The 53241-nt window shown below is 36.4% G+C and overlaps 4 protein-coding genes and 1 pseudogene across 10 annotated transcripts; 4 read left to right on the forward strand and 1 right to left on the reverse strand.

Annotated features, from left to right (window-relative positions):
* Positions 1-749: 749 nt before the first annotated feature.
* LOC121237590 (glyoxylate/hydroxypyruvate reductase HPR3) lies at positions 750-4392 on the reverse strand. The gene is made up of 2 exons (XM_041134408.1): positions 3866-4392; positions 750-1501 (listed from the first exon to the last, which is right to left on the reverse strand). Exons 1-2 carry the CDS (start codon positions 4349-4351, stop codon positions 977-979), a joined length of 1011 nt encoding a protein of 336 aa, XP_040990342.1. The 5' UTR covers positions 4352-4392; the 3' UTR covers positions 750-976.
* Positions 4393-11092: 6700 nt separating this feature from the next.
* On the forward strand, positions 11093-17797 carry LOC121237578 (YTH domain-containing protein 1-like). 7 transcript variants are annotated; one of them, XM_041134389.1, is made up of 9 exons: positions 11093-11246; positions 13597-13697; positions 15274-15503; positions 15588-15839; positions 15954-16030; positions 16176-16557; positions 16825-16878; positions 17382-17443; positions 17519-17797. In XM_041134389.1, exons 2-9 carry the CDS (start codon positions 13607-13609, stop codon positions 17583-17585), a joined length of 1215 nt encoding a protein of 404 aa, XP_040990323.1. In that variant the 5' UTR covers positions 11093-11246; positions 13597-13606; the 3' UTR covers positions 17586-17797. The 7 variants fall into 7 exon arrangements, 4 of the variants coding, with proteins under 4 accessions (XP_040990323.1, XP_040990324.1, XP_040990325.1 ...); XR_005934942.1 differs by adding an exon at positions 11536-11676 and having other exon boundaries at positions 11099-11246; positions 16825-17443; XM_041134390.1 differs by having other exon boundaries at positions 11099-11246; positions 16825-16882.
* Positions 17798-26373: 8576 nt separating this feature from the next.
* Positions 26374-28183, forward strand: LOC121237565 (geraniol 8-hydroxylase-like). Its single transcript, XM_041134359.1, is given in 3 exon segments — positions 26374-27345; positions 27437-27500; positions 27503-28183. Coding segments are annotated over 3 exon segments (1494 nt in total). The 5' UTR covers positions 26374-26454; the 3' UTR covers positions 28042-28183.
* Positions 28184-29065: 882 nt separating this feature from the next.
* On the forward strand, positions 29066-31039 carry LOC121237562 (geraniol 8-hydroxylase-like). Its single transcript, XM_041134356.1, has 2 exons — positions 29066-30175; positions 30299-31039. The coding sequence occupies exons 1-2, from the start codon at positions 29282-29284 to the stop codon at positions 30902-30904; spliced, it is 1500 nt and encodes a 499-aa protein (XP_040990290.1). The 5' UTR covers positions 29066-29281; the 3' UTR covers positions 30905-31039.
* A 4999-nt stretch (positions 31040-36038) lies between these two features.
* On the forward strand, positions 36039-46228 carry LOC121237564 (annotated as a pseudogene).
* Positions 46229-53241: the final 7013 nt, after the last annotated feature.

The raw sequence follows: 53241 nt of genomic DNA on the forward strand, positions 1-53241 counted from the left end.
TCACTGAAGGACAGCTGGTCGAAGGAAGTCTCGCTGGAAAAAAGCAAATCATATTTGCAATTGACCAATGACGGGAATGATGAGGATACTGAGATTGGGGCATTTACCGACGACGACGACGGTCTTTCATCACAGTACATTACCTCTTCTGCTTTTGAGACTTGAAGATATTTGCCACAGCAAAGAGATCAAGTGTTCAATATCATTTCTTATCATTCTCACTGAATGCATATTAGAATTTTCCCCTTTTAAAAATCGGATGTGGTGTCAGCGACTCTCCACCGACTGTAAATAGTACTGTACGGAGAAGAATTGTTTTAAATAATAATGAGTTTTTTTGAGTTAAGATGAGATGAGATAATTTATAAAAAAAATATTTGTTTGAATAATGAGATAAAATAAGATGGTTTGAATTTTTTGAAATTTGATAAAAGGGTGAGACTCACTAATAATTAAAAATTATTTAATAATTATTAGATAATAGTTGTGAATATATTAATAAAAAGTAATATTTATTATTAATTAAAAAATTTATAAATGAAGACGGTACATTAGAAGATAGTGCACTTAGTTTTGAAAAGCAATAATTAATTATTATTAAAAAAATCTATAAATAAAGACCATATACTAGAAGACAGAAAGCAAGAATGGACAAAATCGAAAAGGGGAAAAAAAAGGACTGCGAGAATCACCGAAGAAGATAGTGACTTTACACTGTTCCTTTTACATTTTACTTTTATTTCAGTTATAATTTGAAAACTGTCAAATGGTTGTTGAAAACGTAGAGATGAAATAAAAACAAACTTGTTGCCGTTTGGATAGCCAGAACAAACAAGCCGTACAGCTCAGATGTGGCAATCAAACCGGACCACTTAAGGTTTTAAGAACAGATCAATGTTCAAAAAGTCATTGAAATTGACCTTCTTTTATTGTTGGGAGCCTTCCGTCAATCCATCCATCTGTGAATGCTGCTACTTCATTCATGCTGGACAGGCGAGAGCAAAGGTTTATTTGAAAAGAAAGCATTCAAGTTGGCTGTGATCACCTCGCGCACTGCTTCAAATGATTCTGGGGTCAGGACAGCACGATGTGGGGACAAGACCACATTATCCAGTGTAAATAGCTCTTTAGGAACATCAGGCTCTTTCTCAAACACATCAAGACCTGCACCACCAATCTCCCCTCGGGTCAAATATTGCACCAGTTCCTTCTCATCAATAACAGCCCCTCGTCCAACATTAATTATAACCCCTCCCTTTCCCAAAGCCGTCATAACATCTTTGTTGATTATATGGTGTGTTTCTTTTGTTAGTGCACAACAGACAACAATAACATCACTATTAACAGCGAGGTCACAGACATTGGCATAGTAAGTATAAGGTGCAGATGGCTTTTTGTTCCTTGAGTTGTAGGCGATCCTGCAGCCGAATGCCACTAGCCTTTTTGCAACTTCAGATCCGATACTTCCTAGCCCCACAATACCGACTCTTTTCCCACCTAACTGCAATCATAGCCAGTCAATATAACAAGTGACAATCAGATGATACGGATAGAAATGAACAGAAAATATCCCGTAATCTCCTAAATAATTCCTAAAAAGCAACAAAGGAAATATGTAGAAATAGAGCAACGGAACATACCATTAAGCACATTAAATTTTACACTGCTCTCTTTTCTTTTCTTTTGATAAGTAATAAAGAAGTTTTATTGGATCATGTGAATAGGTATAACCCAAGTAAACATGAAGTAGATAATAGAAAATACTTAAATACAAGCTTAGATCAAAATGCAGTTAGATAATATCAAAGAGAAAATTAGCAATTTAGCACATTGATACCCCTGAATCATCTATGGGGTATCTCTTTTCCAAATTCTAAAGTTTGGTTTGAATAAAATTTCACCTAAGAGCATTGCCATTGACTTCATCAAAATCATCTCCAAAATTTGATGAAAGGTACATGTTTTCCATAAGTCCAAAACCTCCCGAGCCATTACCCTACATTGGATTAGCCATTTGATTCATCAAAATAATAATATAATATTATTTTTTTAATAATAATATTTTTAATTTATTTTTTTCATATTTTGCAATTACACTAACCATATGTTAATCAATAATTTAATTTAATATTTTGTAATTACACTAACCATATTTTACAATTACACTAATAATAAGTTAATTGATAATTTTTAATTATTTTCAAGCTCATCCCCCAGTGAAGACTACAATCATGTAGTTAACAATTCTACTGTCAAACAATGTCTGCAAGTTACGAATTGCAGCTTCCTCTTCTTGAAAGCAACGCATCAAGATTTTAATGACCAAACAAAAAAGTCCGTAGCCCGGGAGTTGTTCTTCCTTATTTTGGAATAAAAAATTCCTTTGGCCTGTGAACAATATCCATTCAAATTTGAAAAATGAATTAGATTCATTGTAGCTCAAATGCAAACGCTTTCAACGATATATGCAAAATTTACATTTCGCTAGACTTTTGACGAAGCCAATATCAGTTCTCTTAGCTACCAGATGTTCCGCATTTTGCATCTCAAACTACCAAAACTGATACAGTGTACCTAAAACTAGGAACAGACAAATAGCACACTTCGTCTAAATTTGACGGCCAAAACAGCAAAAAATAGGCAACACGGCACAATCTTGATGGTCGGATCTTAATGGAGGCTGCTATTTGACAGTTGGCAATATTTGATGGGTGTAATATGTCAATATTTATAGTCTGCGTTGCAAAATATAAAACACCTGGTAATTTAGGGGCGAAAAGCGTATTTAACCCATAAAGTTTTGAGTTGCGGGTGCCACGCACCAAAAATTGATAGCTTCGAAGTTACATTGTAGAAGGTTTCTAATTTGGGGGATTTAAGTATAATCTTCTTTTATCCTAAGTTACACACGTAAGAACCACATACGGATGCTTTCAAGTTTCAATCCTTTTTTTTTTTTTTTTTTGAAATGATTCATTTTACATTCTGCATTATAATTCATTTTATAGTTGTAATATATCACTATTTAGCCAATTAATACCTAGATTTGTAGTCATTCAAAACACCGATCCTCCTACACTAAGCAATGCACAGTCACCCATTCAGTACTATATACCCTCCTGAAACGACCAAGATATAGACCTGTTTTGCCTCTTATCCTATCTGTTCCTAGGTTCAGCATGGTCTCAGCTCTAAGATGAGCCCATTTCCCCGATTACAACACTTTCTAGGTTAACGTTCAAAGTGGTAAACATCTTGGTCTTAGTGGTATGCTCGCTTCAAGTCTAAACTCTCTCGAGAAACTTCCCTTTGAATTACCCAAGGTGTACGAGAAACCCCTTGTCAAGTGCCTATGCACCCCGAAATTAGTCGGAACTTTGAGAAACCCGGTGTCAATGAAAAAGAAAACGACCAGATTTAGCAAATTTCCAGCAAGGAGTCATATTCGCTTGCGTTTATTGTCCAATCTTTCCCGTCAAACCATAATGTCAAAAACCATAAAGTACTGGGAAATTAAGGTCAAAACTCACTTTCTAGAATTAGGTACTTTTTCATTATTTCTTATCACGGTTGTAGATTCTACAAAATTTCCACCGAGGAGCAACGAACCACGTCTTAATCAACATCATAACAAGTTTACGTTTCCTATTTTTCCCATATTGAATTGACTCACAAATCATTCAACCTGATACAGGATATACATACGCAATCCTTTTTGACAAGTTGGAGAGCATCCTTAAATTTCTATTCTATCAATAAAACTCCTTCATGCTAAACTTGAAACTTTCATTTTTCGGTTTTTGGTTTTGTAGTCATCAATCCTAAGAGGGAAAAAAATAAACCTACACAGAATAAAGTTATATACCTTAAAGCCAAGCGGGTACTCTGGCTTTCGAGGCCACGACCCGGACCGAACAAACCGGTCAGCGGCCGAGATTCGACGAAATACATCAAGCAACAGTGCGACAGCGTAGTCTGCAACGTCCTCCGAGTAGGCGGAGCCGGCGTTTGTGACGGCGATGCCACGGCGGCGGCATTCAGTAAGGTTGATGTGATCGACGCCGGCGCTGGATCCCACCACGAGACTAAGGGAAGGAAGGAGATCGAGAAGGTCAGCGTTGACAGGGGTGGGGCCCACGGTGATGAGGGCGCGGATGGACGGGGCGTGGCGGGAGAGGAAGTCCTGAGGCGACTCATCGGTAGCGGAGGCGATTGGGTCGAGAAGGCGGAAGGTTGTCCGCATGTCGAACGGGAGAGCGAACCTGGGGAGGCGGTGTACCAGCACGAGAGGCCGGCGGTCTGCTTCTTCTTCGTTCCCACTTGGGATGTTGACGTTTTCATGAGCAGGCATTGTTACAGTACGACACAGTAAAGGTCAACAAAAACAGATCCCTCGTTCTTATACTTTTTACTTTTTAGAGCATTCACGTCATTTTCAATAAAATTTCCTACCTAGATTATATCATTCTTAAAATTTTAGAAAAAATCTAATTATAAATAATTTTACGCACTAATACGTATATTTATTTAATATAATTGATTAAAATATAAATTTTATTAAAAATAGTATTAATTTAAATTTAGAATATGAAAACAATAACATTAGTATGCAGATTGGTATACAAACTTGCTTATACATAACAAAATTCAAAATTTTATCTTAAATTTTACTAATTTTTCAAAAATCTTCTACATTTCATTTTATATACTTAGAGTTGTAAATGAACTAGTCTGTTCAATAGTCCGCTCGATACTTACTCGGTTAAACTCGAATCGAACTCGACTCGTGAGAAAAAAAGCTTGTTCGCGAAAACAGATAACCGCTCGAATTGTAAATAACACATACCCGACAAAACTCGACTCGGCTAATGCTCGTTAAAACTCGCTCGTTTATGCTCGAGTCGACTCGCTAGCTCGATTCGATTAAAACTCATTCATATATCGATAAATATATATATACATCTATGTATATATACATATACATATATATATGTATTAACTGATAATAAAAACATACCACTTTTATAATTAAATATATAATATGTAATCTAATTATTTATATCTATATAGTGAATATACTTCATAAGTATATTTTATAATTTGTATAATAATTAGTCCAAAAAATTTAATAATTTAATATACTAGTATGTGGAAACCATATATGAAATAGTTATATGCTATTATATTAAGTGTATATATTAATAATATATGTAGGCATATAATATATTATTATTTTTTATAAATATCAACTAGTTAGATATTAATTATTTATAAATTTTTTAAAATTTTATAATTCAATAGATGTTCTACTTGTTAGATGTATAAATTCAATATTATATTTTATATTTTTTTAATTTATTAATTATTAAATCCTATTTAAAAAATTAAAAAACAAACAATTCGAGCTCGATACCAATTGTAAATGACACATACCGACAAAATTAGACTCGGTTAAGGCTCGTTAAGGCCCGCTCGTTTATGCTCGAGTCGACTCGTTAGCTCGATTCGATTAAAACTCATTCATATATTGATAAATATATATATATATATACACTTTTGTATATATACAAATACATATATATATGTAGTAACTAATAATAAAAGCATACCACTTTTATAATTAAATATATAATATGTAATCTAATTACTTATATCTATATAGCAAATATACTTCATAAGTATATTTTATAATTTGTATAATAATTAGTCGAAAAAATTTAATAATTTCATATACTAGTATGTGGGAACTATATATGAAATAGATATATGCTATCATATTAAGTGTATGTATTAATAATATTATATGTAAACATATAATATATTATTATTTTGGATAAATATCAACTAGTTAGATATTAATTATATATAAATTTTTTAAAATTTTATAATTCAATAGATGTTCTACTTGTTAGTTGTATAAATTAAATATTAGATTTTATTTTTTTATTTTTTTAATTTATTAATTATTAAATCTTATTCAAAAAATTAAAAAATAAACAATTCGAGCTCGAGCTCGAGCTCGGCTCGACTCAAACTCGTTAGTGGTCATTAGTGGGACGAGCTCAAACTTGAACTCGAGTTGAAAATTTAGCTTATCGAGTAGAGCTCGAACAAAGAATAAAAAAAAAATCTCGAGCTCAAGTATTTTGAGTCGAGCTGAGCTCGGCAAGCCAAAGACCGGCTCGACTCGGCTCAATTACAGCCCTACATATATGTTTTATATTCTATTAAAATAATTTTTTTCTAATTTTTCTTTATTATTTTTTTTTCTCACTTCTATTTACAGTTTTAACTCACTCTTTTATCTTTTTTCGATGTGGAGCAAGATCAGTTTCTATGTAAATTTTTAACACGAAGTTAATTTTTTATCCCGGTACAAGAATAGTTTTGAAATTATTATAATTTTACAAATAATATATATTCACTTTTTTCCAACAGTATTTTATTTGTTGTAATGGATAAATAAAAAATAATGTTATCATTTTCCTGCCAGATCTAACAATGATTGAAATGATCTAAACTTTAGGCACACTTGAAGGAAACTAATAGATAAATATGTTTTTTTCATACGTTAAGAAAAATTACACACTTGATAAACTGCATATTCATTCTCAATAATTGAAATACAAAATTGAAAAGAGATCAAATACATCTATAATATTTTATCAATTCTACGTACAAGTACTACTATTGCCTATCCACACTAGCTTCAACACACAAATTTAATGTGCGAATAATAAAACTATATTATAATTACAATTATTGAAAATGCCCATACACCGAGTCCAAAAGTTTAGTACATGTCTCCACAAGATTACTCAAAATTTCTCAAAATAAATAACCAAGACATCGAAATCAGAATAACCAAACTGGTTTTCTCCAGTTTTCTCTTACGCCTCTCTAAATCAATTTCTAGTCAATGTCTATTGAGGCTTGTATTTTATGAAGTTTGAATTTTAATCAGTTAATTGTCTTTTGGCCATGTGCTATTATTTCTAAATCATACTACCAGAAAAACCAACAAGCTTGCCCAGTCTACACGATTGATAAGTATTGAAATCTGTAAGCATAACAGTACCACAACAATTCAGCAAATAAGACCACCAACAAATTTAAAATTACCTCGTAGTTTTGGTAACTGAAAAATCGACGCCCCTCATTATCCTATTTGTTGACATGCTTTAGTACCATAATAACATACTAGATATTCATTTTGACGATAGTTTGTTGAGTGTGAGATATTGCTAATGCTATTGTTTGATCCAAACATTAGGTAGTGTTGTCTTTCGTTTTGCTTCAAGTTTGTAAACAAATAGTGAGCATTTCCATACTCAACTTTCTCTTGTGAAGCCCCCAAATATATCCAAACCATTAACTCATACAAAGTGGCGTAGGAAAAAAATAGTAACATATAGGAAAAAGCAACATGCTCGAGTGGCTACAACAATCAATTACCTTTGTGATTGTTCGTTCGGGTTACCATGCCGTGAAGTATGTTACAAATTTTTCATATTCCCACTCAACTTTATTATCATCATGGAATGAAAACAAAGAGAATATAAAAAATGGTTAACAATGCAAATCAACATGGTAACATTATGGTTAACAATTTCTCCAATGCAAACCACACAAAATTCAAACTAACACACACAACAACATTATGCAAACCAACAGAGAATTCAAACCAACGCACACAATTTAACAATCTAAAAAATGATTAACAATGCAAACCAATAAGGTAACATTATGGTTAATAATTTAACAATGCAAACCAACAAAGCCAACACTGTTATATTATGGTTATCAATGCCAACCAACACAAAATTCATTAGTTATAGACTGTCAAACAGAATGAAATCAAAGATAAACTAAAAAATGGTTAAAAATGCAAACTAATACAAAATTCGAATGGCCAACAAGCAGTGTATGAGATTCAAAGGTACAAATAATTTTCTCAAACCAGAATAATGCAGTTGATGAAATTAGTCCAAACTAAACTTTATCGCCCCTCGAATGTCTGACATGAAGAAAAATTAAGATCCAAATTCAAATCCTAGAGTAGCTCACAATGTAGGGTTTTCGATTTTGAGTGTCCAAAGATCCAAATACATACATCCAATAAGTTGAAACTATGTAATGTCTTATATGAAAACCATGGTAGTTCAGAATTTGGGTGTGTTCGATTTGTGCGAGAGAAAATGATAGAGTTCAGACATGGATGAAACCGAAACAACAAGTGCATTTGTACAAGAGAGAAAGGCAAAGACTTACATGAAATCCGACCGATGAAGAGGGGCCTCCGAAGATGGTGGCAAATGGTGTGAGAGAGGGCCGATAAGAACGAGGGCAATCGAGACTTGAAAGAGATTTTCATGCAGGACCAACATCAGGAAAGTAACATATGGGTTGATTGGGGATGTATGTTGGTTTCCCAAATATGGAGAACCACTGCATCAACCCTAAATCAAATCCCTTATTTAGGGATCCAAAATCGATGAGATTTTTTAGATTTCCCTAAATTTGTTTCCCAAAATATAAAGATAAATGACATTTAGGAAAGCGGATGAGAATGATTTTACGTCTTTAATTTGAATAAGGAATTAATATTTGTTTTTAAATCTTCTCAATTAAAAAAAAAAAAAAACATGTTTTACAAAAGAGTAACGCTAGATGTAGTATTTTTTTTTTTAAGAGAAAACCTAGAAGTCGGTCTGGCTATTGTTACTCAATAAACAGCCCTCCAATAGCGGGCCTCCACGTTAGCCTTCTATTGTACATATTGTAGAGTTGCCTACACCTGATTTACTCATCACAGCCCAACCCTCCCATGCTCCATCACATGAGATCTCGACCCCACACTCATCCCCGATAGCAACTCGACCTCCCGAGCCAGGTGTAGGATGGAGCTCAACCCCTAGAGAAAATCTCACCGCAACTCGACGGATGGCAACTATGAGATCTCGACCCCTAATGGTGTAAATCAGTTTTGGGTAAATTAGTTTATGCCCATGACATCTCTCTCTTGTCCCTCATCACTTGGATTATGAAAACCATTTTTCTCAAGATCCCAAATGGTGTAAATCAACTGAACTCAAACTAATAAGAATGTGATTTTAGTTTGGTTGGGCATATCACAATCGCATCTCAATTTAATTATCTGGGTGGGTTGGGTGTTGTTAAGACTTGGGTCGATATTTTGGGTAAAAAAAGAAGAAGCCAAAAACATGAGAAACAGGCTAATGAATACGACTCGTTTCTTTGCCTTGCGTAGACGTTCCCCCTATCACTTTTGCTTTGTTCGCCATCGTCTCTTTTTATGACGTCGTTCACGGTGCTGTGAAGTGGGGAAGGAGTTTTGGTGAGGAAGGCATGGGTTCGATCTCTTTTGTTATGTGGGGAACATTGCTCTTTTCATTTGTGGGTTTTAATCATATGTGGGCTTGTGTATTGTGTGTTTTTCCAACTTTCTAATGTGTCTTTTGTGTTATTAGATGATTGTTTTTCTCTCATTACTAGTTGGATTGTTCCAAAGCGTTTCACTTTTTTTAAAGTAAGATCTGTCATTAAAAAATAATTTTTTAATGTAAATTTCATATTATTGATTTTTTTTCAAATTGAGTACACAAGACTTGCACACTCTAAAACTACAAATATCATTTCTCTTTAAAAAAAATAAAAATAAAAAATAAAAAATCTTAAACATATTTTAATAGATCACATCACTTAGAAATGATTTGAATATTATTTATACAATTTTAGGTACGTTAGTTTCACACATCCTTTCTAAAAAAAAAAAATAGATAAATCTTGAGATTCAGATAAAAAAATTAGTTTTCAATGGTGAGGTGACTCCTACTATGTTTTAAAATGAATAAGCAAGTTTGCACAACTTAAAACACTAACTAACATTACTTCTTTTATAGACTATAAACATATTTCAAACTGTTCAATTCAGTAGAACTCCAATTATTTTTCACAAAACTTTGAAAATATTCATCTAACGAACTTCTCAATAGTTTCAGAAAATCTCAAACAAATTTTCGATGCAAACACGAAATATAAATCCTTGGAATAGACTATTCAAGTAAACAGTTTCGAGTTCTTGGACTATGGCTCAAGATTGAAAAAAAGAAAAAAAAAACATGGTTTAAACTTTTTAGTTCTAGGTTTTGTTTGTTGGGAAATGATTTGGTCGTTAACTGTCCATTCAAAATTATAGCCATTTGTTAATCCAATATTATATGTGACATTTCACGTCTAAGCAATCGGGATATGACATCTCAAGACTTGAATAAATGTAAAATACACAAAAATATATAAAAAAAAAGTCCAAAAGATAAAAATTAAACGAAAAAATAATTTTTGAATTTAATAGCGATACTATGTATTCAACCATAAGAATGACATTGTACGACTTGTATTCAAATTTCCAATGCCTATACCTTCCTATGAGAATAATTGGACATGTCAACACGGGGGCTTTGAAGTAAGGCCGAAAGTCCACATGCAGGCTTCAACTTCTTGAGGCCTATATAAAATGGGCCAGATGTCCGGCCCAAATATTCTTTCACATTGAATTCGAACCTTCCTTCCACTCACGGTAACGTGAGTGGTAAGAAGGTTTCAAAAGTATTTTTAATTTTATGAAAAAATATTTATATTTATAATATATATATTTGAAAAAAATATATTTTTTAATAGTTAAAATTATTTATAATTTTATTTTAAGTAAACTATGTACATATTTAAATAAATAAAAATAGGTCTTTTATAAAAAAATTAATCATATTAAAAATAAATATTTTTTTATATCTTTTCACAGTAAATTTATTTTAAAAAAAATCTATACAAATTTGTTTATTTAGAATTTATACATATGATTACTCTTTTCTACTTATAGTTTAAGGCATCATCTTTAAAATAGAGGGGTTGTTGGATATAAAAAAATCTTTTAACTTATCTCATCTAATTATTATAATTTTTATAAATTTTTATATAAAATATAATAAATAATTCATATTTTTTAAATTTTAAAATAAAAATAATATTTTAAATCTCGGTCATAATATAGGGTGAGGTGGGTTCGTATATTTAAAATAATAATAATAATAAGAAGTTGGAGAGAGACAAAGAGGAAGAGAAAATAGTTAGGGCTTATCGGAAGTTGCAGGAACTTATCGTTCGCGAACGACTTTGCTTCTTCTCCTTTCTTTCACTCGCTCGCTCGATCTCTTTCTCTAAAGAGGGTACGCTTTTACTTCTCTTCCGAATCTTGGTTTCACTTTCAATCTTTTTTCCTTCGTTTTCTTGCTTGTATAACATTCTGTAACTTGTAGTATATGCTCACCTAATAAAAAAGTAATTTGTCCTATAAACTCTGTTTGGTTGAAGATAAAATTTTGGGAAAGAGGAAAAGATTAACTTACTTAAGCTTGATTTATTGTTAACTGTTATATGTGAGTTGATTGAGGCTGATTCAATGCAACTGCTTCTTTCAATTCTTGCGGCTTTTACAATATTGCCTTCCGTATATAGGAGACTAACGGAATGCAATGGATGAAACTTACTCGGAACTGGGGGGAGCTTAGTGAAGTGTGTTTTCGTAGTATTGGCTTGATGTTTATTAAGCAAGTCAAACTGCTCATGATTGACCAAAATCCTATATTTCGTGAGTTGGTGGGTCTGATCTTGTAGCGCTCTGGAAAATACTACTGGGAAAAGTTTCCCAGAAGGGTTCTTTTCAGGGCAAGTAGAGAGAAAATAGATAAAGAAAAATACTAAACTTTTACTCAGATTTTGCATAGTCTCAATGGCACATGACGGCGCCTTACATAGCAGGAACCCTACAGTGATAATAAGGCCATGGGCCGTAGCAGAACAAAATAACAACACAATCTTTGAAGTAGCCCAGTTGACAATAATTAACAAAAGAAAATAACTAGATGAAAATAAAATGACTCCTGCAGACTTGGCCCGGTTACAATCTCTTAAGCCCACACCGTTGGGCCCAGCCCACGTCCCCCATTCAAGCACTTCACTTTACTTCACTTCAGACGCACGCACACACGAACACTTCAGATTCACTTCAACACTTCAGTTCCCCAGTCACGCGAACCCTAGCCCCTTCGGTCTCTTCTTCCATGTTTCGCCCAGCCACCGCCGCTCGTTCCTCCTGGTCAACCCAACGTCGGCAGCTTGTTACAGATCTTCATAATATTATTGTATGAGATGTGTTTTATTTGAATTTTGATGTTCGGGGAAAGGAAGTGGTAATTGGTATAGTTGATTTCTTTGTTAGAGAGCATACGAACGAAAGGGCATATTGTAGTGATGTCGGATAATGTGTACTTTCTAAATATTTGAGCCCTTAGACACTTGCAGAGTCCCTCAAATCAATAAACGATAACACTTGATTATGAAAGTCAAGGGTTTAGTGAAAAATGGCCAGGCAGGGGGTTTCCGTTTCATGTTTTGCTACCAAAAAGCTACACCAACAAATCAGGTGTTTAACCATATTGTTGAGTTATTTCTTGGTTGCCATAAAATGTTCGCCTTTGTCACAGTAGAGGTGAAAGTCCTGGTAGTTGGTTCATAAGTTTATAGCATGCATTATATACTGTACTAGGAGTCGTGGTTCCTACTAGATTTGGAAGGTGAGTTGGCATTTCTTATGCCCTTTTTTCTTGGGCCTGACCTCCACCCATTCATCCGAGCCATCACCTTTAGAATCCTTGTCCGCTGGTTTTTAGCTTGATTTAAGCAGAGGACATTGGGCACTGGTGTGTCCAAATACTTTGCAAGTACATACTTGAGGCTTCCAGTCATTCTCGTTTATTCTTGTGAACTAGGGGTGGGCAGCAGGGCCCCAACCCGTTTGCCCTGCCCCCACATGGCATGGCGGGTAACCCTACCCTGCAGGGCAAGACACTGGCTGGGGCGTGGGGCGGTATGGCCCCAGCAGGGCCCCACCCAGTCCCTCGCCCCACACCCAATTTTTTTTTATATATAAATATTTATTATTCTTACTATATATAAATATATTAATATATATTAAGTAGAACTTTTACTTAATACTTTGTGTAAGTTATAGCGTAGTAGGGTGACCCTTTTATAGATTGCCTTGACAATACAAGTCTCATACTTAAACAATGTGAGACTCTTGTATTACACTACAACTTATACAAAATATGCACTAGCTAATTTAAAAACTACAGTTTTTTAAATTATAGTCATATTTACAAATTTAAATTTACAATTTGAGTCCAAAAATGTGTTTTTGATCACTTTTGGACCCAAAAATAATTTGTAGGCCTAGTGGACTGGAGTCCATTATTGAAGTGGGCGGGGGGCGGGGCGGATTGGGAGTCTGTCCCCGTCCCCGGGATGCGGGGGGGTGGGAAGGGGGCTACCCTGCACCGTTTGGTGCGGGTAGCACCCCTATTTCGAACTTATACCTATACTTGGTATTGCCTGTCTTTTTTTTTTTAGCTCAGTAGTTGTTCTTGGGCATTTAGCATAACTATTCTATAGATTTCTGATGCCTTATATTATTTTCATGCAATAATATTTCTATTTTCTTGTCATCTCCTACATTAGGTTGTTGGGGATGTCTTCTGATACTGCAAAAGAAAATGCATCTGTAGTCGATTCATCAGTGACTGAATGGAAACAAGATATGGGAAATTCGGATGACCCAGGTAATAATTGATGAAAGGTACTTATAAAAAAAAAAAGAAAAGATAATTGGTGCTAGTTACTCTATTTTCAACTAATTGTGTAAAACAAGTTTTGGTGCGTTGCATTGTAATTATGTATGTTATGTTTACTTAAATAGAGTCATTAGTATCTTACTCCAGTTTGCACGTCAATCTTTTGATAAATGTTAGATTTTCTGCCTCTTCATTGGGATTTAAAATCATTAGTTGATGAACAGTGGATGCTTGTCAATTAAACATCTTAATTGGGGAAATATCCTAAAATATTCAATCCAGCCATATAACTAATTGAAAAATTCTTCTTATCAGCCATATAATTGGGGAAATATTCTTCTTATTCAATCCAGCCTAATTATGTGGATTAATAAAGAGAGAATCTTCGGACAGGTCTGGTGTTGAACCTCAAATAACAACTTCCAATGAGGTGGTGCCACGTTGTCATCCCATTTGGCTAAGAATGGACCGCACATACACTGAATTGCAGGCTGCATACACAGAAACTCTCTCCCAAGACCATTGTCTTAAGACCCTCCCATCTCCAAGACTCTCTCTACCAAGACCTTCGAAGACCCACCCATTCTTCCATTGTTGTGACCCTCTCTCCCTACTGTTACCTTCTCTTTGGAGACCCATTCTTCCGTTGTCTTGACCATCGAAGCCCCTCGAAGCCGAATCTACAGCGGTCCAAACCCACAATAATTTACAATGAAAGCTCAAATTTGTAGCGTCCAAATCCACAATAAAAATCAAAGAGATTAAATTACAATCCCATTACATTGACAAACCCATTAGCCAAAAACACAATCACACAAAAGAATTGTGTTGCAAAGATTTCTAAATCATTGTCGATAACAACATTTGCAAGGAAACCAGATTTTCGGCATGGGATTCAAAATAGTAGTGCTATAAACCAAACACAACGTACAAAAATGTCAAGATCTTGAGATAAATGCCCATATCTCCTTTCGTCAAATGCTCGCAGATAAAACCAGAGACAACGTGCAAAATCTCCCAAACAAAACGCACATTTTTGTACGCCATTTTATACGTTGTGTCAAAAATGCCTCGAGACATTGCCTGTCTCCTTCTGTCAAATGCCCAGATCTTAATTTGCAAGGAAATGGGTAACAAGAAAACACATTTCTTTACATACACACATTTGCATTAGAAAGTCCATGAAAAATTTAACCATTTTATGTTTTTTTAGAGGCCGACAGGCTTGAGGAGAGAGAGAGAGAGCTTGAGGAGGGAGAGACAGAGTGAAGGAGGGGGGAGAGACAGAGCAGGTGGGGGTTGGGGGGGTGACGACGATAGGTGTGTCGAACAAAGTGAAGATCGGGTTGGGGGGAGGGGGGCATACATTGCATGCACCTCCAGTTTTCATTTTCCTAGAGTTTCTATGTGTCTTACTGTTATTAGTGGGTCTAACATGAAGTTTTACACCCATCCGGCTGGTAGCTTCACCCATTAATAAATTCTTCTTACTTATATATATAAAAAAAAAACTCATTGAAATCTGAATATTTGACGTAGGAATAATCTGAAATTTTCTTGTCAGAGAGCTTTAGTTACAAAGGTAATGAGGGCAGCTACCCATCAAGGGCGGAGAAAGCAGGGAACTCTTGTGATCTACTTGGGATTTCAACTACTAACAAAAAGGGTAGATTGTACAATACAAGATATTTCATCATTAAGAGTTTGAACCATCATAACATCCAACTCTCAATTGAGAAAGGAATTTGGGCTACTCAAGTCATGAATGAACCTATTCTTGAAGAAGCCTTCCATGTAAGATCCCTTCTAGTTTGCTTTCATGTACTGCTTTCTCATCTATTGATGCTTTATAGAGAGAAGCATATGGTTGTCTTGCAGAACTCTGGTAAAGTAATTCTTATATTTAGTGTAAACATGAGTGGCTTCTTCCAAGGGTACGCCCAAATGATGTCTTCTGCTGGTTGGAGGCGAGACAATGTTTGGAGTCAAGGAAATGGCAAAAGCAATCCCTGGGGGCGCAGCTTTAAGGTCAAGTGGCTGTGTTTAAATGACTTACCTTTTCAAAAGACTCTTCATCTCAAGAACCCATTGAATGACTACAAACCCGTCAAAATTAGCCGGGATTGCCAGGTGTCCTTTTATATCAAGTGCTTTTTTCTTTTCTTTTCTTTTGTTTTTTCTTGGGTGGGGGTGGAGGCTTTGAATCCAGTTTAAGAAAATGACTTTGAGTCATGTATTCTTCAGGAGTTATCTCCAGATATTGGAGAAGCTCTCTGTGAGCTTCTTGATGCGAAGAGTGATGTGGATGACTCGCTGAGTAGGTATGTCTCTTAAGAAGCTGAGTGGTGAACGTGCTTTTTATAAAAGAGCAATGCCTAAGTGTGCTTTTTTTTTTGTGGAGAAAAAAACTTTTGTCAAATTCCAAATTGATTACTTATTGGTTATTATTGCTTTATGCTGGAGCAGTCTTTACAGGAACGATCTTCCTTCGAAAAGGCTTTGTGTAGAGTCTCCATGTTCGTTAGGGGATGAAGACTATAATGTGCCTCAAATGCATATGTCATGGTCCAGAACACCCATCCTTTATCCTTCACTGCTGTATCCACATCAGGTTGAAGCAAATAGAATTCATTTAGCAAACCAGAGTTCTACAGGGGTTACTTTTTCTAAAAATTCACCTATGACTACTGGTGCATCAAAAGTTGAAAGGATGAAACGTTCCCACATTAATGGAGACTTTACCAATTTACGAGTGGAAATGGATATGTCTCCTCGTTTTGATAGTTGGGGTTTGTCAGCAGAAAGCCCGCATGCTAGTACTCTGACAGAGGATGATTTCCTTGAAATGGTATTAGTGTTCTAGCTTAGTTTCTCTGTTCTAATTGAGATCACTAATCTCTCTCTCTGCCTAATTTGATGTTGAATCCCAGTAAATTTTAGGTTTTGCATTCTTTATCAAATGCCTGCTTTGTGAATTATCCGCCAATGGAAGCCTTATCCTTGGTGTCTTTTTTTAGTTCGATTTACGTGGTTATTGAGAAAATTTCTCATGATGGCTTAGGATTGGAACTTTTTCGATTCCTGATAAACTGCATTTCGTGGTTTCTTATTGCAGTCTTATGAAGAATATCTGGAGCATACCAGAAGCAGCAAACAGTTATGCCTCCCTGTCAGTATGGTTATCTTACTACATTTCACAGATTTTTATCTCCTTTTATTTCTAATTAGATGCTCATATTATTATTTTAAGACTACTATATACCTTCCGTGTGGTGACATGTCTATTGAGCATGATTTATAATATGGACCTACGCACATTGTCTCTCATACCTTTTTTGGATAATTAAAGTGTCCTGTTCGTAACTTATGCGGTTCTGTTTTTATCATTCTAGAGAGTTATTATGGTTATTGTGGATAAATATCAGTGCAGTAGTGATTTATCCACCATCTGATTTTAAACCAAGAGGTATCTTGGGGCCTATCAGTTGGATGTTCCGAATCATGATGTGAGCGGAGCCTAAATAGCAGTCACCGGAGCTGTTCCAACCGGACATATCTCTTGACTCATTCTATTGTTCTGAAAATAATTAGAATCTAGTCAAGCGGGACAGGTGGGTGGACCATCCCGATGGTCAAACAATCCTAAACCGAGTCATTACTACTGTCTGACAGGTTGCTGGACCGTCTGGGAAAATGAAGGAGTCATCAAGAAGCAAAAAGCATGATGAAAATATGTAAGTCTATTTCTGAAAACCGGGGCTTCATTTTCTCAAATCACCATTTGTTTTACTTGGTGAAATGTTGTGCAGAAATTCAAGCTCTAAAGCTGACCAGTGTTGCTCACGTAAGAGGACTCATTGTTCATCTCAGAAATAATCGCTTCTTTGATGTAGGAAAGCTTCTTTCTCTCTCCGGAAGGTGTTGCTGTTTTCAGGAGTTTCGCCATTTCCTGCAAGGCAATGACCAGTGAAGTTATTTGTTCTTTCCCCAAATTGGGACTCGATATGTTGTTATGTTGTATAAAATCGTACTATAACATAAAATCTCGTAACGGGACTTACTGGGGGCTGGTTGCCAACTTGTACATATATTGATGCAACATTGGCTCTCTCTCTCTCTCTCTCTCTCTCTCTCTCTGTGGTGATACGTCTATAAATCAAGAGCTTTGGGGAATGAAAGCTATGGCATGATTGTACAATTTTAAGGATGGATCCAGAATTTTCAAGAGTTTGAAAGTAGGAGAAACGATGCTAAGAAAGTTTAAAAACAACAGTCTGTCTTGTATTCACCCCAAGTCTCTTTTGCAGCTGTGTTAGAATGAAAGACTTCAGAAACTGAAAATCCACCAGCAATTTTAAAATCAATTTATTGTGACGTATTGAGATTTTTTAGTAGAGAGAAGAATGAGAACAATAAAATAATCATACAAGATATAAGGATTTAACTCTCTCTCTTAAAAAGAAAAGAGAAGCTACAGGCCAGTCGGGTGCCTATCCTGTTTTTACACCCGCCAATGATGTGCTGCCACGTAGGAGGTGTAGGAGATTGTATTCTACACTTGCATGCATGATATAAAAAAAATAAAAAAATCACAACATCTTCCCCTCTTTCCATGGAAATGGTGCATCTCATACCTATCAAGTTTTAGAAGACCTGAAACCTGCAGATCTTTCAAACTTGTGCAGTGTATGAATCTCAAATCGTCAACCAAAGGGCAGCCAAGGATCATATTCCTGTTTGTCTGTTGATCAATGACTTGTCACATATAAAGTTTTTGCAGATGTGGAAGCTTTGTATAACGGCAAGATTTCAACTTACACCCATATAATAACCTTAATCCAGTGTCTTTGCAGCAAAAACAGATTGGGGCAAAGTGTAATGTATGTTTTTCTCGACGACAAAGTGGAGATCTAGCTCTTTCAGGTGGTTTTTGACTACCAAATTAATCCACTGGTCCATATGAAGGGCCAGTTCTAAATCATAAGAGGTAATACGTACGTAGAACCAATTTATGTATACTTAGTTTTTGCTAGAGGTGTCTCTTCAGAGAATTGTCAACGAAGTTCTCATTCCTCAAATCCAGATTTCCCTCTTCTTGAATCTTGGGCTAGTCAAATTTCAAAATGGAGAATGAAGTCCATAGCTCTCTCTACCTTTTGGACAACATACTGGTTCGAGCTGCATCTTTTGTATTACGAAGGAGAGAGAGGATGTAATGGATGATGTGATCAGGCAACGGACGATAAGATTCATGGATTCAACTCTTTGGTGCAGGTTGTAATCTTTTCTATAGTTTTCTGCTAACAAGAACCATCAAAACAATTTCTATCAAAATGCTTCACATCTTATTGCAGGGGTGTTGGGAGAGAGAAATGGAGAAGGGGAGAAAAAAACAGTGCAGGATGAAGAGAAAAGAGAAAGGATACTGAGAAAAGAGAAGGGATACTGGGCGAGGGAAAGGGAGAGAAATGATTTTTTTTTTTTTTTTAATCATGCATGTAGGTGTAGAATGGAGTTTCCTACACCTCGCAGTTGGCAGCGCGTCATTAGCGAGTATAAAAGTTGGGAAGGCACCCATCTGGCCTTGAGCTTTTTCCAAAAGGAAACTACATATTCATTGCAAAAAATTTCAGTTTAATTGGGAACCCTAATTATTATTTGGCGAGAAATATGTTAGCCATAAATAGATTATATAAAAATAATTTTACAAATTGATGTGATTTCATGTGATTCGTTTTGTAAAATTATTTTTATTATCAAATAGATCTAACAGATTATATAAAATATAATCTACTTCAATTTGTAGAATTGATTTTGTATAATATATTTGTAGCTATGCTTCCTAACTTTGAGGCGACAAACAGACTCGTTCTTATCGTTGTATGTATTATGACTCTTAAGTCTTATCCGTAGAGAATTCCATGCCATGTCGTCCAGGGTGATTTTGAGTAATCGCTGTTAACTGATTTTCAAGTCTGTCTCATGTGAAACTTCTCCCTAGCGCCGATGAAAGTCTCTTTCTTGCCATAAGTGCAAGTTATTATTTCTCCACTTTTTGGAATGGTTTTTTTTTTTTTTTTTTTTAATTTCTTTCTAGTGTTCTGGTTGTGTACTTGCGATGGCAGATGATCTTACGGAGCGATGGAGTTCCCTTTCATTATCTGAAGCCAAAAAATCCATCATACGCCTGTCTGATTCTATGTAGTCAAATAAAGCTTTTGACACTATGAAGTGTTTTCTGTTTAAGCTTCTGACTGTAAAGTTTTATAACAAGGAGGCGTTCAAAAGGATGATAAAGAACTTATGGCGTCCTTTGGTCGATTTTCAGATTTATGACATGGGAGAAAATCTTTTTTTGGCAGCGTGCTCTACAAAAGGTGAAAAGGAGAGGATATTATCCAATGGACCCTGGACTTTTGGAAACAGTCTAGTAATATGCACTGATTATGATGGGACTCTACAGATAACAAAAGTTCCTATGTTATTTGCTTCCTTCTGGGAAGATATGATTTACCTCTGGATGGGATGAATGCACAGGCAGCTCAAAAAATTGTAAGAACTCTGGGTGATGTTGACCTTATTGAGTCAAGACCTGGGGGAATGTGTTCGTGTGTGCATATCTTTGGATACAAGTAAACCATTGCCGCGTGTGGCAAAAGAGTTGTCGTGGGTGAATCAGATTTTGTATGGGTCTGTTTTAAGTTTGAAAGATTACTATAATTATGTTATTATTGTGGGATACTGGGATATGGGGAGCGTGATTGGCTGCAATGGATTAACAATAAAGGTGCTGTTGGGAGTGTTGATTTTCCTTATGGTTCATGACTGAGGGTGGGGGGTGTTCCTGTGCGAGCACATAATTCTCTGGGATTTTCTAATGAAGGAAGTACAGGCCACCATTCGCCTGAAGATGATGTTAGGAGCAATTTTTCGGTGAAGGATCCGATGGCAGTTGCTGCTTCACCATCTCAATCTTTGATGATTGCAGAAACAGAGCAGTTGTGTAAAACCGCTAAGGGGAAGGAAAATCAACTAACTGTTTCTAAGGTTGATGGGCCTTGTGTGGGCTGGGGGCCCATTTCGGATCCAACTGAGTTGCCTTTTATACAGACGCAGATCAAAGCCCACCTAGAATCAACATCTTCTTCTTCTCGTAAGGGCAAACAGAGGATATTAAGGGTGGATCGCTCCCGTTGTGCACGCTTATCTCAGCTTCTGTTGGTTCCTTCAAAGCGTCAGTCAAATGAGAAGGTTTTGGGAGATTCAAGTAATGCGGTCTAGTGGAAGAAACATAAATCGGTTGGAGATGATTCTCTGGTGGATGTCCCTATCATATCGGCAAATCTTGTCTTAAATTCTTATTCTCAGTTTGATTTTGATATGTTTGTTTCGGACCCAATCTCTAGAATTTTTTGGTGTTTATCGGCAATATATGGGCATCCAGAGACAAATCTCAGAAGAGATACTTGGGCATTGTTACGTTTATTGAAGGATTAATTTAATGGGCCATGGTTATGTTGTGGTGATGTTAATGAAATTCTGGACAATTCTGAGAAACTAAGGGTAGAGAGTGTCCTGCTAGCTAGATGAGGGGTTTTCGGGATGCTTTGGATTATTGTCAATTACGTAGTATAGATGTTGTTGGGCCTTTGTATACATGGAGTAATTTGAGGGTGGGGTTAGCTCTTGTTCAAGAAAGGTTGGACAAATTAGCTAGTAATTTGGAATGGTTTGATTTATTCCCCTCTTGTAGAGTCTGTAATCTTATTACTTCAGTTTCTGACCATAGTTGTTTGGTTTTGAACACAGATGGATTAGTGCACAATGTTTTCAGGAAGCCTCGATTGTTTAAGTTTGAGTCCATGTGGGTGAATGATAGGGGCTGTGAGGAAGCTGTTGCAAATGCATGGACCAATGACTCTGCTATTGCTTTGTCTGATAAATTAGAACAGTGCCGTAGCAATCCGACAGTTTGGAGTAAGGAATCTTTTGGTAATGTTCGACATAAATTGGTTATGAAGAGAAGGGAATTGGAACTACTACAGAATGCACCTTATCTTTCTTACCCATTGCTGAGATAAGTCGTGTTAAACATGATATTAATTACCTCTTGGAAAAAGAAGAATTGATGTGAAAGCAAAGGTCCCGTGTGCAATGGTTGGGAGATGGGGATCAAAATACTAAGTTTTTCCATTTTAAGGCTTCTCAAAGGCAACGGCGCAATCTTATCACCAGACTAAGGAATGATGAGGGTGTTATATATGAAGGATCTGAAATGCTTCCAATGATACATGATAATTTTTCAAAAGTGTTTTGTACCACTAATTCTTCTGACTTTGATGGAGTTTTGCAGCCTGTTCAGCCTTGTGTTTTTTATTCTATGAATGATGATTTAGTGCATGACTTCACAGCAGTTGAGATAAGGGCAGCCTTGTTTCAAATGCAACCATTGAAAGCTCCAGGCTCGGATGGTATGCCTCCGTTATTTTTCCAACAGTACTGGCATCTGGTGGGTGATACTATTATTAACTCTGTTTTACAAGGGCTGGTTTCGAGTGTTATGCCTTCTGACTTAAATCTTACAAATATTGTATTGATTCCGAAGAATAAACAGCCTGAGTATATAAATGATTATAGACTCATTAGTTTATGTAATGTAGTCTAGAAGGTCATCGCTAAGGTTTTAGCAAAAAGGCTGAAATTAGTATTACCTAGAGTTATCTTTGAAAATCAATCAGCCTTTGTTCCTGGAAGGCTGATTACAGATAATGTTCTAGTGGCGTTTAAAACTGTAGATGCTATTAGGAGAAGGAAATGCAGAAAGAATGGTTGTATGTCCATTAAATTACACATGAGTAAAACCTACGATAGGGTTGAATGGTTTTTCTTGGAAAAACTACTGTCGTGTATGGGTTTTACTTCTCAATTCATTCATCTTATAATGATGTGTATCACTTCAGTTTCGTACAAAGTTTTTGTAAATGGATTTGCCACTCAGCCTATTAAGCCTACACGTGGTTTACGTCAAGGGTGCCCTCTCTCTCCCTATTTATTTGTTATATGTGCTGAGGCACTATCTCTATTACTGAAAGCAAGCTGAAGAGCAACGCCATCTGAGGGGTATTAGTGTGTGTCATAATGCCCAACGGGCCAATCACTTATTCTTTGCAAACGATAGCATTATTTTCTGTCAAGTATCTTTTTCTGAAAATTAGCATATAAAAGATTTTCTATCTAGTTATGGTGTGGCATCGGGACAACAACTGAATATGGGAAAAACAGAACTTTTTTTTAGTCGCAATACGGAGCCAGCCATTATGAATGCTTTTAAAAGAGTGTGGGGGTGTTCAGGATGTTCAGCATCATTAAATATCTTGGTTTACCATCTTTTGTGGAAAGATCCCGATTTCGAACTTTTAAAGCAATAAAGGATAGAGTTTGGGCAAAATTATAGGGTTGGAAATAAAAGTTATTGTCACAAGCTGGCTGAGAGGTGTTGATTAAAGTTGTAGTACAGGCCATACCCACTTATACAATGAGCTGTTTCAAGATTCCAAAGGATTTTTGCCAAGAACTCCAGGGAATGATTGCACAGTTTTAGTGGGGACAAAGGGGTTAAGAAAGGATGATTCATGGGCTAAAATGGCGTAATATATCATTTATGAAGCAAAATCTATAATAAAAGCTGGTTTATGGCGAATTGGTAGAGGAGATAAAATTCGGATATGAAAAGATAATTAGCTTCCTGATTTTAACTCCATAAAGGTTATTACTTGCTACAATTCATTTGCTAAGGATGCTTGTGTGGCTGACTTATTAGATTCTTCTTCTCCTAATGGGTGGAATACAAATTTGGTAAAACAGATGGGGACTCACTTGCTGATATGGAGGTTATATGTCCAAGGGGAGAGAATCTAAGCAGGTTCAGTGTCTTAATCAATGAGGCTAAGAGGATGTTGTCTAGGTTTAATTCTTTTGAGGTTGTGCATGTTGGTAGACATGGCAATGAGGTTGCACGCCTACTAGCTCGATAAGCACAATTTGATGACACTATACAGTGGTAAAATGAACCTTCAAATTTTATTCGAAGTTATATTGCGATGGATGCAGCGAGTGCTTCCTGATAGTTGCATATGTTTTTATTTGGTTGAAAATTGTCATTACGCTAGTGTAAAAAACAATGCATTCATTCTCAAAATTATTATTTATTTGTGCAGAGTCTGGTCAAGCCCTCGTGACGTCATCTCGTGCGTTCTTTATTCTTGTCGTTTGCAGCATTGGTTGGTAGAAAGTAGAAGCGGATTCGGAGCATTCGCAATGACAAGTCCAAGGCTTCTTTGGTTATCAAACTCACCTCAACTTATCTCAACTCATCATTATAGTTTTTTTAAATTTCAATACAAAATATAATAAATAATTCAATTTTTTTAAATTTTAAAATAATAATAATATTAAAAAATAATATTCTAATAATATTTTATCATCACAACTCAACTCAACTCAACTCACTTTAACATCCACACACACCCTAAGAGTTTGTTTGGATGTTGAAGTGAGTTGAGTTAAATTGAGTTGAGTTGAGATGATAAAATATTGTTAGAATATTATTTTTTAATATTATTATTATTTTAGAATTTGAAAAAGTTAAATTATTTATTATATTTTATATTGAAATTTAAAAAAGTTGTAATGATGAGTTAAGAAGAATTGAGAGGAGTTAATGAACCAAACGAAGCCTAAAATTTAACTAGAATCTTAATTTTTAATTATAATATTAATTTTTGATTAAATGAGTCTATATTAAATTAGTTATTTTAAAGTTAAAATAATAATATAATATTATATATATTTTTTAATTTTTTTTTTTGTAAACACAATTCATATATTTCATAGATCTTCATATTTAATAGAAATAATATGTCTACTCTATTAATATTCGCAATCAATAGAATAAATAATATGCATGCCATGCATGTTTTACCATTCAAAGAGAGAGAGAAGTGATGAAATAATAAAATATTAATTTTTATTATGAATAGTAGCTAGTCATGTTTGGAGAGGACTTAAGATTTACTGTAACTCAAATCTTAAGTTTTAGACCATTGACTAGTCCAATGTGAAAGTTTTTTCTCATGTCTAGCTAAAGTTTAGATTTGTATTAACATTTGACTAGTCCATTACCAATACTACGAGGGAGGCAATGTGCTCATATTCTATTTTGCTTCTTTTGTACTTAGGAAAAGTAGTAATCTTTTAGTGTTAGATTAGATTGACAGATTGATAAGATAAGATAAGATAAGACAAAAATAACATAACATAAAGATAATTTTAAATGAATTAAATAAAATATTATTTTTTAATATTATTATTATTTTAAAATTTTAAAAAGTTAAATTATTTATTATATTTTATATAAAAATTAAAAAAATTATAATAATAAAATGAGATGAAATGAGATTAAATGAGATGATTATGTATCCAAACTAACTCTTACTCTTCGCCTAGTTTAGTTACACGATACAGATGAGATGTTCATATGTATATTAGTTTTCTTTATCCAAAAAAATTATATTTAATTTCTAAATTTTAAAAACATCTAAGTAAATAAACAATGAATATTGACAATGAAGAATATGAACATTATATGAATAGTGACTAGTGTGTAAACAGTATATTTTTCGGTTTTTTAATCAATGGTGGAACCTACATTTTTTTTAAATCTCAAAAATTAAAAATTATTTCATCTTATTTTACTATCTAAAAGACTAAATACACAATTTTTTTTATAAATTATTTCATCTCATACAAACTCAAAAGTTTTACTATTATTCAAAAGATAAACGCTTGCAGCCGATCGGGTGATAAGAAGATTTACACCGTCCAATAATATTATGCCACATATGTATTCCCACAATGAAAAAATAAAGCCGATTGCAACTTATCTCTCCCACTCACCTCCTTTGTTGCTCTCTCTTTCTCCCCTCCTCTCTCTCTCTCTCCTCAATAATTTTCGTACCTCTCTCTCCTCAAAGCAACTGCTATTTTCATCCTTATCTCTCTCTCATGTCCATACAATGCAACATCCTTGCAAGAGATTCGAGAAAATAACATTGAATAAATTAAAGAATGAATAGAAAGTAGATGTGAGCTTTAATAGCTTTCTCTAATAGAATTCCAGCAAGAGTGATTGATATTTTCTAGATGTGCGAAAAAAACTCCAGATCTGGATTTGTCACTACTGATATATCTTTTCCATCCTTGATTATTTACACAAAAAGTTTTCATTTTGACATTATTTTATTTTTATTTTTTGTAATTTTTGTTGTGAATTGATCTGTACTGATTATTTTTTTGTCTTATTTATCAAAAAAATGTATATAAATAAAAACGAAACTTTCGTAAGATTAAAAATGAAGAATTCTTATATGGTAGAAATAGAGAGGGACCAAATACGCCATGCTGAGGAGAGAGAGAGAGAATGAGGGGAGAGAGAGGGAGAAGGGAGAAAGCCAAGGAGAAGGTATATGAGAGAGAACTTGCCTACAATAAGTTCTATTTGTCTATATAAAATAGCATACTCGGCACAATATTATTGGAGGGTGGAAATATCTTCTTTTAACACTATCTGTTTGAAGTTTTTCTCTACTCAAAATATCTAACTGCGTAACCAAACCGGCATTCGTCTTTGTTCTTTAGCTGCACTTTGTCCGTGGATTGTGGAGTACTTGGGTGACTCCACACGAGTATGGATTTCTTAAGCGGAATCATCTATCTCTGCCTCACCTGGACCTTAATCCAAGCCTTCCGCATATTTCGAAGAAGCAAAGCGATTCCCAAAAAGCTTCCTCCAGGTCCCAAACCTTTTCCGGTCATCGGAAACTTGTTTGATCTCGGCGATAAACCGCACAAGTCCCTCTCCAAGCTTGCCCAGACTCATGGCCCCATAATGAGCCTAAAGCTTGGCCAAGTAACCACCGTAATCATCTCTTCAGCGCACACGGCTAAACAAGTCCTCCATACACACGACCAACTCCTGTCCAACCGAACCGTCCCGGACGCGCTCCGAGCCCACAAACATAACGAGTACGGCATGCCCTGGATGCCCATTTCGACCCAGTGGAGAAGCCTTCGTAAGCTGTGTAACAATCAACTATTCTCCAACAAAATACTCGATGCCAACCAAGATATCCGCTATAAGAAAGTGCAAGCGCTCCTCGCCGAAATACGTCAGAGCAGTGTAACCGGCGAGGTAGTAGATATCGGCAGGGCGGCTTTCAAGACTGTGCTTAATCTGTTATCGAACACCGTTTTCTCAGTGGATTTAGCCGACCCAAATTCTGAAACTGCTACAGTGTTCAAGGAGATTGCCTGGAATATCATGATTGAAGCAGGGAAACCAAACTTGGCAGATTATTTTCCTATGCTCAAAAAGATCGACCCCCAAGGCATAAGGCAGCGCATGACAGTTCATTTTGGGAAGCTAATAGAACTCTTTGACCGCATGATCAGTCAACGGTTGCAGTTGAGAAAAATGCCTGGTTATATCACCAATAATGACATGTTAGATACCCTTCTCAACATCAGTGAAGAGAACAACGACGAGATGGACAAAACTAAGATACGAAGTTTGTTCCTGGTAACTATTTTATTCTATGTTCTTCTTGGGCGTTGATGAATATGGTTGTGATGTTCAAAGACCATTCTAACTGTTTTATTTTCCAAATTAGGACCTATTTGTTGCGGGCACTGATACAACTTCCGCCACACTAGAATGGGCAATGGTAGAGCTACTCCACAACCAGAAACTTTGTCAAAAGCCAAAGCAGAATTGGAACAGGTAATTGGCAAAGGCAACCCAGTAGAGGAATCGGATATCATCCGGCTGCCGTACTTGCAAGCAATAATCAAAGAAACATTCCGGTTGCACCCAGCAGTTCCTTTTTTACTGCCGAGGAAGGCCGAAGCAGATGTGGAAATCGACGGCTATATTATCCCAAAGAATGCACAGGTGCTGGTGAATGCATGGGCTATAGGACGAGACCCGAGTTTATGGGACAATGCAGATTCATTTATGCCGGAGAGGTTTTTTGGGTCAGAAATTGATGTTAGAGGGCGGAACTTTGAGCTTATACCGTTTGGTGGGGGAAGAAGAATATGTCCTGGTTTGCCATTGGCAATACGAATGTTGCACTTAATGTTAGGTTCGCTTCTCCACACCTTCGATTGGAAGCTTGAAGATGGGTTTGAAAAAGAGGACATGAACATGGAAGATAAGTTTGGCTTAACTTTACAGATTGCTCATCCAGTGAAAGCTGTCCCTATTCCAGTCTGAAGATGGTTGAAGAATTTACTTGTTTTAGTCTAAAATAATGTCCCCTCCATTCCAAAACCAAGCTATGTAAAGACTATTTTTTTCTTTTGACTTGTTTGTAGTTGAGGTGTTATCGTGGAATAAGATGTTTTTATTTGGAGGATTTTTTTTTGTTTTTTTACTTAAAAAGTTTATGAAAATGAGACTGAAAATGCTGAAATCTACTTTTTCATAATGGATAGTTGATACAATGCATCTAAATTTTGAAGACAAGTCGCCCATGGGAGGTGAATGGCAGTGGGACCACGTCATGGGCAGTAGTCCTTTCTGAATTATCAAATCACTTCCCTATTTTAGGCTGCTATCTATGTATATATCCAACATTACAGAGCTCCTTTCCTAAAAAAAACAAAACATTACAGAGCTCCACGTGCGTTTCCTTCCTAAGCATATATGTGTCAAGGATAAGACTCAATAGTATTGGCATTAGATTAATCATATGTCTTTTTATTTTTAAATTTAACAAATATCAACATATTTACTCTACATTAAATTAACTAAATTATTTTTATCTAAAATATAAATTACAGGAAATCTATTCTTCTTTTCAAATATGAAAAGAATTATAATAAATTTAAAAGTATTTTTTAAAATTATTATATTATAGATATAAAATTTTTATTTATATGAGATTTTACTATCTATATACATATAAGATTATTATATTATAAATTATTAGATTATGAAAATGAAAATGAAAATGAATATAATTGTTGAAAGTTATTGAAGATTATGAAAATAAAATAAAAATTAATTAAAAAATATAAATAATAAAGAAATAATATTTTATTATTATAGAGAATATAATCACTAATTCAATATAGATTTTAAATTTTGAATGATTAATTAAAAATAAAAAAATTACATATTAATTAAAATTTGAAGAATAAGATGTAAATCCAATTCTAATGCTGGGGGGCAATTGTTATTGAAATTGGACAACATCTGGTTGTCAATGACTTTGAACCGGCCTTTCCTTATTTTATCCTTATGTTTACATCAGTACACACACTAGCTCCTCCATTATTGACTTCAAAAACTCATTTTTTCTTTTCTGGGAAACTGAAGAACAGAAGCTGTTATCCATCTTCGCATACCGTAGCATTGACCCTTCCGAGCTGTGTTTTTACTGTTGGTCTACGAAGGAATAGAAGTCATCTTCGTTCTCTGATCTCTCCGTTGGGAGTTTCAATAGACAAAGATGGATTTCTTGAGCAGTATCATATATCTTTCCCTCGCCTGGACCCTGATCCAAACCTTCCGAATGTTTACAAGAAGCAAAGCAGTTCCCAGAAAGATTCCACCAGGTCCTAAACCTTTTCCGGTAATCGGAAACCTCTTCGATCTCGCTGTTGACAAGCCCTACAACTCCATTGTCGAGCTTGCCCAGATTTATGGCCCCATAATGAGCTTAAAGCTAGGCCAAGTAACCGCAGTGATAATTTCTTCAGAGCACATGGCTGAACAAGTTCTTCAAACACACGACCAACTCCTGTCCAACCGAACCGTCCCGGACGCGCTCCGAGTCCACAAACATGACGAGTACGGCTTGCCCTGGATGCCCATTTCAGCCCAGTGGAGAAATCTTCGTAAGATATGTAATGGCAAACTGTTCGCCAACAAAATACTCGATGCCAACCAAGCTGTCCGATACGACAAAGTGCAAGCGCTCCTCTCGGACACTCGTCAAAGCAGTTTAATCGGTGAGGCGGTAGATATTGGCAGAGCAGCTTCCAAGACTGCGCTTAGTATGTTGTCGAACACGATTTTTTCGGTGGATTTGGCCGATCCGAATTCTGACACGGCTAGGGAATTCAAGGAGACCGCGCGAGATATCACTACTGTGGCAGGAAAACCAAACTTGGTAGATCTTTTTCCTCTACTTAAGAAGATCGATCCCCAAGGCGTAAGGCATCGCATGGCGGTTAACTTTGGTAAGCTAATGGACATCTTTGACCGCATGATTAGCGAACGTCTGCAGTTGAGAAAAGAATCTGGCTATATCACGAACAAGGACATGTTAGATACCCTTCTCAACATTAGTGAAGAGAACAGTGAGGAACTGGACAAAGCTAAGATGAAAAGTTTGTTCGTGGTAACTACTCTTACTCTGTTCTTCTCGGACTTCTTCCCCCCTTGGAATCATTTGTTTACTTCGATTTTGATGGCAGTTTCTGATGTACAAAAAATGATCTTAACTTTTTTGTTTTTGGGTTAGGACCTATTCGTCGGGGGCACTGATACAACTTCAGCTACACTAGAATGGGCAATGGCAGAGCTACTCCACAATCCAGACGTGGTATCAAAAGCCAAAGCAGAGTTGGAGCAGGTAATTGGCAAGGGGAACCCAGTAGAGGAATCGGATATTACTCGGTTACCTTACTTGCAAGCAATAATCAAAGAAACATTCCGGTTGCACCCGGCATTTCCTTTCTTGCTACCTAGGAAAGCCGAAGCAGATGTGGAAGTTGATGGCTACGTTATCCCGAAGGGTGCTCAAGTGCTAGTGAATGCATGGGGTATAGGTCGAGATCCAAGCACATGGGAAAATGCAAACTCATTTATGCCGGAGAGGTTCTTGGGATCAGAAATTGATGTTAAAGGAAGGCACTTTGAGCTTATACCGTTTGGTGGCGGAAGAAGAATATGTCCTGGGATGCCATTGGCAATGCGAATGTTGCACTTGATGTTGGGTTCACTTATCCACAACTTTGATTGGAAGCTTGATGACGGGGTTAAACTTGAGGATATTAGTATGGAAGGTAAGTTTGGCTTAACATACCAGATATGTAATCCAGTGAGAGTTGTTCCTATTCCAATCTAAAATTGGTTTAAGAATTTACTTGGTTGAAGTTTAGAAGTATTGCCATGAAGTGTGAATTGTCCCCTATATCCAATAAACTTATTTGGGAACAATGTTTTGTATGATTTATGTGATAAGTTCATACTCCCATGTGAATTTGGCTGCTTTAATATATTGATAAATAAAGCCCCCTCCCTCCTCGTGTGGGCATCGCAAGGGGTCGTGGCAAGGCATTGGAAGGTTTCCTCTACCATGGCAAAAAGAAAATTGACGAACTAAACACGTAAATTTACCCATGTTTGTTGTTGGAACCTTGAATTTAAGATCGACGTTTGGATAATGAGATGTGATAATAAATTTTCAAGATTTCTCACAATTTTCTTTTCAGATATCACTTAAACACAAACGAGTATTGATACCCTACTACCATTTGCACTGCACTTAACACAGCAGTCCTAGTAGAGCAGCTCGCCCTTTCTTCCCCAACCCCTCTCATTCGTATAAACATTATATAGCAAAAAGTTTTAAAATTATGTTATCTTGTTATATAACGTAGCATTTGATGTGACATTTGAATTCAACACCATAGGAGCCGCTGGAATCGAGGCGTAAATTGGACAAACGACGAGTTTTTAAAGAGGTCTAAAATAAGTTATAGAATAAATCTTTACATTAGCATAATTATTGATTGCAACTGCAACACATCTTACGTATAGAACGGCTGATGTGCTACGGACTTGCTCGGTAATATGGTACAATGAGCTGCTTGATGTGTAGATGAAAAAAAAAAACTAGAGTACAGAGAAAAAAAAAAAGAAGCCAGCTCAAGTGTGCTACGACTGATGTGCTACAGTAAGCTGCTCTATAGCTTTACTCAAGTTATAACGCATGGCAAAAAGAAAATTCAAGTTTAAAATTGAAGTACTAGTAAGTAGGTAGATTTAGCCACAAAGTTTGTTATTGGGAATTTGGGAGCATCGGAGATTCGGGAGCGTGATGCTGAGAAATGTCACATATTTATAGATTGTATAAGAGGCACATACTATTTAAAAAAAGAAAAAATTTATTATTAAAAAAATTAATTTTTTTTATAAATTCTATATTTACTCAATTTTTCAAACGAATTTGATAATGTTTGTAAACTACATGACTGATTTCATTTCTTTTCACCAAGCAGACTGGCAGAGCCGAATCCCACTTCATATATTTCAGATAGTTAAGAAAACCAAAGCAGTTTCTACAGTTCATCGTTCAACCCAGAATAACATTTCAGTCTAACGCATCTGAAAAATATCACAAGGACTCGTACATGTCATTTCCCCGAAGACATTGAATTCAAGCGAGCTTTTTACGATGGAGCTAGAAATGAGATTTTTATGATTCCAAGGAGCCAAAACAGTATGGAACCTTGAAAAACGGATATATATAGACTTGTATCTGATAGTCAGCAAGAATACCAACTTCATTCAAAAGTTACTTTTCTGCTAATTTGATCATTAGTCCACAAAGTGCTAAATGGATGTGAGCCTGTAACAACCCGATCCGAAAGCATTAGAGGTGAAAGATGAGTAAATCCTATTGGACCCTGATTACTTTTAATGGGCCAATATCTCAAAAGAAAAACCTCAAGCGAGATTTTCATAATAATTTTGGATAAGCACACGGACTACAACTCTCTAAGTTAGCTGGAAATTTACTAATTTCGGCCCGTACGTTTAAAAGTTATTTTAAGACCTATTAAAGTTTAGTACATTATTATTGAGATGATATTAATGAGCTAAGTTTTTAGGAAGCCCAAAAGACCAAGAACCCCTGCAGGTGGTCCAAGGCTTATGCCTACTCGTGATTTTCCATCCCACGTGAAAAGCACGTACTCAGAATTTCGAGTTTTCAGCTACCTATAAATATACACATAAACGCACGTATTTACGTACAGGCCCTATGCACCTTCATCTTCATCCTCATCCTCTAGAGTCTAAGGTTGCCACCACACACGATTTCCTCCCCAAGCCACTTAGCCTTCACAATTTCGTTCCTCTAGGCCATGACTAGAACACTGGTAGCAAGCAAGACACCTCTCAGCACCATGCATTCCGTCGACCCAATGCTATAACCAAGCACCACTGCCCACCGCCACCACTTTGTTATTCTAATCTACAATTACCACCTTCTGAGCCTCCTCCACACCGCAGTAGCCACGTCTAGCCCTGCACGTCACCCATTGCACAACAATGCCACAAGAAGATTGAGAGCCATGCTGCTGTAGGACCGCTACAAGCCTCTGCCGAAAACAACCAAGTTTACCAGCTTCAAGCCACTCTCATGGGAACACGCACATGGACGGAGGAAACATGGTAGGGCCCCATGCTTTGTGGCCCATGGCCAAGCCACTAGCCATGCCAGCCAGGCTAGCGCCCAGGCCATTCCTGGGCCATGTCAGCCACATGCCAACAGCCTTACCAGCAATGTCAGCCATGCCCATGGCCCATATCATGGGCCAGCCTAGCCCACCCATGAGCTCATGCATGCTATGGGTAAACTTGGCTCATGCCAACTATATTATTGCTTATTGTTTATTTTATTTTAATTATTTATTTTCCAATGGACCTATTGGAGGTTTCCAAGTTGTAATCCTTATAAATAGAACCCTTAGTCTTTGCATTTATATCTTTTGGCAAATTCCCTAGAGGAGAATTATTTTGTTTAGGAGATCAACAATCGGTGCTAGGCACTTGAGCTTTTTGGGTGCAATTCGTGAATCCCAAAGACAGGATCACATCTTGCAATTCGTGAATAGGTGTGGTTCATTTATCTTGTTCTTGCAACTTGGTGCAATTCGTGAATCCAAGTTGTGTTATCATTTTTTTTATCAAGTTATCAATTTATGATGTTTATTTCAACTATTGTGCAATCCGTGAATCATTAGTTGATTTGTTACATTTTGTTCATTCAAGTTCTTAAGTATTTCACTTTGTTCTTGAGTGTTCATCATTTTGTTCTTGGTGTTCATTCTTCAATTGCTTTTCCAATCTTTCCATACCCTTATTCTCGACCACTAAAGTGTTTGCCACTTTCCATAAATTGTTCCCATCATCCAAGTCGCCTTAGCCATATTTCCCACTTACCATACATGGTCACAACCTTATCCATCCATCCATCCATTTTGATCTTCTCATATACACCACTCAACCAATCCTAGTGTTGCCCTACTTTCCATAAGTGAACCCTTACCATAATTACCCTTCATCCATCACATACTTTGACCTAGCTGAATCTCTAATTACCTTCCATCTTTCCATACAAACAATTACCATATTCGGTCACATCATAAATCATTCCCTCCATAAAATCCTAGCTGTCCACCTCAAGTCCCTATAAGGTAATTGTTTTCTTTTAGGAATCTTGACTTCCTCCCATTTCAAATCCCTTAATTTAAGGAATTGACAATCACATTCAATTATTTAAATCACTTTTCCTACAATCTCTCTAGTCAACTATTGACTTGCCATTTTAGTTCAAATTCAAATTCCCCTCTTCCCTCAAAGATTCTCTCCATCTTACAAACTTTCAATATCCATTCCTAAACCAACCAAATATAGCCAATCTTCCAAAGACCAAGTCAACCCCAATCCGTCTACCTTAGCCAATACCAAATCCAACACTTACCTAAAGAGATTCTTACTACTTAGAAATCTTTCCTTAATTTTATCGTAGTCAATCCCTAAACTCTAGGAACAACATTAGACTCCTTCAAACACCATTCATCTTCATCCACTTACCTTATCCAAATCTTATCTTCCTCATCTTATCTTTAATCAATTCCTAAAGTCAAGGAGCAACCCTAGACTCATTCAACCACCAAACCCTAGCCTCACTCTTCCACCTCATTCCCAAACCTTAGCATCATCCTAAACTCCAACCATAAGCCAACTCTTCCAAATCTCGAAATCTACCCTAGCTACCTCACAAAACCCTAGCTACACTTCACCATACCAACTCTAATCACCATCCAAGTGGCACAAACATCAAGGCACCCTACAAGCCGCCCACATTGCATCAAACACTCATAATCAACTCCTAGCCTACCTGAGTTCATCATCATCTCTATCATTTCATCACTCAAACACCATCCCTTTGTTGAAGGCCAAGCAAGTTGGCGAGGTCACTCGGTGATCATCCTCACCAAGGCAAGCTCGTGGTCTTTAGTGTTAGGGACAAGATCGGGGTCCCTAACAAAACACCAGTCGACGTCCTCTGTTTACCACAACAAAAATAGAGCAGTCTTGAGACTAATTGCCTCCCCGTCTCACCCAAGAGCCACCGTATAAGGCCATATCCCACCTCAGCCAGCCCTCAGCCAGGCACGGGCGCCCACTATAACTTTACTGTCATACCACGTTGCGGCCACCATAAGCCGTTACATACCCAAGTCGAGAGCTACTCGGCCATCTCTAGCCCATGTACGTAGCCACTATTGAAGCGCCCATGGTTGCACAACCGTGAACAACCTCCACCCGACTTTGGCCTCTCTCTCTCTCAAGCCCATAATTACCAAATCACTTGACTTTTTAGGCTGCCGTGTTTCCAACTTCCCTCCATGTGGGTTTCTTTTTTAAACATATGATTAAGTATTAGAAGTAGGGTGCAATTATTACTGAAATTGGGCCACATCTATTTGTCATTGGCTTTAAACCCGCCTCCCCTAACTTTATCCTTCATGTTATCCATCTTAATAACACAGCAACTAATTACTAATTATTTATACAATATATATACATATATAGAAAATACTATTTATAATTTTTATTTATATAAAAATACATACTTAAATATAATTTATTAATATGCAAAAACTTATAAAATTTAAATTTAAAATTTAAAAAAATTGATAAAATAATCATATAAGTAAAATTATAAATGCATATAACATCCTTCTTTTATTTATTTTGAATTCACAGAAAAATTAAGCATAGCCAAACTAGTAAATTAAAACAAACATTGACTTTAGTTATGCGATGGAATGGAGCCACGTCAACAAAACAATATAAATATCTTTTTCAAAAGAATAAAAGCGCCGACAAAATCAATTTGGCATGCCGTAGCATTGATATGTATAAAGGTTAGACAGCTGTGTGTACTTCCGAGCTGTGTTTTTACTGTTGGTTTACCAAGGAATAAAGTCATCCTCGTTATCGGATCTCTCCACTGGAGTTTCCATAGACAAACATGGATTTCTTGAGCAGTATCGTATATCTTTGCCTCGCCTGGACACTGATCCAAACCTTCCGAATGTTTACAAGAAGCAAAGCAATTCCCAGAAAGCTTCCACCTGGTCCTAAACCTTTTCCGGTAATAGGAAACCTCTTCAATCTCGCTGCTGACAAACCCTACAACTCCATTATCGAACTTGCCCAGATTTATGGCCCATAATGAGCTTAAAGCTAGGCCAAGTAACCACTGTGATCATTTCTTCAATGCACACGGCTAAACAAGTTCTTCAAACACACGACCAACTCTTGTCCAACCGAACCGTCCCGGACGCGCTCCGAGTCCACAAACATGACGAGTACGCCTTGTCCTTGATGCCCATTTCGGCCCAGTGGAGAAATCTTCGTAAAATATGTAATGGCAAACTGCTTGCCAACAAAATACTCGATGCCAACCAAGCTGTCCGGTACGACAAAGTGCAAGCGCTTCTCGCAGAAACTCGTCAAAGCAGTTTAATCGGTGAGGCGGTAGATATTGGCACAGCGGCTTCCAAGACTGCACTTAGTCTGTTGTCGAACACGATTTTTTCGGTGGATTTGGCCGATCCGAATTCTGACATGGCTAGGGAGTTCAAGGAGACCACGCGAGATATCTCTACCGTGGCAGGAAAACCAAACTTGGCAGATCTTTTTCCTTTGCTTAGGAAGATCGATCCCCAAGGCATAAGGCATCTCATGGCTGTTCACTTTGGTAAGCTAATAGACATCTTTGACCGGATGATTAGCGAACGTCTGCAGTTGAGAAAAGTGTCTGGTTATATCACGAATAATGACATGTTAGATGTCCTTCTCAACATTAGTGAAGAGAACAGTGAGGTACTGGACAAACCTAAGATGGAAAGTTTGTTCATGGTAACTACTGTCACTCTATTCTTCTTGAACTTTCTCCCCCCTTGGAATCATTTGTTTACTTCAGTTTTGATGACAATTTCTAATGTACAAAAAATAATCTGAACTTTTTTGTTTTTGGGTTAGGACCTATTCGTCGGGGGCACTGATACAACTTCATCTATGCTAGAATGGGCAATGGCAGAGCTACTCCACAACCCAGACGTGGTATCAAAAGCCAAAGCAGAGTTGGAGCAGGTAATTGGCAAGGGGAACCCAGTAGAGGAATCGGATGTTACGCGGTTACCTTACTTGCAAGCAATAATCAAAGAAACATTCCGGTTGCACCCAGTACTTCCTTTCTTGCTACCCAGGAAAGCCGAAGCAGATGTGGAAATCGATGGCTACATTATCCCGAAGGGTGCTCAAGTGCTAGTGAATGCGTGGGGTATAGGTCGAGATCCAAGCACATGGGAAAATGCAAATTCATTTATGCCGGAGAGGTTCTTGGATCAGAAATTGATGTTAAAGGAAGGCACTTTGAGCTTATACCGTTTGGTGGCGGAAGAAGAATGTGTCCTGGGATGCCATTGGCGATGCGAATGTTGCACTTGATGTTGGGTTCACTTATCCACAACTTTGATTGGAAGCTTGATGACGGGGTTAAACTTGAGGATATTAGTATGGAAGGTAAGTTTGGCTTAACATATCAGATTGGTAATCCAGTGAGAGCTGTCCCTATTCCAATCTAAAATTTGTTTAAGAAGTATTGCCATGAACTGTGAATTGTCCTCTCTATCCAATAAATTTATTATTTGGAAACAATGTTTTGTATGATTTAAGAAGTATGTTTATACTCCAACGTGAAGTTGGCTGCCTCAATATATTGATAAATAAAACTCCCTCCCTCCTCGTGTGGGCATCGTAAGGGGTGGTGGAAGGCATTGGAAGGATTCCTCTACCAATTTTCTTATTTTATATATATATATATATATTGTTGTTTTCTACTTTTAGATCTCGTTGTGTATTTTTAAACTTCTTTGACTTTTAAATATAAAGTTTTAAAATTATGCTATATAATGTAGCATTTGATGTGACATTTGAATTCAACACCATGCGACGAGTTTTTAAAGAGGTGGGAAATAAGTTATAATGCTTGATAAAAAGAAAAATGAAGTGTAAAATTGAAGAACTAAATAGGTAGATTTAGGCACAGATAGGATTGTGAAAATATTTTATCATATCGTATTTTATATCATCTTATATCATCATTACAATTTTTTAAAATTTTTACATAAAATATAATAAATAGTTCAACTTTTTTAAATCTCAAAATAATAATAATAGTAAAATATAATATTCTAATAATATTTTATTCAACTTTTAACTTTAATCTGAAATCATTTTTTTCTCATCTCACTATCCAAACTATACCTTACTCACAAAGTTTGTTGTTGGGAATTTGGGGATAATGATGCTTTGGAGGATTAGCTTTTTAGATAGGCTAGCTGCTTATATTGTCATAGGAGAACTATTTTAATTGTAAAAAAATTTTTCAAAAATAAAACTCACAAACTGATATGATTTGATGTGATATGTTAGATTGTATAACCATTTTTATTGTCAATGAGGTTTAACCAATGGCGAAACCAAAAATTCTACGTTGGGGGGCCATATTGATCTATTCAATGACGACGATGCTTGCATATTTGCTTATCATGTGTATGTGTATGCATATATTATACATTTTGTTGTTTATAATTATAAGAAAATACATTATAGACATAATTTACTTTCATATCCATTCAATTTATAAGAATTTTAAAGAAATTAAAAAGTCCAGGTAAGCAGGATTCTCATGCTAGACTTTGCAAAAATGAACAGACTGAGTTTGATTTTATAAAAAAAAATATACATATTTTGTTATGAAAAGAATACCCCAAAACAATCTCTGTCATTTTATTTGCATTACTCATGAAATTTGTATAAGAAGTGAAAAATATTTTTATGACTGGTGTAGACATGAGTTATTTTTGGCATTCTGTTTTTGAACTGTGCAAAAAGAGCAGATTTGAAATTTTGTGCATGATTATGTGAAGATGTTCTGAATCTATTTCAATTATGAAAATTATAGGATTCTGTTCAGTATTCTGTTTTGATAAAATGTGACATTTGAAAACTTTTGGCATGACATTCTAATTATGTATATGGTTCTGTTTCTGCTCTGTTTTGACCTTACCACGAGTGTAAAACGATGGCCTCTGTTTGGGTTAGTACCAACTTTTCTATTTTCAGTGCACCCACTCTAGAAGCAAAGCGATTTTATACGTGGTCTTTCTTGTGTGCACACTCGGGACTTCGAGAATAATAAGGATAAGATTTCATATTCTATTTCTGCTCAATTGGCCACGGGGATTTGCACAACCAAACCACATGGGTTAAACATGGAATTCTATTATGATATGATGCTTAGTTATGTTATGTCAAACGACTTTTGAATATGAATATTTTAAACTATCGCTCTGATATTTTGATAGCATGTCGTGGTCCTGCATTTTGAAACTAAAAATATTTTGTTATGTCTTTTGAACTCTGTAAATGTTCACGCTTACATACTAGTATATGTTCTTTGCTTATTGAATTTTTGATAACTCACATCTTATCTCAACAATATTTTCAGATAATTTTGATGGTTCGGCTAGAAATTAAGAGTATGAAGTATGAGCAAAATTAGATTATCGTAGAGGAATAAGTGCCATTGGGTATAAGTAATTATTGGAGAGTCATATTCAGTAGATTTATTATTTTATATTGATTTGAGTATTTTGAGATGTGAATATTTTTTTGTCTTTATGGAGATTTTAGTTTGTTATGTTGAGGTCTTTTTTTAGTGTCCTTGTGGAGGAACATATATATTTGGTTTGAATTAAATTTATATTTTATGGAGTCTTTGGAGTATATATAATTGTGCTATGGGAGATAATTTTAGATGATAGGAGCTAACTCCCCGACTTCTCCGGGATTGAGGCGTTATAGAGCCAGCTGGAAATTGACACCAAAGTCACGCCCCTCTTGTTTCATCTCATTTTTAGGCTTTAGATCAAGACTCACTCTTGTTTCATCCAATTACAGGCAGGGGAGTGAAAAGTAAAGCCGGCATTAAGCGAATCGAGTGGTGTTCAGATGAAAAATGGGAAACCTGGGCAGAATCATTGGCCCGCGCTAAATGGAACCAACTTAAAAGAAAGAAAATCCAACCCCTGACAGAAACCCATTGGGAACAAAAGAGTTAGGATTTTCCCATGCGCATTGTTTGAGGAAAAAAGCTAGATGCATGCGAGTTTGTGCACACCCTTGTGCACGAAGAAGACCTGGCATGGCCAACTAGAAATTGATACGGTACGTTTCAATGAGTGATGCGTTGAGGTGGGAGAGGAGAAATCTTCACGAAGCCCTGTATTTTTTCATTGCTCAAGCTTGAGTTTCACAACCATTCCTTATGCCAATACAAAATTAATAAACAAAAGTTACAAAATTTCATGTAAAGTTGTTGGACCCAAACCTGCCACAATCAAGTTTTTCACTGCTCAAGCTTGTGATTTCATGTAAGAAATTCAACACTAATTGAACATTATTGTGCAAAATAAGACTACAAGTTAATATGCCAATTGCAAACAAATTTATTGACCCATCCAACAAGTCTCCACAGCCCACGACCAGAACAAATCTACTACCGGAAGCCCTAGTAGGCGGCACCATGAGAAACCAAAACCGAGCAACGCCCTCCACACTGTGAGCCTCTCCTCCATAGACGAGCAACCGACAGCAAACCGGAGCAACCATAATACCGTAAGACATGTTCCACCATGTTCTCTGTTTCGGGAAGAAAAAAATAGAGCAAATTCTCTTGGCCCTTAGCCCAACTCCGCCTCGCGCAGAAACTTCTGACCAACTTGTGGGTCAGTGTCTCAACAGACCAAGCCACTGCATACTCCTCCACAAACAACCTTGACTGCCCAACCCCATTACGTTGCCACCTTGCACCATGACCCACGCTACCCAGCGAGCACCAGAGGCCTAACACCATAGAAATTTCCATAACCCTGCAGTGTGAGCCACCATGGAAACAACCGACGAAAAGGCCCCATTTTGCTACCCCCGAAACAGAGCACCCCTACGCATAACCCAACCGCCATTGCTCCCTTAAACTGCCGCACGTAGAGGCCAACAACCATGGATGGAGAAGACTAGTCAGCCCTACTAACGGTTTACCCAAGTCCTTGTTGCACAACCACCCAACCCCATGTACGTAGAACTTGGCAACAAGAGGAAGAGAAGCCAGCCACCATGACCCTCACTCCCATGTTCCAAGATTTGAGAATGAAACATGGGTCACGGAGGAATGAGGAACGTGCAAATGGGGTGCGAAAATCAGTTTAGAGTTGATGAATGGAACCTAACTAGTTCTTTTAATCAAATCTGGGAATGGACACGGCGAACGAACCTCTGTTGTCTTCTTCATCGTGTTTTTGTTCTTCCATTTTTTTTAAAAAAATGAGCTAACGTGATCGATCATATGGGGGCGTGAGCAATTTTGTGCGCAAACCCCCTGTATGTAGTGGGGCTATTGATTGAGACTATAGTCTACTTTCTAGACCGCTTGTTGAACGTATGTCTTGATTCCAGGATTTTCGAGTAGCCCTGGCATTCCCTATTCCAGTGTCATTGAAATTGTACTAGTTCCTGTAGCAAATAGGTCCTAGATTTCAAAGTGAGTTGAGATAAGATAAATTAAAATGAAAATAAAATAAAATATTATTAAAATATTATTTTTTTAATATTATTATTATTTTAAGATTTGAAAAAACTTAATTTATTATATTTTGTGTGAAAATCTAAAAATATTGTAACGATTAAATGAGATGAGTTAAGATCAACTTTAAATCCAAACGAGGTATAATATATATATATATATATATTATAATTACATATTAAGTTACATATGCATTAGTTCTGAACTGAAAATAATGTTTTAAGTTCTAAAATTGATACGGTTAAAAAGATTATTCATTTGTCAGAAAAACCGATAAATCCAAAACCGAATCATACCTGTAAATTCTCTTTCCCTAGATAATCTGGTCGGTTTGGATTCTCATAATCTTAAATTCAACAGTACCTTCAAAATTAAACCGAACATAACTTCCCTAGTCAAGGGTAAGTAGTATTTGCTGAATTATCAAATCACTTGACTTTTTAGGCTGCTATGTTTCCAAATTCCCTCCACGTGGGTTTCTTGTTTACACATATGATCAAGTATTAGAAGTAGGGTGCAATTATTACTGAAATTGGGCCACATCTATTTCTCATTGACTTTAAACCCGCCTCCCCTAACTTTATCCTTCGTGTTATCCATCTTAATTACACTGCAACTAATTACTAATTATTTATAGGAAATACCTTAGAGCCGGTCGAGCTTATAAACACTTAAAAATAGCCTGCCAACCTTGTGATGCCACGTATGAAGCATATCCATTCACTTGTGTGACTGAGATGCATACGATGAAGAGTATGCCTTTGATACCCTCTCGTCTCCGCCCCCCCCCCCCTCTCGTTTGTGTGACCTAACCCCCAAAACGAAAAAGAAATTGGAGCCCCTCTCAGCCCACCCCCTTTCTGTGACGGCCCCATCTCCCAACGGTGGTGATGAAATGACTCGACCCTCTCGACCCTGTGAGCTCTCATCTTATTTGGCAACAGAACAGTAAGTAATCTCTCTTATTTCTCTCATCTTCTTCTCTAATTTTCGTTGAGTGGAGCATGATTTTCTTTGAATGTGGGCATGTCTGGTTTTTCTTAGCTTGGGGATTTTATTATAGTATTTTCTGGGAGTCTCTCTCCCGTGTATCAAAACGTAGCATTTCAATAGCCTGTATTAAAACATGGCATTTCAATAGACTTTAAGAACTAGGAAAGAACAAGGTTTTCTGAAGACCGAATCAATGAAGATTAACAATAAAGCAACTTACATTACTTCCTTCCCAGGTTTCATCTAGCCAATTTGCCAATAGAAATTGCACGATTTTATGAATGGAAACAACTTCTGAAGATGAGACATGTGGGCGTCAGAACTGTGGGCATCGAAATGAGAGGTGGGCGTCGGAACTGAAAATAGTGTTTTAAGCTCTAAAACTGATACGATTAAAAAGATTATTCGTTTGGGTTAGAAAAACCGATAAATCCAAAACCAAATCACACCTGTAAATTCTCTTTCTCTAGATAATCTGGTCGGTTTGGATTCTCATAATCTTAAATTCAACAGTACCTTCAAAATTAAACCGAACATAACTCTCCTAGAGCATTAGCATTAGATTCATTATTTTCATCTTTAAAATTTGATGAAAAGTATATATTTTTCATAAATTCAAAACCTCTCTATCCATAACCCCACATTGGATTATCTATTGGATTTATCAAAATAATAATATAATATTATTTTGTTAATAATAATATTTTTAATTTATTTTTTTCTTATTTTATAATTACACTAACTATATGTTAATTAATAATTTAATTTGATACTTAAATTATTATTTTTCAACTTAAATATATTGTAGCTCAAAATTGGAAAATAATAATTTAAGTAAATAAAATAATAGTTATAGAGTGTAAATAGTGAGTCTTCAAATTTAAAGATGAAGAGAAATATATTATAACTAAAAATTTAATATTTTAGCATATGGTGAATTTAATATGAAAATTTTAAAATTAAAATTATCAAATTTTAAGATTATACTCATGAGCCAATGCTCAGTGCTCTCAAGGGTAAGTAGTATTTGCTGAATTATCAAATCACTTGACTTTTTAGGCTGCTATGTTTCCAAATTCCCTCCACGTGGGTTTCTTTTTTACACATATGTCAAGTATTAGAAGTAGGGTGCAATTATTACTGAAATTAATTACACTGCAACTAATTTATCTATTTCTCATTGACTTTAAACCCGCGCGCCTCCCCTAACTTTATCCTTCATGTTATCCATCTTAATTACACTGCAACTAATTACTAATTATTTATATACATATATATACATATATAGAAGATACTATTTATAAGTTTTATTTATATAAAAATACATACTTACACATAAGTTATTAATATGTTAAAAATTATAAAATTTTAAATTAAAATTTTTAAAAATAGATAAAATAATCTTATAAATAAAATTATAAATACATATAACATCATTCTTTTTATTTATTTATTTATTTATTTATTTATTTTGAATTCACATAAAAATAAGTAAACATTGACTTTAGTTATGCGATGGAATGGAGCCACGTCAACAAAACAATATAAATGTCTTCTTCAAAAGAATGAAAGCGCCTATAAAGTCAATTTGGCATGCCGTAGCATTGATATGTATAAAGGATAGAGTCGATAGACATCTGTATGTACTTCCCAGCTGTGTTTTTACTGTTGGTTTACCAAGGAATGAAGTCATCTTCGTTATCGGATCTCTCCACTGGAGTCTCCATAGACAAACATGGATTTCTTGAGCAGTATCATGTATCTTTGCCTCGCCTGGACACTGATCCAAACCTTTCGAATGTTTACAAGAAGCAAAGCAATTCCCAGAAAGCTTCCACCTGGTCCTAAACCTTTTCCGGTAATAGGAAACCTCTTCGATCTCGCTGCTGAAAAACCCCACAACTCCATTATCGAGCTTGCCCAGATTTATGGCCCCATAATGAGCTTAAAGCTAGGTCAAGTAACCACAGTGATCATTTCCTCAAAGCACACGGCTAAACAAGTTCTTCAAACACACGACCAACTCTTGTCCAACTGAACCGTCCCGGACGCGCTCCGAGTCCACAAATATGACGAGTACGGCTTGCCCTGGATGCCCATTTCGACCCAGTGGAGAAATCTTCGTAAAATATGTAATGGCAAACTGCTTGCCAACAAAATACTCGATGCCAACCAAGCTGTCCGGTACGACAAAGTGCAAGCGCTCCTCGCAGAAACTCGTCAAAGCAGTTTAATCGGTGAGGCGGTAGATATTGGCACAGCGGCCTCCAAGACTACACTTAATCTGTTGTCGAGCACGATTTTTTCGGTGGATTTGGCCGATCCAAATTCTGACAAGGCTAGGGAATTCAAGGAGACCGCGCGAGATATTACTACTGTGGCAGGAAAACTAAACTTGGTAGATCTTTTTCCTCTACTTAAGAAGATCGATCCCCAAGGCGTAAGGCATCACATGGCGGTTCACTTTGGTAAGCTAATGGACATCTTTGACCGCATGATTAGCGAATGTCTGCAGTTGAGAAAAGTATCTGGCTATATCACGAACAAGGACATGTTAGATACCCTTCTCAACATTAGTGAAGAGAACAGTGAGGAACTGGACAAAGCTAAGATGAAAAGTTTGTTCGTGGTAACTACTCTTACTTTGTTCTTCTTGGACTTCTTCCCCCTTGGAATCATTTGTTTAGTTCGATTTTGATGGCTGTTTCTGATGTACAAGAAATAATCTTAACTTTTTTGTTTTTGGGTTAGGACCTATTCGTCGGGGGCACTGATACAACTTCATCTACACTAGAATGGGCAATGGCAGAGCTACTCCACAATCCAGACGTGGTATCAAAAGCCAAAGCAGAGTTGGAGCAGGTAATTGGCAAGGGGAACCCAGTAGAGGAATCGGATATTACTCGGTTACCTTACTTGCAAGCAATAATCAAAGAAACATTCCGGTTGCACCCGGCATTTCCTTTCTTGCTACCCAGGAAAGCCGAAGCAGATGTGGAAATCGATGGCTACGTTATCCCGAAGGGTGCTCAAGTGCTAGTGAATGCGTGGGGTATAGGTCGAGATCCAAGCACATGGGAAAATGCAAACTCATTTATGCCGGAGAGGTTCTTGGGATCAGAAATTGATGTTAAAGGAAGGCACTTTGAGCTTATACCGTTTGGTGGCGGAAGAAGAATATGTCCTGGGATGCCATTGGCAATGCGAATGTTGCACTTGATGTTGGGTTCACTTATCCACAACTTTGATTGGAAGCTTGATGACGGGGTTAAACTTGAGGATATTAGTATGGAAGGTAAGTTTGGCTTAACATATCATATTGGTAATCCAGTGAGAGTTGTTCCTATTCCAATCTAAAGTTGGTTTAAGAATTTACTTGGTTGAAGTTTAGAAGTATTGCCATGAAGTGTGAATTGTCCCCTATATCCAATAAACTTATTTGGGAACAATGTGTTGTATGATTTTTGTGATAAGTTCATACTCCGATGTGAATTTGGCTGCTTCAATAATTGATAAATAAAACCCCCTCCCTCCTCATGTGGGCATCACAAGGTGTCGTGGCAAGGCATTGGACGGTTTCCTCTACCATGGCGAAAAGAAAATTGGCAAACTAAACATGTAAATTTTCTCAAGTTTGTTGTTGGAATCTTCAACTTAAAACTACGTTTGGGTAATGAGATGAGATAAGAAATTCTCAATATTTCTCACAATTTTCTTTCTAAATATTACTCAAACACAAACGAGTAATGATACCCCACTACCCTTTTCTACACTTCACACAGCAGACCTAATAGAGCAGCTCACCCTTTCTTCCCCAACCCCTCTCATTCGTATAAACATTATATAACCAAAAGTTTTAAAATTATGTTATATTGTTGTATAAAGTAGCATTTGATGTAACGCTCCGATCCCGAAGGTCCGGAGAGTTAGTTCTTAATACTAATATCAACTTCAATAACACAACTATAAAATCCAGAAAACTCTATAAAATGTTAATCCATTTAATCAATCCAAATATCTAAGGTCATTCATGGGGACAACAAAGAAATTCTCAATAACATAAATTAGAAATTCTCCAAAAACTCAAAAATATCATTAACTCATCAAATCAAAATACCCGAAAAATAAATCAATTTACGACTCTCAAATAAGTACTTGTACCCTCAGGTACTTATTCCACTATGATCATCACACATTGCTAAAACTTGCTACTCTTGTTCTCCAGCTGAACCATCAAAATATCTGAAAAATATATGGAGATAAAGGGTGAGTTATCAATAACTCAGTAAGCAGATGACATATACTAGTGTGTAAACATGAGCATTTACAGAATTTGGAATACAGAACAAAATATTTTCTTTCAGAATGCAGAATCAAAATATTGTTTTCAAAATGCAGCGTCAAAACATGTTATCAAAAATCTTAGAGTGAAAGTTTGAAAATATTCATAATCAAAATCCATTTGGCATAGAATAAACTGAAACATCACATCTCATCTTATCATATCAGAACAAATACCATGTTTAACCCCCGTGATATGGTTGTACAAACCTCGGTAGCTAACCAAGCAAAAACAGAATGTGAATCTTCCCCTTATTCATTTTCGGAGCCCTGGGTGTGCACATAGGAAAGACCACGCAGAAAACCACTTTGTTTCCAAAGTGGGTGCACCAGAAACAGAAAAGTTGGTACCAACCCGAACAGAAGTCACAGTTTTACACCCGTGGTAAGGTCAAAATTGTACAGAAACAGAATGTTATGCCAGAGGTTTTCAAAAATCATATCATGTCATATCAGAGTATAAAACATCTTGGAAACAAAATAAAATCATATCACAAAAAAAACATAATTTATGCCCAAAATTACATATTGGCTCTCTTTTGCACAGTTCAGAAAACAGAATGTAAAAAATAAGCTCATGTCTACACCAGTCATGTCAGAAAAATACTTTATTCTTACACAAAATCTCATGAGTAATGCAGAACAAATAATTGAGGTAGTTCAAATTTCTTTTCATAACAAAATATGCATACTTCTCAAAAATCAACCTCAGCACATTTTATTTTTATGCAAAGTCTAGCATAGGAACCCCGCTTAACTGGACTTCTTACCATTTTCAGAATTTTTCTCAAAAATGCCGAACAATTAACAATCATCACCTATAAAATAATCAAGTAATTCCCGTAAATTTCCAATCAACTACATATTTCGATATTTAAACATAAAATACTAAAAGAACCTATTTTAAATCCACAAAACCTAAAATTCTCATAATTCATAAAATATCATCATTTGCTAAAACCATCAATATCCACTTAATTCCTCTCACTATTATACTCTAAGCCATTTCTAAATTGCATAATAATATTATACTAAATACAACTATGCCACAAAAATACATCTCTAGTTTAAAAAATTCTCTTAACATAATTATAACAAGACTGATTAAAAGTTAGGAAGTAAAAATTTCATTTAATAAAAATAGACTAATTAGTTTCTCTTTAAAGATCTCAAAATAAAATTTTGCATTTACTATGTACTTCTAAAATTTATATATTAAAAATATATTATTACTAATAATATACTTCAACAAATTTATAAACACCCAGCCCACATGAATAAAAATAATCCAATCTGTTATGACTTTCAGATAAAAGGGTAGGGATGTAATTTAAAATTAAGTGAAAAGCTTGAATGTTTGTCTAGAGGCTACGTGTGGTCTTACAAAGGCTACAGAAAAGAAGAAACAAGTTTCAGAGGTTACAGTGAGGGAGGGAAAGTGTGAGATACTCACCGAGAGGCACAACCACCGTGCGAAACCTGGTGACTGGACAGAAATGCTTCCGCGGCGACTTCCTTTGCAAGTGACGATGCAGTCTAAGAGGGAGAGAGGTAAGTGAGAGAGAGATGAGAGCACCAAGAGGGAGACGGAGAGTGAGGGAAAAATAGAACACTGGAGAAGGAAATGGAAGCTTATGGCAGTGAATGGAGATCGACCTGGCAGTGCCTCGTGACTAGGCTATGGTGTACAGCGGGAAAAGGCTGGGAAGCTTCAGTCGTTGGCAGTGGAGGTGCGACGTTCAACTCTGTTTTAGGTGTCAAAAACAGGGGACTCGCAGTGGCAGCGGTTGGGTTATGGTTACTTGAAAGTGTGGTGTGGTTGCAGTGATAAACCGAGTGGAAAGGGGGAAAATTGAAGTGACCGGTGCACACGGGCATTGGTTTCTGCAAAGAGCACCCTCCACAGCTAGGAGTTACGTCGGTTTGGGCTTAGGTTGTGGAGGGCTTTAGCGCACGAGAGGGATGGGGAAGGTGACGACATTACTATTTCCTAGGTTTCCTTCATGCATACTGGTGGTTGGCTACGGGTGCAACGTTGACGAGTGCTGAGCCGAGGGGCTACGGGTTGTGTGAGTGAGGCGTTGGGCTTGTGGGGATGAAGACTGTCGTGGGAGGTTTGCGGCTACTTCTTTGTTTTTAGGAGAGGAGTACATGTATATAAAGAGTTGATTGGAAAAACCCTAGAGAAAGATAGGAAAGAGACGTGCAAGATCATGCATGTCGTGGACGTGAGGAAAACTCTATGGGTGAAAGTAAACGGAAAAGAAAATGTGCGGGGCAGTTAACGTGTGAAAAAAAAATAGATGATTGAAACAAAACAAAAACAAAAACCCTAAAGCTGAGGAGAATAGAGGCGTACATGCATGGGAGTGCAATCGTGCGTGGCGGCGAAAAAAAAATGAGCTTGACTGGGTCCTGGTGTTACATTTGATGTGACATTTGAATTCAACACCCTAGGAGCCGCTGGAGTTGAGGTGTAAGTTGGACAAACAACGAGTGTTTAAAGAGGTCTAAAATAAGTTATAACGCATGGCAAAAAGAAAATTGAAGTGTAAAATTGAAGTACTAAGTAGGTAATTTTAGCCACAAAGTTTGTTGTTGGGAATTTGGGAGCATCGGGAATTCGGAAGCGTGATGCTGAGAAACGCCACATAATTATAAATTGTGTAAGCGTCACACGCTATTTTCAAAAAATATAGAATCTATCATTAAAAAAATTAATTTTTTTATAAATTTTATATTTATTCACTTTTTCAAATGCTTTTGATATTGTTTGTACACTCTTCATTTCTTTTCACCAAGCAGACTGGCAGAACCGAATCCCACTTCATATATTTCAGATGGTTAAGAAAACCAAAGCAGTTTCTACAGTTCATCGTTCAACCCAGAATAACATTTCAGTGAAATAAAAATATCATAAGGACTCGTACATGTCATTTCCCGAAGACATTGAATTCAAGCGAGCTTTTTATGATGGAGCTAGAAATGAGATTTTTATGATTCCAAGGAGCCAAAACAGTATGGAACCTTGGAAAACGGATATATACAGACTTGTATCTGATGGTCACCAAGAATACCAACTTCATTCAAAAGTTACTTTTCAGCTAATTTGATCATTAGTCCACAAAGAACTAAATGGATGTGAATGGCAAATAGGGGTGAGCCTGGAACAACCCGATCCGAAAGCATTAGAGGTGAAAGATGAGTAAATCCTATTGGACCATGATTACTTCTAATGGGCCAATATCTCAAAAGAAAAACCTCAAGCGAGATTTTCATAATAATTTTGGATAAGCACACGGACTACAACTCTCTAGGTTAGCTGGAAATTTATTAATTTTGGCCGTATGTTCAAAAGTTATTTTAAGACCTATTAAAGTCTAGTAAATTATATTTGAGATGATATTAATGAGCTAAGTTTTTAGAAAGCCCAAAAGACCAAGAACCCGTGCGGCGTGCAGGTGGTCCAAGGCTTAAGCCTAATTGTGATTTTCCATCCCACGTAAAAAACAGGTACACAGAATTTCGGGTTTTCAGCTACTCATAAATATAAACATAAACGCACGTATTCATGTACAGGCCCGATGCACCTTCATCTTCATCCTCTCCTCTAGAGTCTAGGGTTGCCGCCACACACGATTTCCTCCCCAAGCCACTTAGCCTTCACGGTTTCGTTCCTCTAGGCCACGACCAGAACACTGGTAGCAAACAAGACACCTCCTAGTGCCATGCTTCCATTGACCCAATGCTATAACCAAGCACCACTGCCCACTGCCCACTGCCATCACTCTGTTATTCCAATCTACAACTACCACCTTCTAAGCCTCCTCCACATTGCAGTAGCCACATCCAGCCCTTCACGTCACCTATTGCACAGCAGTGCCACAAGAAGACTGAGAGCCACGCTGTCGTAGGACCGTTACAAGCCTCTGTCGAAAGCAACTGAGTCGACCAGCTTCAAGTCACGAACGGAGGGAACACCAGCTGATGTCCTCTGTTTACCACAACAAAAACAGAGTAGTCTTGAGACTAACTGCCTCCCCGTCTCACCCAAGAGCCACCGTGTAAGGCCATATCCCACCTCGGCCAGCCCCTAGCCAGGCACGGGCGCCCACTATAGCTTCAATGTCGTACCACGTTGCGGCCACCACTAGCCGCTACAAACCCAAGTCGAGAGCTACTCGGCCATATCTAGCCCATGTATGTAGCCACCATTGAAGCGCCCATGGTTGCACCGCCGTGATCAACCTTTACCCGGGCTTTGGCCTTCCTCTCTCTCACGTTAGTCTCTCTTTCTCTCTCTCTATCTCTCTCTCTCACGTTTGTTCACCCTCTAGCTCACCGATATCCCTCTCTCACAAGCCCATAATTACCATTTGTTAGGTAGATATTGAGGGTGGTGTCACGTGTTAGAACATACATGAGCGTAAAATTTTTTTGTCATGGCTTATATGAATTTGTAAGAGATCGACATGAAAGGTTAGATTATTTTTGGAAAATGAAGGAATGTTGGAGAATTGTAGTTGGGTTACAAACATTAGGTTTTTAAAGGGATATTGCCGGAAAAATATGTGAAAATATGTTGGGATTGGTAATATTTTTAGAGTTTAATAATATAATTATTAGAAGAAAATATGTGAAAATAAAAATATTTTAGGGAGAGTTGGTATTTTAGGGTTACGAGGATTTTAGACATTAAGGAAATATAGATTTGTATATCTCAGGTTTTAACAACGAATTATTTGTTTAATTGAAAATTTACGCAAATTACGTGACTATTTTATAGGTGATGATTCATGTTCCCTTGGCACTGTTGTGAAGAAATTCAGAAAAGTCAAAAAGTCTGGGTAGGCTGAGTTTCTATGCTAGACTTTGCATAAAATGAACGGATTGAAGTTGATTTTATAAAAAAAATATGCATGTTTTGTTTAAAAAAAAAAACTTGAAAACAATCTCGATCATTTTATCTACATTATTCATGAAATATGTATAAGAAGAGAAAAATATTTTTTTCTGTCATGACTGGTGTAGACATGAGCTATTTTTTGCATTATGTTTCTGAACTATGTAAGAGCGAATTTGAAAATTTGTGCATGATTATGTAAAGATGCTCTGAATCTGTTATAATTATAAAGATGATAGGATTCTGTTTAGTACTCTGTTTTGATAAAATGTGGCATTTGAAAACTTTTGGCATGACATTCTAATTCTATATATAATTCTGTTCTGCTCTGCTTTGACCTTACCATGGGTGCAAAACGATGGCCTCTATTTGGGTTGGTACCAACTTTTCTGTTTCCATTGCACCCACTTTGGAAGCAAAGTAATTTTATGTGTGGTCTTTCCTGTGTGGACACTCGAAGTTTGGAGAATAATAAGGGGAGACTTCACATTCTATTTATGTTCGGTTGACCGTCGGGATTTGCACAACCCTATCACATGGGTTAAACATAGAATTCTGTTATGATATGATGCTTAGTTATGCTATGCCAAATGACTTTTGAAAATGAATATTTTGAACTGTCACTTTGATATTTTGATAACATGTTGTGGTTCTGCATTTTGAAACTAAAAATATTTTGTATGCCTTTTAAACTCTGTAGATGCTCATGCTTACATACAAGTATATGTTCTCTACTTACTGAGTTGTTGATTACTCACCCCTTATCTCTACAATATTTTCAAATAATTTTGACGGTTCAGCTGGAAATCAAGAGTATGAAGTATGAGTAAAATTATATGATCGTATAGGAATAATAGCCAAATGGTACAAGTAATTATTAGAGAGTCTTATTCAGTAGATTTTTTATTTTATATTGATATGAGTATTTTGAGATGTGAAAATTCTTTAGTCTTTATGGAAATTTTAGTCTGTTATGTTGAGATCTTTATTTGGTGTCCTTGTGGAGGAACATATATATTTGGTTTAAACAAGTAAATTTATATTTTATGGAGTCTTTGGAGTATATATAATTATGTTAGATGATTTTAGGTGATATGAGCTAACTCCCCGACCCCTCCGGGATTGAGGCTTTACAGAGCCAGCTGCAAATTGACACCAAAGTCATGCCCCTCTTGTTTCATCCCATTTTTAGGCTTAAGATCAAGAGCAACTC

Source organism: Juglans microcarpa x Juglans regia, chromosome 6S (assembly GCF_004785595.1).
Source record: "Juglans microcarpa x Juglans regia isolate MS1-56 chromosome 6S, Jm3101_v1.0, whole genome shotgun sequence".
Lineage (NCBI taxonomy): Eukaryota > Viridiplantae > Streptophyta > Magnoliopsida > Fagales > Juglandaceae > Juglans > Juglans microcarpa x Juglans regia.

Excerpts from the sequence above, each read along its gene's own strand:
- LOC121237590 (XM_041134408.1), bottom strand. The coding sequence starts at position 4,351 with ATGCCTGCTCATGAAAACGTCAACATCCCAAGTGGGAACGAAGAAGAA. Across the intron at positions 1,502-3,865 it reads AGTACCCGCTTGGCTTTAAG|TTAGGTGGGAAAAGAGTCGG; the intron begins GTATATAACTTT and ends CTATGATTGCAG.
- LOC121237578 (XM_041134387.1), top strand. The coding sequence starts at position 13,607 with ATGTCTTCTGATACTGCAAAAGAAAATGCATCTGTAGTCGATTCATCA. Across the intron at positions 13,698-15,273 it reads GGGAAATTCGGATGACCCAG|AGAGCTTTAGTTACAAAGGT; the intron begins GTAATAATTGAT and ends TTTTCTTGTCAG. Across the intron at positions 16,031-16,175 it reads GTGGATGACTCGCTGAGTAG|TCTTTACAGGAACGATCTTC; the intron begins GTATGTCTCTTA and ends ATGCTGGAGCAG.
- LOC121237562 (XM_041134356.1), top strand. The coding sequence starts at position 29,282 with ATGGATTTCTTGAGCAGTATCATATATCTTTCCCTCGCCTGGACCCTG. Across the intron at positions 30,176-30,298 it reads AGATGAAAAGTTTGTTCGTG|GACCTATTCGTCGGGGGCAC; the intron begins GTAACTACTCTT and ends TTTTTGGGTTAG.